This window comes from Pseudomyrmex gracilis, unplaced genomic scaffold (genome assembly GCF_002006095.1).
Source record: "Pseudomyrmex gracilis isolate BER0280 unplaced genomic scaffold, ASM200609v1 scaffold_53, whole genome shotgun sequence".
In the NCBI taxonomy this organism is placed as follows: domain Eukaryota; kingdom Metazoa; phylum Arthropoda; class Insecta; order Hymenoptera; family Formicidae; genus Pseudomyrmex; species Pseudomyrmex gracilis.
The window spans coordinates 22,668-78,224 of record NW_018020637.1 but is presented as its reverse complement, the minus strand read 5'-3'; the positions used below and the strand labels follow the sequence as shown (position 1 = coordinate 78,224).

The 55,557-nt window shown below is 34.9% G+C and overlaps 9 protein-coding genes across 22 annotated transcripts in view; 4 read left to right on the top strand and 5 right to left on the bottom strand.

Annotated features, from left to right (window-relative positions):
• The window catches only part of LOC109853732 (serine/threonine-protein kinase WNK1), an 18,200-nt gene extending 7,227 nt beyond the window's left edge, over positions 1-10,973 (top strand). The window contains exons 10-20 of the mRNA XM_020426108.1: positions 235-1,331; positions 1,410-1,638; positions 1,746-1,943; positions 3,247-5,579; positions 5,696-6,263; positions 6,361-6,717; positions 6,904-7,099; positions 7,223-7,311; positions 7,440-7,507; positions 7,619-7,785; positions 7,889-10,973. Coding sequence (XP_020281697.1) covers positions 235-1,331; positions 1,410-1,638; positions 1,746-1,943; positions 3,247-5,579; positions 5,696-6,263; positions 6,361-6,717; positions 6,904-7,099; positions 7,223-7,311; positions 7,440-7,507; positions 7,619-7,785; positions 7,889-8,577 — 5,991 coding nt within the window. The 3' untranslated portion in view covers positions 8,578-10,973. The remainder of the gene's footprint in view (positions 1-234; positions 1,332-1,409; positions 1,639-1,745; positions 1,944-3,246; positions 5,580-5,695; positions 6,264-6,360; positions 6,718-6,903; positions 7,100-7,222; positions 7,312-7,439; positions 7,508-7,618; positions 7,786-7,888) is intronic.
• A 1,808-nt stretch (positions 10,974-12,781) lies between these two features.
• On the bottom strand, positions 12,782-15,328 carry LOC109853711. Of its 2 annotated transcripts, XR_002250143.1 has the most exons (5): positions 15,140-15,328; positions 14,860-15,055; positions 14,577-14,715; positions 13,162-14,398; positions 12,782-12,932 (listed from the first exon to the last, which is right to left on the bottom strand). XR_002250143.1 is itself a non-coding variant. In XM_020426068.1 (4 exons), the coding sequence occupies exons 2-4, from the start codon at positions 15,013-15,015 to the stop codon at positions 14,373-14,375; spliced, it is 321 nt and encodes a 106-aa protein (XP_020281657.1). In that variant the 5' UTR covers positions 15,016-15,055; positions 15,140-15,328; the 3' UTR covers positions 13,161-14,372. The 2 variants fall into 2 exon arrangements, 1 of the variants encoding a protein (XP_020281657.1); XM_020426068.1 differs by lacking the exon at positions 12,782-12,932 and having other exon boundaries at positions 13,161-14,398.
• Positions 15,329-17,372: 2,044 nt separating this feature from the next.
• LOC109853706 (uncharacterized protein DDB_G0287625-like) lies at positions 17,373-19,327 on the bottom strand. Of its 2 annotated transcripts, XM_020426062.1 has the most exons (4): positions 19,005-19,327; positions 18,327-18,583; positions 17,755-17,921; positions 17,373-17,684 (listed from the first exon to the last, which is right to left on the bottom strand). In XM_020426062.1, exons 2-4 carry the CDS (start codon positions 18,551-18,553, stop codon positions 17,446-17,448), a joined length of 633 nt encoding a protein of 210 aa, XP_020281651.1. In that variant the 5' UTR covers positions 18,554-18,583; positions 19,005-19,327; the 3' UTR covers positions 17,373-17,445. The 2 variants fall into 2 exon arrangements, with proteins under 2 accessions (XP_020281651.1, XP_020281649.1); XM_020426060.1 differs by having other exon boundaries at positions 18,327-19,327.
• Positions 19,328-19,456: 129 nt separating this feature from the next.
• On the top strand, positions 19,457-27,582 carry LOC109853700 (tuberin). Its single transcript, XM_020426046.1, has 29 exons — positions 19,457-19,689; positions 19,782-19,918; positions 19,994-20,187; positions 20,258-20,461; positions 20,540-20,714; positions 20,818-21,018; positions 21,101-21,242; positions 21,338-21,486; positions 21,559-21,731; positions 21,811-21,979; positions 22,048-22,266; positions 22,343-22,604; positions 22,685-22,803; positions 22,904-23,068; positions 23,160-23,325; positions 23,420-23,616; positions 23,703-23,822; positions 23,913-24,094; positions 24,164-24,377; positions 24,451-24,888; positions 24,966-25,134; positions 25,219-25,420; positions 25,523-25,709; positions 25,784-25,966; positions 26,067-26,239; positions 26,335-26,683; positions 26,792-26,932; positions 27,003-27,173; positions 27,258-27,582. The coding sequence occupies exons 1-29, from the start codon at positions 19,611-19,613 to the stop codon at positions 27,495-27,497; spliced, it is 5,520 nt and encodes a 1,839-aa protein (XP_020281635.1). The 5' UTR covers positions 19,457-19,610; the 3' UTR covers positions 27,498-27,582.
• A 592-nt stretch (positions 27,583-28,174) lies between these two features.
• Positions 28,175-31,091, top strand: LOC109853705 (ufm1-specific protease 2). The gene is made up of 10 exons (XM_020426059.1): positions 28,175-28,297; positions 28,404-28,622; positions 28,763-28,990; positions 29,118-29,267; positions 29,350-29,443; positions 29,524-29,784; positions 29,953-30,090; positions 30,154-30,280; positions 30,351-30,604; positions 30,699-31,091. The coding sequence occupies exons 1-10, from the start codon at positions 28,259-28,261 to the stop codon at positions 30,908-30,910; spliced, it is 1,722 nt and encodes a 573-aa protein (XP_020281648.1). The 5' UTR covers positions 28,175-28,258; the 3' UTR covers positions 30,911-31,091.
• A 387-nt stretch (positions 31,092-31,478) lies between these two features.
• LOC109853701 (tubulin polyglutamylase TTLL5) lies at positions 31,479-42,236 on the top strand. 8 transcript variants are annotated; one of them, XM_020426047.1, is made up of 16 exons: positions 31,479-31,663; positions 34,462-34,628; positions 35,082-35,150; positions 35,249-35,372; positions 36,065-36,171; positions 36,403-36,616; positions 36,875-37,131; positions 37,576-37,775; positions 37,986-38,209; positions 38,631-38,826; positions 38,965-39,163; positions 39,261-39,401; positions 39,542-39,692; positions 39,822-39,988; positions 40,290-40,487; positions 40,642-42,236. In XM_020426047.1, exons 2-16 carry the CDS (start codon positions 34,471-34,473, stop codon positions 40,661-40,663), a joined length of 2,427 nt encoding a protein of 808 aa, XP_020281636.1. In that variant the 5' UTR covers positions 31,479-31,663; positions 34,462-34,470; the 3' UTR covers positions 40,664-42,236. The 8 variants fall into 8 exon arrangements, with proteins under 8 accessions (XP_020281636.1, XP_020281639.1, XP_020281641.1 ...); XM_020426051.1 differs by having other exon boundaries at positions 31,481-31,663; positions 38,965-39,127; XM_020426048.1 differs by lacking the exon at positions 31,479-31,663 and adding an exon at positions 31,682-32,029.
• An 81-nt stretch (positions 42,237-42,317) lies between these two features.
• Positions 42,318-51,360, bottom strand: LOC109853702 (sodium-dependent nutrient amino acid transporter 1-like). Of its 5 annotated transcripts, none has more exons than XM_020426056.1 (11): positions 49,693-51,360; positions 47,706-47,798; positions 47,432-47,506; positions 47,099-47,348; positions 46,550-46,787; positions 45,957-46,331; positions 45,552-45,741; positions 45,151-45,327; positions 44,749-45,025; positions 43,718-43,812; positions 42,318-43,617 (listed from the first exon to the last, which is right to left on the bottom strand). In XM_020426056.1, exons 1-11 carry the CDS (start codon positions 49,699-49,701, stop codon positions 43,447-43,449), a joined length of 1,950 nt encoding a protein of 649 aa, XP_020281645.1. In that variant the 5' UTR covers positions 49,702-51,360; the 3' UTR covers positions 42,318-43,446. The 5 variants fall into 5 exon arrangements, 2 of the variants coding, with proteins under 2 accessions (XP_020281645.1, XP_020281646.1); XR_002250140.1 differs by lacking the exon at positions 42,318-43,617 and adding an exon at positions 44,093-44,493 and having other exon boundaries at positions 43,727-43,812; XR_002250141.1 differs by lacking the exon at positions 42,318-43,617 and adding an exon at positions 44,050-44,493 and having other exon boundaries at positions 43,743-43,812.
• A 165-nt stretch (positions 51,361-51,525) lies between these two features.
• Positions 51,526-52,437, bottom strand: LOC109853707 (protein FAM136A). Its single transcript, XM_020426063.1, has 3 exons — positions 52,336-52,437; positions 52,090-52,230; positions 51,526-51,784 (listed from the first exon to the last, which is right to left on the bottom strand). Exons 1-3 carry the CDS (start codon positions 52,417-52,419, stop codon positions 51,587-51,589), a joined length of 423 nt encoding a protein of 140 aa, XP_020281652.1. The 5' UTR covers positions 52,420-52,437; the 3' UTR covers positions 51,526-51,586.
• LOC109853704 (cell division cycle protein 23 homolog) lies at positions 52,417-54,961 on the bottom strand. The gene is made up of 2 exons (XM_020426058.1): positions 52,655-54,961; positions 52,417-52,573 (listed from the first exon to the last, which is right to left on the bottom strand). Exon 1 carries the CDS (start codon positions 54,754-54,756, stop codon positions 53,020-53,022), a length of 1,737 nt encoding a protein of 578 aa, XP_020281647.1. The 5' UTR covers positions 54,757-54,961; the 3' UTR covers positions 52,417-52,573; positions 52,655-53,019.
• Between the last annotated feature and the right edge of the window lie 596 nt (positions 54,962-55,557).

Sequence of the window (55,557 nt, the reverse complement as noted above, 5' to 3'; positions counted from 1 at the left end):
CCGCAGCAGCAGTATCAAGCGGCACCACCGCCTACGCAGCAGCCGCAGCAGCAGTATCAAGCGGCACCACCGCCTACGCAGCAGCCGCAGCAGCAATATCAAGCGGCACCACCGCCTACGCAGCAACCGCAGCAGCAATATCAAGCGGCACCACCGCCTACGCAGCAACCGCAGCAGCAGTATCAAGCGGCACCACCACCTACCCAGCAACCGCAGCAACAACAGCCGCAGCAGCAACCGCAGCAATATCCTCAGCACGTGCCGCAAAGTTTAAGCGCAAATTCTCCACAGTGTTCAACTCCACAAAACGTTCAGAGTCAACCTCAATTTCCTCAAATACCCCAACAAATACAACAGCAGCAGCAACAGCAACAGTTGCATCAACAACAGCAATACATACAATTGAATCAGATGAGCGTGCCGCAACAAATTCCTCATCAGATGCAGCAAATGCAGCCGCAAATGCAAATGCTGTCCCAACAGCAGCAGCACATGCTTCAACAACACGCTCAACAACAACAATACGCGACGCAACCGCAGATCCAGCATGTTCAGCAGCTGCATCAGCACCCTGTTGGTTCATCCCCTGTTCAGAACTCGCAATACTATCAACAGAATGCAACAGGTTCTTCGGGATATGTGTCAGCTGGTCCTTTGTATCAGCAGACCATGCCACAGATATTTCATACATACACCACATCTAATCCTTCCAGCCATGTAGAAATTTTATCATCCACTCAGACGGCAACGCAAATTTATTCACACGCGAGTTTACCCGCTGCTGCGATACCTGCGTCGTCCCAGTCGCAATACATCCAACCAACAGGACAGGTTCAGGCATCCATTCCGTCGGGGTTGAATGTCAACAGCTCGTCAACTGTGACCCACATGCAAAATGTGCCGACCTCGACGATTCCTAACATGCAAAGCGCACCCGCTTTACTTGGCAATACCAGTCAACCTCAGCCGCAGCCTCAATCTCAACAGAATATTCTCGTGCAAATGCAATATCCGCAAAATGCGAACGTTATATCTAGTTCCATTTCAATGACGCCTAATGTTACGAACATCTCCATGCAACCGACTGCAACTAATCTACAACAGCAACATCAGCAACAACAATTTCTTTCGAATGCAGATCAATGTCCCGCAACCGACAAGTCTTCCTTGGTAAAACAAGATACAATGGACTCGATACAGTCATTGCCACCGGACGCACCGATCAGTTTACAGCAAGATCAAATTGGTGTATCTACTTCCGTTGTAACGAACGTCGCGCAACAACAACAGCAGCAGCAGCAGCAGCAGCAACAGTTTGTAGCGAACGACGGGTGAGTTAAAATAGAATAAAATAAAAAAATTGAAAATTGAGAAATTTCATGAATTTAACGAAGGAGTTTGTTTTCTAGAACCACACTCGAGAGTTCCGAGAGTGTTACCACTTCCGAGAGGAGTCGAGTCAAACGTTCGGGAACCAAACGTAAAAAACCGGGCATTAAATTAACAGTCTTGTCTGTCAGTAACAGTGAGGGGCAGTCGATGACCGTCGAGTGCCAGTTAGATACGAGTAAACAAAAAACTGTTACCTTCAAATTTGATCGTGACGACATGGTACCCACAGACATTGCCAATAATTTGGTAAGAATGTGTATATCTCGGCATTTTATTCTCGTTTCACGTTTATCTTACTCTTATCGGTTATCTCACACGTACTTTTTTTATTTTTTTTTATTTTTTACGTCCAGGTCGCAGAAAATCTGTTACCGCAGTCTCAGTGCGAAACGTTTATAGAATTAATTGAAGATATCGTCAAACAATTACGCTTGGACCCCGCACGTTCTTTACCTCTAGTAGCGCACGGCCCGCCCGACCAGTCTGCCGGTGGAAGTCCAGTCACAAGTCGACGACCCAGAGATCGCGACCACAGTCTCGATACAGCTAAGGTATGATTTTTGTAACGATAAGATTTACTAATAAGGTATTAATAGATCGTCTTTAAGAGTGCGACGATTGAGCGTGTGGGGGTAGTTGTGTAAAAATTATTCTAGGCACTTTTATCCGTGAAACTTGTGGTTTTTAATTGTTATAAATGCATTTAATGTGTTTTTCACTTGTAATCCGAATAAAGCGCTTGTAATAAGAGGTGATACATCAGTATGATCAGCTCTAACTTTCCTGCTATGGATTTAAGAGCAAAGATCAATTACGCTCGTGCATCTCCACAATTGGTTATGAAACGCTTTATTCCTCTGAAGTCAAGGAGATTTCAATCATTTTCAATACGACTATTTTCTCTTCAAATAAGTAAAAAAACTTATATTTCTATCGGAAACCGATCTATGATCCAGAACAATAGTGCTAGAATAGTAGTAGGTGTCGTTGTGTGGATCATATATTTCAAATATAGAGGTATACATATAATTAGTGTGTATGATTTTGGACGCAGCAGGTGAGACATGGCTCGCTAACACGTCAAAGCAGCCACCGATCGTCGTACAAAGTCCATCGTAGACACCGTTCGGTGAGTTCATCGATCCCACCGTTCCTTATCCCGTTTTTCCTGTATTTCATATTTGTACACTTGTCGTGGACGTTTATACATCTCAGTTTTGTTATCTTGTTTGCACAAGGAACTCTGCCCGGATTAGATCATTATGATTTATTACGTTTAACGAGAGAGAGAAACTAGACAAATGTCTCGCTCTAAGGATTTGTGTTGTGTTTACATAGGAATATAGAAGAAAGCTCTGAGATTTAGATCTATTCTACTTCTTAGAGAATAGAATAGAGATTTGTGTTTGCAGCTCAAGGAAGAAATAAATATTGATTAAAATAATTTTGATTTAAAAAAATCATTAAGAAGAAGTTAATCAGAATTTTTTTTCAAATATTTATCTATGTCTACAACATAATGGACATAATTTACATCCTGTTTTCACAGATCGTCTCACATTAGTTTAGTACACTTCCACGTTTATACACTTATTATTCTAGTACACACATATACATCAATGGGACCACTTTATGTGTTATGTTCACTGACTGCGTCGATTTGTATATCGACGTTTACACATTTTTATTAAACAGTTTTAATTAATATAAGTTTTAGAAATCCTACAATATATATATGTTTACGTTATCCTATAATATGTGTTATTTAAACTTATTTTGCATCATACTTTTTCAAAGATTTTACTTTAAAGAGTAGGTATTTGAAATAATAACGAATACTTTGTTCTTTTTCAGAGAGACGAAACTTCAAACACTTCTACCCCGACGAAATTATTGCCAATCGACCAAATTATTTCTCATATTGCCAGCACCACATTGGAGAAGCAGCAAGTCGCTCAAACGTCCGACAGTCAAACGGGCGCCGAAAACACGTCGGCGGAGGCCTCTAGACGATCATCCACGTCTACGCAAAATACCGATACTTTAACTCCCACGAATATACCGAGCGATCCGACAGACAATCAAGAAACTGTTATTTCCGCGGAAACGGTCGTTGAGGCGCATAATATTCAAGATGACGCCAGTAATTCAGCTTTTAAATCTTATCTTAAAAACACTACAACAATTCAAGCTCAGATGCAAATCTCAGACGCGGGTAGTATGAACGAAGTGTCGATGTCCAAAGAATCTCAAGAGCAGCAAGATGTTGTGGATGTGAAAGAATCTGACGTGGTCAAAGAGACAAATGCATCTGATGTATCTGCAGAGGTGTCCACTCTGACGGTACCAGCACCAACGCGTAAAGTTTCTCGGTTCTTAGTTAGTCCCGTTGTCGAACAGAAGAATATCGCGGCTGAAGAGGAAGCCTCTTCCGTTGCCAACGCTTGTGTCGAAGGTGCGGATCGTGCAAACGTTGCAACGTCGCAACAATCCGTTTTGTCGACAACAAACGTAGAATCTGCCTTGAAAAGTGACGATCACGCGGAAACAAATGTTTCAGAAGCTCAACAAACTGCGACAATGCGCGAACAACCTAGCGGTAATGAAATTGTTCAGGCGGTCCCGTATGCGGTCCCGGTTGAACAAACAGATAACACTCAGCAGGTCTTACAGCAAGGACAACAACCGATTGGATTGCAACAGAATATCATACAAGTCCAAACTGTGCAACAAATAACAGGACACATGCAGCAAACCACAATCGGACAATCGAACCAACAACACACTATAATCGTACAGGGAGCTACAATAACTTCCCAACAAATACCTCAAACTAATATGCAGCAGTTCGTGCCGGTAAATCAGCAGAAAGAATTACACGCTCAACCAATTCACATGAATGGAATAGCTCAGGTACAGACGCAGTACTCGAATCAGGCGATAGTACAATCTGGTGTTGTGATGCAACAGTCGCAACAAGCAATTCCTGTGCAGCAGAGCGGAATGCATATGCAAACGGTCGCGGCGATGGCGGAACATCAGCATCACTCTCAGATGCAAGCTCAACGTCCACCAACGGTACAGCAATTCGTTCCGCAGCAAGTGCAACCGCCGATGCAGCAATACGTAATGTTATCGGGACCCATGCAGCAATTACAGCCAAATATTACGGACGATCGAAATCGCAGAGTATCAAACATATCTACCACGTCCAGTGTATCTGTGGACTCGCAGATGTCGGAATCGTCTAGCATACCTGAAGAGAAGAAGCAAAGTGCTACAACCGCGACTAATGTGCCCATGATGCATGTGCAACATGTACAATCTGTCCCACACGATGTACCGAGCACAATGCAGGGCGTGGAAACTGCTCAGCAAGTTCAAACCGCTCATCAGAACGTGCACGTTCCACCTGCTGTAGCTCCACCTGTGTCAGCACCAATTTCCGTACATCCGGTCGTTGTTACTGATGTTTCCGCGTCCAAAGTCACAGTGAAAACGAAAGAAGTTTCCTCGACGCTTCCGGATCTTGCGCAAAATTTAGCGAATATACTTTCAAATCCGAAATCGAAATCTGTCACGCCTCATCCTCTGACCAACCACGAGTCGACCGCTGCTCCCGCTGTCGCGGCTTCTACAATGACCGAATACAGACCTATACAATCCGAACAATATTTTCAACCTATACAACCGGAAGTGAGCCAGATGCAACCGTGTGTTCAACAAACTTATCAAGGACAGATAATGCAGGGATATCAGGGACAACAAACTTTCCAACAGACCTTTCAAAATCAGCAAGTGCTTCATCAGAATCAAACCTCATTACCGCAGTCGATTCCGCTAACCATTCCTCAGCAAATCGCTGATATGCAGTCACAAATGACTCAATCGACTCTTCAGAGTGTATCATCGGGTCAGTCTCAAGGAAAGTGGATAGTTTCATTCAATCAGATTCCTTTGCAGCAGCCGATGCGGCATGTACAGCCGAATCAATCGCAGCCTCTCCAAACTCAGCTGCAGCAAATTCCGGTGCAACTGCAAATGCAACAACCGCAGATTATACAGGATCAACAACATAATGAATCTTCAGTCGCGTTTGATCAATCTCACCTGTATCTAAAGCTTCCGGAACAACATCCAGTAAAACCCTTGGAGATTGAGAGTTTGGAATCTTCGAATTTAAATTAGTATGTACATGTTTTTTTATTTATATCTCATTTATAATTTTTAAGTATACGTAAAATCAAAACATAATACACATGTTCCATAATTTTTGTTCAATTACCAATTCATATCATTTCAGTGTACAACGTGTCAGTTCTGATTGCCAGTTGCTAACGTCTGAAAACGATAACTCTAGTCACGATGTGACGCCTGAGCATACACTCGTTGAATCGATGGATCCTACGTCGATTCTGCAACAACAACTGTCGTACCAGCAACTGCAGCAACAACAGCAACTGCAGCAGCAACATCGTAAACTCAGTCAACAAAATTCGTTGGACAAGGTGTCGGATATCAGCAGCGTTGGAAGTGGTACGGGACCGCAGACTATAGCCGATTTGCAACAAAAACTCGTACAATTGACCAGTCAGCCGTCGGAATCGTTGAACGTCAGCACGCCACCTATAAGCTATCCCGCCACGCCTCATAATCATCAATTAGTAGGAGGATATGATGCGTATATGCATTCTTTGCAACAGAAACTGTTCAACATTGGTATGCCAGTTTCATCCACGAATGCTGTGTGTTTGTTGTCTCCTCAACTACATTCCTCTACTATTTTGACTGACACGCAAGTCGATGCGACGGCTATCGACGGCCCCGCGATTACGCAAGAAAGCTCGGGCACTTCTGGACTTTCTCAAACCGTAAGTTCTGGTTTTTAAATCTTTGTTTAATGCGCGATGGAATTAACTAACTCTTCATCTGTGTTCGAAGTTATATAAAATCTATTTTTCCTCCCAGAACGCGGAATGCTCCCTCGATAGTCCAACACCGGCAGTTCCTTCGGGACCTGAAAATATGAGTCCGAGCAAGGAAAATGTCAAGATGAAGGTTCAAAGACCGGGTTCTCGTTTGCAAGAATTGGAGCAGGAATTAGCAAAGATTCATCACAGAGGATCCGTTTTTGTAGCTCCAGTACAGCCGTTAGCTCCATCTGTGTCAACGATTAATCCCGTACAAGTGCAACAGCCCGCGCAAAATTTGTTGACGACCGCTTTGCCAGCGTCGACGGTACCTGTGGCTACCGTCACTCCTAGCATTGTGGCGTCACGATCTGATACAAATACTCCAGTTCAGACAGAACTCCAAGAAAATGAGGTGATCTCCATTCTGTTGACATATTTTCGATATTGTATTTTATATACATTACTCTTTTTTTTTTACTTCTATATATACATTACGTTTGTGGATTTTTACAGTTTGCTTCTTGTATTTTCTTCAATTTCCCTGCAAACTGTTGTTGTAATGTATTTGAATATTAATTGTATATTGACACACACACAGAAGGCAAATCCTACACAACCTACCCGAAAAATATCAAGATTCGTGGTTTCCAAAGTTGCGGGTCCGCCTGCTCATGCTAATGCTGCTGCTATTAATCAACAGGGTGAAAATGCGAAGACTCAATCACAACAAGTAGAAGAATTAAAAACCTTAGAACGGCAAAATGTTCCTTTTCACCATACAGATGACCTGCATGGTAAGTGATTTTTGCATCGTATAAGCTGCAGTCAAGACAGAAGAATAAAATTCTTAAGATATATGGGGAAAAAATATATATATTTTTACGTGAAAGTACATGATATTATTTGCTGGATTACAGGTGTACCTGTCCAAGTACCTCATAGCCGAGAGAATTCTGTCCCACCAGCTGTACAAACACCTCATAGCACTAACATTTCAAATATTGAAGTAAGTGTTCTGACTTTATTGCCGCGACAAATTCAAACACAACTAAAGTCATTAAAATTAATGGCCATTACTCGACACAACTGATATAACTGATTTTACCAATGTCGATATATTGTTTAACATTGCAGCTTTCTGAGAAGGAAGAAAGATTTGTGGCTCTTACACCAAGTGAGGAATATCAACTTCTAATAAAAAGGTGAAGTTATTTATGCGCAGAGAATGTATGTGTATTAATTTAAAACATATTAAATTCGATTATTAAATTTAGATTGTTTATAAAAACATGTGTTTTTTGTGTCGGACATAGGCAAACCTTGGAATTAGAAACGCTGCAGAGAAGACACAGGGAAGAGTTAGAACGTTTTCAGCAACATCAGCTACAATTGCTTATTCAACAGCAGCAACAAGCAAGCGCGCTTCATCAGCATCAGCATCATCCGTTGCTTTATCACACCGTTGCGACAAATATCTCTGGTTAGTCAAACGAATTGATTTCACATTGTGTATACGATGCTACGCTAAAAACGAACAAACAATTTTTATCGTTTTACAATTCTGTCACTTTCTTTTTTCACAGGACCTAGAATTCCAGGTACAGAAGACTATTTGATGTTCAGTACAGCGCCGCAAACGCCACTACAAAAAGGATCGACCAACTATCCGGACACGGAAGAGACTTTACGGCTGGCCACGCAGAGATTGAAGCAAACCCCGCTGCAACTCCAACCGCAGCAGGCATCGGCTGGAATACCGCACGCTTATGTTATTCCAATTCCAGTAGTGCCTTCTGAAAATATGCAAAGTGTAGTTTCTCAGCAGGGCTCGAATAATTGCTCGAATGATATATCTGAGAATATTGATTCGACGCATAGTTCGGCAGTTAACAATCCGGCGCAGTATCAATTCGCTCCTATATTGTCAGAAGGAGCGAATGTTCCGTCGGTGACTGGACCGTTACCTGCGCCCCTACCGATATCCGGCTCCGCGGGAGCTGCTGCTTACATTCAATATCACGACGGCCAGCCGTTATCGAATTTTCAAACTTTTAGTTACACCCCTCACGGCGGTTTCTTTTTGCCAGCTGGATACCGGCTGATATACACACCGCCCACTGGGACAACTCAATCTCAGCCAGCGACGCCCGCCGCTCCTCACGTAGCAAATTCTTCTTCGCGCGATGACACGCCTCCAACAGCTCAGGAACTGCATCATTCGACCACCGCCGAAAACCCAACAACAGTTATTTCTTCGCATTCGGATCAATAACGCAACACTCGGTTCACGCGCTTTTATATTATCCGCTCGATCTGTGCTCATTCTTAGTTTAATGCTCGTTTATCTTCTAATTAGTGCGCAACAAAAGAGTTTCGCGTTATTATCTCACGAATATATAACCAAATATATATATATATACATATAATTTGTGCTATGAAACTACGCTAGACGCCCGTTTAGACATTTATTATTATCGCGAGGCGAGGATGCGAAAACGGATTGAAATAAAGAAAAAAAAAAAAAAAAAAAAAAAAAAGCGTGCGTGAAAGTATAAATGTTTTTTTTTTTTTTTTTTTTTTTGTCTTCATGTACGGCGCGTTCTCGCACTTATATTAATAAACAAAATATCAAATATTCTCGCTATTACGAGCGTGTGCATGATATTATTTTGATATGTGCCTCGCAGAGCGGAAGTTGAAGCGGAAATATAATGCAGGATCGCGGAAGAAGCGATATTCAAAGTTTTCCGAGCGCAAGAGAACATGAGATAGAGGCCTTTACGTGTACTGTGCTTTGATGCGTGAGAAAGATTAGTGAACGAGAGTGAAAGAGAGAAAGAGAGAAAAAAAAAAAGAAAAATCTTCCTTCACACCGAAACCTTCTTGAAAAAGGATTCTAACTATTATTACCCAATTCCTTTAGCGTAGCACAGATCACATTAGTACAGGCCTCCGCTAGTCTTATGGTCGAAATGGCACACGGCCATTCTACTTCGATTATATATGTGTAACTGTCACTGTGCATGTCGAATGTCAGAAACACAAGTGGGAAATAGAGAGGCCAAGGCGAGTGTGGACAAAAAGGCAAGGGCCAAAGTAGGAAAACTAGAACGAAAGAAAACGAAGGAAAGAAAAAATGAATGAGTGAACGAATGAATGAACAAGTCGATTTGAATAAGTGAGCAAATGAATGAAAACGAACGACTGTGAGCGAATGTGATAAAAACGAACGAACGAACGAACGAATAAACATATATTACATGTAAGAGTGTAAGTCTATGCGAATATGTGTGTGTATGTATGTATGTCACGGAAGTAAATAGGCAAAGAGAAAATATGATATAGTCACTGTTATGCTTTAATGTGTATTTCTAGCGATTTTGCCTATTTCGATTAAAGAAAAAAAAAGTCATGTGTTACTAGTTAGCAAACCTATATATCTCTCGTTTACTATATTGATGATTATTATTTCTCTTTTTAAAGCTGGTAGCTGTTTTAAGTGTATCATTGTTTATTTGTAATTGAAAAATTATCCGATGCCATTTGTAGATCATCAAATGTTGACAGTTTTCAACTATTAGCGTTTTAATCGATCTGATTAATATATATTATTACACTCTGTCAACATATATATACATATATATATATATATATATTAGAGAGGTTTCTTTTTTAGTTTCTTCGTGATGTATACGGATTTTTTCAGGCAGTAAAACATTCAATTGTCGTTTTTAGTCGCAACACAAATTGCCGGACATACATCTTTTGTTTGAGTAACAATAATTTGGAAACTGCTTTTACACAAAAACACGAGTGTCATGCGCATTGAAGTTGCTTAACAAAAGTATGTATAACATTTTGTACGCGTTGAAAAAAAAATTCAGATGTTTTTTAATTTATATAATTGTCAATAATTTGAACATTCACTAGTGTTAGTCCAATTACTGCAACATGTTACATGTACATCCGAAAAAAGAAGTAATTTAAATTATTCATTTTGATAACATAACTCTCATGACTGTATTCTTAAAAAAAAAGTGGCAACTTTGTGGTGAAAACATTAAAATTTCCTTTTAAGTATAAGATCTTTTGGTGCTTTTTATCTTACAACATTACGTTAAAAATCTGTTAAATGTTCTTAAGAAATTGCAATAGAGTTTATTATATTATACTTGACTTGAGGCATAGATTATTATTTTTTTTTTTATATTATGTATAAGATATACTTGTGTCGAGAAAGGAATGAAATATAGTAGGCGTGTACTCATTTAATTGTCATCATTACGTACATAGCGTATGAGTTTACTAGATGTTAGTTTTTAAGTGGGTCCTTTGTTACTGTGAGATTTTCCTTAGCCTGTGTGCGTAAACATATTTGTCTCTTTTTTAAAAACAATATCGATGTTGCATTACATACAACAAATCTCAATTGTACAATAATTTGATACCGAAAAACATGTCTATTTATTATATTATGTCAGAAGTCTCGTTACATACTTAAGAAAAAGAAGAAATAAGTAGTCGATAAGATTGATTTGGAGAAAATTATTCGAAGAAGACTGAAAAATTTTCTGAGAATACACACAGTTTTAATTGTCAATCGAGTATCTACATATGTATAAACTTACAGCATATATTGTCAGAAATATATCGTTTTATGTTGCTCGTTTTTTGTTGTAAAACAACTTTCTACCGCTTTGCCGAAAAGACTATAAAAGTAATGCAACATAATTCCTTGGATCTTAAGCCAACTTGTATTCATTTGTGGTCGTGATAGAGGTCATGTCGAGGGAATTGAGCTTAGTAAAGTTTAATTGAACTTTGTCATGGTGTATTTATTTGATTACTGCTTGTGCAAGAAGTAATTAAAACTTGATATTTTTTTACATTCTGCTAAGTGCATACACAGTTGAGATGTTCAACCTTATTTTAACAATAAATATAAATTGTTGACGTTTATATAAAAATTATAAGTTTAAGAAACACGTCAGGAATGAGAATCTTCATGTTTTTGTATAAATAATATCAATCAGATATGTTATATAAAAACGAAGGAAAGTGAGATATTAGCTACATAATCAAATAAAGTTACACCATTAATTAGAAAAGAATTATTATAAAAAATGTGTAGAAAATCTTTTGCAACAGTCTCGATAAATTTTAAATTATATCTTTAAATGATAATTCTCTTATGTAAAATAATGCAAATATTTTCAAACGATATGTAATTTATATATATATATATATATCGAGCATTATGTAATTATACAATTAATTTGCATGCAAATACTCCTAAAAATAATTTTATATCTATATACTTTGTTTCAAAGTCTTCATGAGAAATAAAATCGATTGTTTTTAATGCTGATTAATACATTTCAAACAATATTGTAATACTTTGGGAGTCTTTGAAAGCACTAAACAGAGAGTTCTTTTGTGAAGACTTAAAGACTGATTAGGTAAAAAAGAAAGAGCGAAAGAAAGAGCGAGAGAGAGAGAGAGAGAAAGAGATAAATAACAATTAATACTTTCAAAACAATGTAAAATTTCATTGTGAATATACGTCTAAGTTTACATGAGAAAAATAATAGTTCTTGTTCATTATATTGATATTGTACATGTTATTACTTGCATATTTATTCAAAAAAAAAGAGATTAGAAATATCTATTTAAGTCTAGTTATTTAAAAAAATTATATCCATCAATGAAATGTAATTAATTTGTAACGTTCATATATAATTTGTAAAGTTTTTCTTTTCCAAATGTATAATATACGATATATGTATACGTGTGAGTATTATAAATATATGTATTTTATACTATAAATATTTATACATAATTTACACATATACATATATTTATACAACATTCGTAATCTCACGCATAGTGTCGTTAACATAAAAATTAAGAATTTAGTTCTAAAATCACGTGATAAAAAAAAACAGATTTTTTGAGCAAAGCATGTGAGTAATAATTTTACAAAAAAAGAAGCATTAGAAATTTGTAAAAATTATCAAAGATTTTTAGTTATACTATTAATATTTATATATATGTATGTATATCTTCTATTTAAGTAGCTAGGATCTATTTGAAAGTTTTACTGCCCTTATTAGCAATCAAACTTTGATCGTTACAGTTTCAGTTATACTAAAACACTTTTCAATGTCACATTTATAACAAAAAAACAAAAAAAAAAAGAAATAAGTTTTAATCATATATATTTTTGTCTGATGCAATATTGTACATTGTGCAGAAGTTTTACTAATGGCTTTTTATCAAAAGACAGTAAGTGTTAAAGTCACTAGCTACAACTGTAAACATAATGAGGAGAAATAAATAAACTGACATGCAATACAGATTATACAAGATTGCTTTCTTTTAAACTATTTTATATACGGTGTCATTGAAATAAAACAGTGTGTGTTACTTGCTATCATATATTATTTATTTCAATGGATACAAAAAATTAATATATATAAAGTCAATAAAATTTATTTTATTACACATTCTAATAAAGTGTTTCTACTGTCTTTTTAAAGTTTTCCATGTGTGTATATGTACATTTTTTTTTTTTTATATTATCTTCCTCCTGTATCAAACCTGCCTTGCTTCTATAATTTATATTTCCTATAAAGTTTAATATACGGAGTATGTTTACTTGTGACAACAAACCGAATTAGGTATTTTCAAACATATCCTTATATAATTTTTACATATTTGGGTGTGTGGTGATTCTTTTTGCAGTATGCATTTTTATTTTTCAATATATATATACATATGTACACATTTACTATGTAATGTCAAAAAATCACAAATATGTATTTGTTTACATATGCATATCAGGTTATGTACTCACCAGTTAGAAATATTTAACAGATCAGTTTACAAAGATTCAAAATTATTTCTCCTCCTTGCGTAAGCTCCCAAGCAAGCGAAGAATCCAATAATTCCGATGGTTAAGCCAAGCATTAACGCCAAGGTGTCGCCGAGATCAAAACCATCGGAGGCCATTGCGGAGTCAAATATGCCCAAAATAACGAGTGCAAAGTAGATCCACATCTTTTCTCGCGGAAGATAACGTGGAAGTACACACAGAAATACGATACTAATTGCAAAACTGTATTTGCTTTCTGTCTTCTATCCGTGCGTATTGTAATCACAACATATCTCGAGATGTACGTGACACTTCTCACATAAAGCGTCTCACAGTGGACATAGCGCCATCAAAAACGTCATCAATCGGTTTGAGTTTTATAACGTATTTATAATCATTTTTATAAAGCAGACAAAGACGCATAATATAATTTATATTCATTTTAAAAAACAATGGGATAAAAAGGAAAAAAAAGATAGGATGAAGCCAGAAACTGCCAGAATCAATAAAACTTTAGTTTTAAACCAATCGCAAATCAGTACTGTCTCAAACGTAAACTATCTTCAAAAGAATACCGGCTTGTGATTGGTTGATTTCCTCAATATTCAAGTTTACTGCTTAAATTTTGTCGTGTGTTTCCGGCTTAATCCTAAGAGACATTAGCGCTGTTTATTTACATCGTTAATTTAATCTTGACTTTGACAGCTGCACATGCACAAGCAGGAGACTGAGACACAAAACAACGATACGTACGAGCCCCACTCTTCAACATTCGCTCTTAATATAACGCAGGATGTGTTCACAGTTTACTTTTATATTTACATTTTTTTATTCTCGCGAATATTGAATAGCGAGAAAAATATTTATTTGATTAAAGAATACAGTATTGATATAATTCACACATGCGCAAATTGAAGTATACTAAAGCTATTTTACTGATATAATAGAATATAGTCAAGTCTCTTAGACTCTCTAAAAATGTTTATTCTTAATAAGTCAATGTCGCAAAAGTCTTATTTGTTACTCTACTCACAATTTAAAACATGTGTATATGTCTCATATTAAAATATACGTATATACGTATATACGATACGTATTAAAATGACAATAAAAATCCTGACAAAGTAAAATATTATTCTTCTGAGACTAAATAAAATGAGGTATAAATGTTAACTTGAATGCTTGCTTGTTTCTTATTTGGCAGCATGATTTTTAGGCTCTGCAAAAGTTTTTTATTGCAATATCGTATTAATTGATAGTTCTATTAAAGTATACAGGTTGTTACTTTGGTTTCCATAAAATTTTGTAAGAATCTAATGTCTTTAAAATACTTGAGATACTTGAATATAGTGAAATTTAAAAAATTAGATTCTCTATCGATGATAATACAAACTTACTGTGATGAGGTCGCGGTGCGTTCATATTTGGCACACGTGGCAGAAACTGCTGATACGGTGGCATGTTTAATGGTAGTTGTGCAATGGGTGGGATGAATGGCAGTGGTGCTCTAATCAGCGGCAGTACTCCAGGAACAGGCTATCGTAGTAAACATTTTACAAACTATGATCTAAGAACTTGTGCTTGCTTGAATTGCATTGTTTCAAATAACTTGCATTTTCAAATTTGGAAAAAAAAAGATTTGTCTTATCAATCCTGAACGTCAAAACTGACTGCACTTACGACGTAGTTAATGAAGTTATGGATATATGGTGGTAAGTTCATAGGCATTCTTGGAGCAGGAGCAGGATAATTTGACGCGCGATCATTTGATCTGCGCGATCGTTCGGAATAATCTTTCTTGGATCTATCCGTGGTATCGTTGGATCTATCGTCCATTCTTCTCTTCGAGTAGTTACTCGTAGGTGGAGTTCTACTTCTGAAGATACATTCGGAAAATTTACGATTTTGTCATCTGCTGATGTGCACCAGAACATATCATTTATTAATGAAGTTAACTAACCTGTCACGCTTGTATCTATTATTTTCATTTCTGTTACTATCTCGATGTTTGACATCTACATGACTTCCACGATCTGCATAAGTACTCGTACGAGTACGAGTTGATGACCTATACGAATTTGAAATTATTACGTATAATATGTATTCTTAAAAATACGGAAGAAAAATACACAATATATATTATGTATACGTACTCATAGATGTTATTAATATTTAATAATAATATATAATGTATAACTTATTGCATATTATATACATGTGTATTTCTGTATCTTTTTTAAATATCAGTTTTTATATAATATTAAACAGTTACATATATTTAAAATTATATCACACTTGAAAATGAATAACTCAAATAAATCTCTAGTTACTAAATGTGATAAAAAACGATTTTTTTTAATGCATTAAGTTATACTTATGCAGTTCAACCAACTTTATATCCATGATTATATCCATTTTTGTTCATGATAAACATGAACTATGGTCATACATGTATCTTACTATGTATGCCATGTAACTGTATCTTTTTTAAATATCAGGTTTTATATAATATTAAACAGTTACATATATTTTAAAATTATATCACACTTGACTATAAATAACTCAAATAAATCTCTAGTTACTAAATGTGATAAAAAACGATTTTTTTTAATGCATTAAGTTATACTTATGCAGTTCAACCAACTTTATATCCATGATTATATCCATTTGTTTGTTCATGATAAACATGAACTATGGCCATACATGTATCTCACTATGTATGCCATGTAACTGTCTTAAGACAGTTAATTAGTGTGTCATTTTATTATGACAAAATAAGTCTTTTCTTATCTCATTATTTACAAGATAGATAAATTCTATGAAGCCAGCACACGATGCGTTTTTGCCTGCTGGATTGCTAGCTGAATTTGTGTACTTGCTGCCGTGTAGGCAGCAATGCCGGAAATGCTGCTGACTGTATTGCGAGTCTTTGTGCTAGCAAGAAATTGTAAAACTCAGCTTTGCTTAGAAGACACTTGGATCAGTGCCACCAATGAGCCAACACAGGATCACGCAAGAAAAATAGTATCTGATTTATCATAAAATTCAGCAAAACAGCCAATAGCACGACCAGTAACTACACAACTTCCAGCTGAAATGTTAGAAAAATCGCCAGTGCAGGTACACGCGAACAATCCAGCAGACAAAAACGCACCGTGTACCGCTGGCTTTAGACAGATAATTATTTTGTTATATGTGATTATAAATAACCAGTCTTTCTCTATCTCATTATTTATGAGATAGATAAATCTCCAAGTTACACTTACCTCATTCACAAACACAACTTTATATCCATAATAATATATATCCATTATATATCCATAAAATATACATATTTATATAAAAATAACATGTAAATGATTCTTTAAATTATAATACAAAGATATAATAAATCTTACTTGGACAAAGTGTTTTTACCTAGACTCTTAGTTAAACTAAAAAGTTTAACTACCTGTTCTAGAATATCTTTACAGTTCACCATAAAATGATTTCCATCTGAACTTCCCCATATGTGTTCCCTTGTTTGTTCCTAAGTTGCCTTCATAAAAATAATATCTAAACTTTCAACTATTAAGTTTAGAACAAGAAATATAAATCACCTAAATTAGAAAGTTAAAAAACACATTGAGATAAACACATTAACGCCATAATTAATCATAGGTATGTCTACAAAATAGTAATAAATTAAATTAAATATTCAATCTTACGACTAGCCAAGATTGAAAATATTACAATCAATTTTGAGATACCTCATTGAATCATTTCAAATTAAGGTAAATTGTGTATATGCGTGTGTATGCATTGTTTATATATAAATATATATAAACAATATATATAAGCAATACTCAACAATATATATATGTATATACATATAAATTTAAAATAATGAAAAATATAAGCAATACTCAATATGTACATATCACATTATAAAATTATTTAAGAGAGCGTTTTTTGTATATATTACTGATCTATCAGATATATAATTTTTTTAGAATAGTAAATAATATTAAATTATTTCTAAAAAAATATTAAATAATAAAATTACTAAATTTTTAGATTTAAAGAAAAAAAGTTTAACTTTTTTTCTGTCTTTGTCTCTTTGTATAAATACGCTTCTTTTCTAAATTATAAAGTTAAAAGTTATAACAATAATTTTTAACTAAATTATTTTTATATAAAAAAATATATAATTATTTCACAAAGTAAAAAAAATTAAATTAAAAAAGTAAAAGGCTTGTCAACTAAAATAAATATATGTAAAATTTCTTACGTTTGTAAAGTGTTAGTATGTCCATGGATTCTAGTGTCGTTATTATTGTATCTATTATTGTATCTATTGTATCTACTGTTGTTGTATCTATTATTAGTATTAGTATTATAATTATAATAATTATAATTATAATTATAATAGTTAGAACTTCTTCCAGAAGTTTCACCACTATCATTGTTTGTTAAGGATTGTTTTGGTGAAACTACTAGATCAAATAATGGACGAGATCCTTCATCTGCAATCAGTTTTTTGTTAGTTTATACAAGTTATGTTATAAATCTAAGATATGAGACATAATATTTTACCTTTTCTTCTTGGAAGAACTATATCAACAGACTTGTCAATATTTGGCTCAAGTTCAGGCTTTGAGTCATCTGTTGCAGTTCTTTCAATCTTCACTTTTATTCGATGTAATTCTTTTACATCAATATTTATATTTTTGAAACTTTTCAATGTAGATGACATTTTAGATCTAAATAATGTTTTATAAGTATTATAGTCACTTAAAGTTTAAAAATGTTTATGAAAAATCCAAAATTTAAGTAACAGGTTTAAAACAACTATTATATATGATAAACACAAAAATGTATATAAAATTAGACAAAATTTTAAAAATGTACGTATAATTTACATGTATATATAAAAAAGAGAAACCAAAATTTAAATAACAAATCTAAACAACAAATCTAAAAAAAACTATATACAATAAATATATAAAAATATATATAAAATTAGACAAAATTAAAAAAATTTAGATATATAATTTTTATGTATATATGTAATATCATTAAATTATTATAATATCAATAGTTCAATTTTGCAATTCAATTTCTTATAATTCTGAATTTATTATTTTATAATTATAAATTTTATATACTCTTCGGAACGTTTATCAGTCGAGGAAGTTCTTCTGTGTGGACTAGCGCTCTTGCTTCGTCTTGATTCGCTTTCCATCTTCAACTTCTCAGCTCGCTGCCTCTCATATGCTTTAATCATCCTTAACTTCCGCTTTTCGTGTTCTCTTTCGAGTTCTTGCTGAAGAACCCACTCTTTTCTTCTTTGTCGCCGTCTCTCTTCCTCTTCGTACGTCGATCGAGAATCCATTGTTTCTCCCACTACCGCGCTTTTATCCAACTAATATTTGTTTTCATACAGAATAAACGAGATTGCTTTTTCGAAAACGCTAATATTTCGATTTTTTTCAACTTTTGTGTATATTCTTTATTTATAGTTAAAAAATAAATATTCTAAAAGAATTTCTTGAGACCAAGCAAAGTGCTTTTGTATCATGTTTTTTCACAATTTTCTATTTTATTCTCTAAATAAAAGATTTACAAAGTTGCATCAAAATTGAATCAGTTCTATTCAAATCTCTTTATTCAAAAAATATAGAAAATGAACAAAACAATGGGAAAATTTGAAGAAAATCCGAACATGGTGGATGTTTACGGTGGAAGTTTCGCGCGGAGCGTCTCAGTTTCGAAGTAAACAAGTAAACAAGTAAACAAAACAATACACAAAGGAACAACAAATACGAATACACGTAGGTACTTACCTTCAACTAAGATTTAATTTGTATAAGGTCGTTTTGCGATTAATTACCTAACTCTTCGTATATGGACTTGCAAGGTGCAACTTCGTTTTTACTTGATAATCAGAGCAGAAAGATCCAAGCGGAAACGTTGTTGCTAAGTGACTGCAAAGTGCAATCGAGTTGGTTGCTACGTGGATGCAAGCCAGAGAAGATGCTGCGATGCACTCGAAGTTTCCAATGAGAGCACGGCTCGTTCGAATCAGCCAATGAGTGAGATACACCTATCCCTTCTGCAACAATCGAACGTAATGGATCCAATCGCTGTGATCGATTTACCGAAGGGATCGAGAAAATCCACCTGGTGAACACGCTTGACATTACCGGTTGAAACTTGATCTGTTCAATGATCAACCGAGGGTAAGGTCTTGGAACAGAGCTAGCACGTAGTTTTTACACGTAATTCCTCACATAGATAGCATTGCGATCGTCACCGGTTTTCCTCTGTCGTTTGGTCCATTCCACAATAGACACTTTTAATAATTAATATATTTAAGAAACGTTTGTTTTTAGTCCAATATCTAAAGATTGTTTCCCGCGTGTGTTTTCCTATTGAAATTTAACACTACCATGTCCAAAATGAACTCGAAGGATAAGGATAATAAAAATTTTCACGACAAATTGAAGCAATTTTTTCGGATAAGCAAAGGTAGGATAACACAATGAATATCTCGATATAGATATATTGAAAATCTTGTATGTGTTTATATGTTTATTGTCATACGTTACTTCGGATTACAGGAAATTATAAAAATCGTGAAGATTTTACTTTGACTCACGACATCGAAAAAGAAATCAGTCCCGATAGTCCGGTGCATCATCGAACAAAAGCGATAAAAGACCTTTGTGACGCAGTGCTCAATCAACAATGGGAAGATGTAAGAAATCACGGTAATCTTATTAGTATTGTTATGTGTTTATATGTAAATGTTCTTCATTGTTGAATAATACAGAGAGCAGCAGAACGTTTGTGGAACTTGGTTCAAGACTTGCTAGGAAAAGATGTGCCTCGTGAACACAGACACTTAACACTTAATTTTTTAAAATGTCTTGTACAAGGACAGTATTCTAAGTTGTCATCTTTGATGCGAGTAAAGTTTTTCATGGTAGTTAAGGACTATGATATACCAGAAGACATTGGTCCAAGGTAGTGATATACAATATCTCTGTATGTTGTCATTTTGATGTAACTGATTGTTATTATTAAATTATTTCAGATTAGAACTGTTACAAACGTTAACAGAACATGGAAAAGATATTCTTCACTTGGAAGAGAAAATGGGTCCATTTCTGTTAGAATGGATGCCCACAGTAACAGCAGGAGATGGAAAGAGAGGAGCTGAATTCTTGTCTCTTCTCGTTAATGTTATCAAATTTAACTCAGCCTACATCGACGAGGATATTGTATCCGGTCTTGTTCAGTAATTATTTTTAAAAATTACAATTTTTAAAAACTTAAATTGTTCTTATACACTTTATCATTATTACTTAATTTTCAGGTATATTTCCCATTTGTGTTATTGTAGCAATAATACTGAAATTGTTTCCGGATGCTTGGAAGCACTTGATGCAATCATGTGTTACAGTAATTTGCAGTCTGATTCATTACAAACATTTATTATAGCTTTATGTAGAAGTGTCAATGTTGAGACTTATTGTCAAACAAGTTGGAAGGTAAATAATGCATTAATATGTAGATATGAAATGATTTAATTTTAAGTATTTAAATCGGTGACATTTAACATACAAAAAACAATTGTTTGTCACATATATATAGATCATGCGAAATTTGTTGGGAACTCACATGGGTCATTGCGCTTTGAATACAATGTGTCGACTGTTACAAGATTCAAATTTTCAACGTGACGCTTGTTTACTTCGAGGTGCTGTGTTTTATATAAACATGGGTCTGTGGGGTACGCACAGAATTCCGAAACTAGAATGCACACCAACGTCTGTTTTGCCATCATTTTATCAAGTATGTATCAATATATGCGTGTGAAGTATACGTGTAAAAAATAATAAAATGTTTGAGTAAAATAGTCTATCCCACTTAACAGGCTTTGCAATGCAATCATCCAATTGTTATGTACGAAGTTACTTTATCTATACAAAGATTGGTTAATAAATATGGCAACGAGTTATGGAACTTCACCTGGAGCATCATTCTTGACATTATAGAAGAAATCATTGTTCATATTGGTAAAAATTTCTATCCTTCTATTTTTTTTTTATCCCAAAATGCGCACAAAGAGATGCAATAAAACATTAATAAAAGACTGTCATTGCTCTTATAGAAACCAGTAATCAGCCAGCAACGAAACAAGTTTCCACGAGTCTGCACGAAACAATTACCAATATTGAAAGTCTACTTGATGCAAACAATTATAATGGTTCTGTTCAAAGATTCTACGATCTCGTGGAACGTTGCAGCGATTCTCGACCCGTAAGTTAACAAATGTTTGCGCGATGATTGCGTAAACGCGTGTGAATAACGAACAATTTTTTTTGTTTCCAGGAAGCGTCTGTAATAAAATTAATCGAGTATCGCGCTTCTACGATAGGTCCCACATTTAATCAGTGGCAAGTCAAATTAGGTTCTCTGATGGAACGTTATTACAAAATCGAGACTCGTACAACTATCAGAATGAAAGTTCTCGATATTTTAACCAATGTTATTCGTGTTAATAGGTAGTGTGGAGTTTACTTATTGACATGTTTAATTTTTCATTTGCACATATGTTACATGGCTGTAATATATGTTTAACAGGCCCAGGTTTGAAGATGAGCTTATTGAGCGAATAGTCGTACCGTATATGCTACATGTAGACACAGATCCGGACATTACAATCCGTACCGTCGCGGCAAATTTGTTAGTGGACGTTTGTCTAGAATGTGATACTAAGCGATGTGTAGAACTTTTGGATATACTCGAAAAGGTAACAGAATTGATTATTTAAAAAATATATGTAATATCTCTTTTTCACTGATCATGTGTTCATTTTAGATTATTAACAAACCTTTTACATCAGACACTTCGGTCACTGTAGATGCCGATATTAAAGATGTAAAAACCGCTGTTGTTGGAGTTATAAAGATATTTTCTTCTAAGATTTACCGTTTACCGTCAAGTCACGCGATTTGTGCTTACAAAGTCTTGGTGAATCATCTTGAACAACACTACAAAGATCCCTCTGTTTTCCACGTATCGACAACGCGTTATTTAGTAAGTATTTGAGTAAATAAACAAATGGAAAGTTTTCGAGAGGACATGTCCACCTACTTAAATTTTTACTTTACAGATTTTTGAATGCTTCCTGAAAATCAGAGCGAACTCGTTGTATCATCTCGGCATACCAGATTCGCCAAATGCCGCTGTGACTCGATTCAGTCCGTATCTTGTTTTGGAACACGGCACAACCGAACGTATGAGTAGTGCCGGTGGAAGTAACAGTCCCCCACCAGCCAGTCCTGTGCCAATACAACATTTATCTTGCAATATTACGTCCATGTCGTTGACCCATGGATGTAAAGCCATTATTTCATGCATCAAACAAGAAAAAGGTAAAAGAAGTTTAAAATATTTAAAAATATCTAAAGTATTTGATAGGATTGTTGTATAAACATATTTTGTTTTAACACAGATTGGAAGATTTTAAATCTCATACTAAAGGAATTGCCTCAAGTGATGCAGAATAGAGCACTAGTATTATCTCGTCATAGTAACGATGTTGATTTCTTCGCGGCCGCTTTATGTTCAATGGTTAGTTGTTTCTTTTTAATCTTTTGTCAGCATTATATTTTGTACTTTTGTCATTAATAATTACTCATCATGTGTGTTACTTATTAATTAAATCTTTAAGGTGAGCGACAAGAGTTTGCGTCTCCCTGAATCACTTTATAACGTTCCGCCCAAGTTTACTCTTTCTGATTTCCGGGTTTACGTTTTCCCGGTACTAGCATCTCTAGCATCGTATCACGGGTATTTGGAACCCAATTTACAGCAACGATTAATAAAATGTCTAGAGGTAGATTACAATAAGTGTTACATTATTTTCTCTATTTTTCGATATTGTGTATTTGAAATAACATGTAAAACTCCGAATTGTTTCTCTTTAGCTCGGTCTCACAGCAAAATGTGCAAGCCAATGTGTAACTAGTCTCACAAGCTGCACGTTAGAGATGCGCGACGTAATGAACAAACTTTTGCCTGAAGTGCTGTTGAATTTGTCAAAAATTTCCGCAACAGTTTACATCGCCATACCTATTTTAGAATTTCTATCAAGTACGTCTGTTCTCTATGTTGTCATAAAATATCTACTCTCTGCATTTATTTATAGCAAAACTTCTAAATAGCTAAACCTAACTTTCTATTTCAGCTCTAACCAGACTTCCAAAAGTTTTCGCCAGCTTTATCGGAGATCAATACATGTCCGTATTTGCGATATCATTGCCGTATACGAATCCTTTCAAATACAATCATTATACAGTGTCTTTGGCTCATCACGTAATTGCAGTGTGGTTCTTGAAATGTAGACTTCCTTTCAGAAGAGATTTTGTAAAGTTTATTACCGTGGTACGTTTGCATTTTCTGATCGTATTAATCTCTCTGAAAACAAAATATTTTCTACCTCTTCTTTTTTTTTTCTTGGCAAAAAACAGGGTTTAAAAGCAAATGCGATAGTTCCCTTCGAAGAGGGATCACATCTAATGAAATCTGACTTCAGTGTCATCAATGAAGATTCTTCGAACAGAAAACGTAGTTCAAGTTTGACCGAACAAGTAAGAATAAATTAATGATAAATCGTATTTAATAAACAAAAATTCTTTCCATAAATTAGATATATATTGTTGTTTTACTTGTATACACAGGGCAGTAGAGGTCGAAGAGAAAGACCGATAATGACCAATCGGATGATGGGAGAAAGCAGAGCTTTAGACTTGAAACCTCCGATTGACGAAGCTCTAATGAACTTTCATATTGAACTTACTGAAACTTGCATTGATTTAATGGCGCGTTATACCTTTTCTAATTATTCAGCTCGACCCAAAAGGTGACGAGTTTGTTATATGATCGTACGATCTACAAATAATTAACTTGCAATGATTTTTATTTACAACAGATCACCAGCTGCTGATTTTCTTCTCAAAGAGGGACAGTCAATGACATGGATTCTCGGTAACAGACTCATCACCGTGACAACAAGTGGTTGCAGTAACAAAGCTATGCGCGGAGGACTTTGTGACAATTGTTGGGCGGCGTGTAAATCTGGATTTTCGTTGCTAGATTATACGAAAACTTCGCAATCGACTTTACAACGTACTTCGAGTGCTGAGGTGATACGATATGTCTGTACTTGCGTTAATAAAAAAAAAATACTTTAATTATACGATATATATTTCTTTGTAGACATCGAAAGAGGACAAGTTGTCGAGGCAGTCCTCCGGCGGTCATGGGAGTTCGAACGCAAATACTGCCACGAATTCTCCCACGGAAGAATCTAAAAAATCTACAGAAGACTCCGACTTTACGAAAAAAGAATTTCTCGTAGAAAAGGACGACAGAGATCAGGTTGAACCGTCAAAATTAGAACAGATATTAAATAAGGATAAACAGGAAGAAAATATATTATGTGCCTGCTGGTGCCAAGGGTGGGCTGAAATATACGTGCGTAGACCGACGGGTGATACGTCGTGGATAATGAGAATTCAAAATTCCACGCAATTCGAAACTCCTACGGACTTTCCCGTACATGATATTATGGCCTTGTACATGACGAATCAAGATACAATTTCTAATAAGCAACAACAAGAGGTTGTCTCGGAATATTCTGACGACGAGGCGGAGGTATTTTCAAACAAATTACTTAGCAATGTAAATAATTAAGACAAAAAGAAAGATTAAACGTGTTACTTCGATTGCAGGATGCGCCCAACAAAAGTAACAATTCACAAAACGATCATAGTGGAAAGTCAATGGTATCTTCTTCCGTGTCGTCAGGTCCTATTGCCATACCTGGTTCGCCAGCTCGGCCTAGTCCATCCCGGCAAAGTTCGAAGGATAGTTTAGAAAGTCTAGAAGAAGGTGAAGAAGGTAAAATCGTAAATAAAAATTTATGGAGATTTGTTTTTGAATTTCTAAAGAGATAAAAATAAGAGTAAATATATTTTCTTATAGATACGAGACGTTCCAGGAATCGAGTACGTCGGTCAAATTCTAGCCCAGAAATGAGCGCTAATTGGAAAAATCCGTTCTTGAACAAAGAAAAGTTGAATGTGCAGCAACAAGTTGATAAAGATTTTAGTAGCACAGACTTAGAAATCAAACTAGATGCGGAATTGAAGAAACATTCAAAAACTATTCATACCAAAGATATGAGGTATCTCTCTTGTTATTGTTTATCTTGTTATACTGCAATTACTAGAAAGTCAGATCTTTTTATATAAATAATTGCGTTAAATATTATTTATTCGACACATAGAGTTAGTTGCGAAGCCATACCGGAAGAAATATCTGGCATGGGCACAACTCCTCCTTCCTCAGAAAATACTGCAGAACATCCAAGCACATTACGGTCGCAACGCTCCTATCCAGGAGCGACACAAATAACACAGAATATTCCAACAACTAGTAGCAGTACCGTACCACCGTCTCCTACAACCGTACAGGTAAATGAATATAATTAAAAAATTTTATATTGTAAATATTATGTTACAATTGTGACATTGAGAAATTGTTCTAGGCACCGGGAAATTATTTGGGAATACAGCGATCTGTGCAACTGCAATCGTCTGTTGCAAAAGCACCTCAGTCGCCTACGCAAATTTACTCTCATAGATTGTCCACTTTTGACTACAGTCAGAAACAGGTGCCACTGACTGTTGAAAGTAAACCGCCAATCGGGCGAAATCACTTTTCAGATAAGGTATCTATGAAATTTATATACATGTCTCAGAAAAAATGGCTCTTGTCTTTCTTCTCTTTTTTAAATAAACGTCTGTACAATTGATTACTTTTTTGAGCAGAAAGATGAGAGACCTGATCCATCTACGTTGCCACCGTTACCTATACCTTTCCGTGACCGAGGCCATACAATTTCCGTTATGAGTCCGGTAAAAAAGTCACGAGAATGGGATAACATGCGAAGAGGCAATTCTCCACGAGTGAAAGATCCACCGCGCACAGGCATTAATCCGAGGTTATTAAATTGTACCTTAATGTCGGTAAACTTATGAATGATATATAATAGAGAAGTTTTTTTTTTTAAAGAAACTTCTCATTGTTATGTTGCAGTTCTGTTTTCCTTCAACTTTATCACACCGCGCATTTCGCTACCACGACAGAAAAGCCTCTGTTGGTTCCGCAGACAACAGCAATACAGCGCGTGGTGACCAATCTAGATAGAATACAACCGTATGAAACTCACAAGATCGGAGTGCTGTATGTCGGTCCGGGACAGGCCTCAAACGAAATAGAAATCTTAGCGAATCAGCACGGTTCTCTTCGTTACACGGAGTTTTTGCAACGTTTGGGCACGCTAGTCCGACTCAAAAATGTCGACGAAAACGTTTTCTTGGGCGGATTAGACCGTAACGGCGAAAACGGAGACTTCGCTTACATTTGGCAGGATGATGTCACACAGGTTTGCAAATAAAAATTCTACACATTTATATCTCATACTAAGTTACGCTTTTTTCTTACGTTCTTCAAATAACACCTTCATTTTTTAAAAAAGTGTTTAATGTTTTAGGTAGCTTTTCACGTTGCAACGCTGATGCCTACAAAAGCGAGCGATCCAAAGTGTACATCTAAAAAAACACACATTGGAAACGATTATGTAACCCTTATATATAACGAATCCGATGAACCATATAACATACAGACAGTCAAGGTAAATATGAAATAAAATAGACTTTGAAACAACTTTGTTATATTATAATTTTGTGTTTGTTTCATTTTAGGGTCAATTTAATTATGCTTGTGTTGTGATACAACCTTTGGATCATGGCACCAATCAAGTTACAGTACAAGCGCGGGAGGAACTAGCGGAGCACATTGGCCACAGCGAACCCAAGATCACTTCCGATCAGAACTTGGCTCTTCTTTCGGTGCAACTTGCTCTGCACGCCAATGTGCGTAACACAAAGTTTTTTTTTTTGCTAGAATTCTAACTAAACGAAAGAAATAAGTAACACGCGTATTGCATTTGTTTACAGCTTGCCTCGATGGTTTGTTCATCTCTGAAGCAGAATAGTCACAATCCGTACGCTTCTAATTGGTTGGAACGGTTACGTCATATTAAACGATTGAAAAACAGAGTTATAAGCGAATCCGTCAACAATAATCCAGATACCACTGCGGACGAGCTGCAAAATCCGAAATCACCGAAAGCCAACAACCATCAAATCAAGGTCAAAGGAGTTTACATGGACGATTTTACCGAATATACAACATAACTTATACAAAATTGTTGATATACTATGGTAGTCTTGTAATGTACGTTTGTTAAATACTATAAAAAATCGAACGACATTGATATATAAAATCATGAATCTTTTTACGTAAATTTCTCGTCAATCACGTATTCTTTCTCCCTTGCGTGAAATAGTGAAAAGTAAGAGTTCCGATAAGTAAATTATGTACAATAATTTATTCATAAAACTATAGGTATCGATAAATTTATGCTCACAATAATATAAATTTAACGCGGTTATGCATAAAACAAAAGAAGCGTCAATGCCGTGCCAGCTTCGAAATTCAAAAAAGTAAAAACAAATCTGTTTTTGACGCAGTTTAGAATAATTTTGTTGGCAGATTCCTACTGTTCCGCGAGTGATTTCTTACAACACCAACAGTAAAGTGGGTGCGACACGGATTGAAATCGAGTTAAGGTCATGATCAATTACTAAGTTGATTAGCTGATTTAATCAATGTGCGATCAGTCGAGTTCGCAAGACCTACGTTTGCGTTTTGCGACTAAATGTAACAACAATTTTCAAATATGTTTACCATCCACACTTGAAAGTCGATGACGCTCCGTAGTTCTCAACTCTGCGGATATATGGCGCTGAAACCAACCGCCGAAAGAAGTCGTAAGAAATAGGATGGGCCGCTCTCTGATTTCTCTCTGTCGTGCCCATTGGTACGTTGACAGCTGTTGACAGTGTGCGAACTGCTGATTATCAAAGATTTAAAGAATCTTATTTTCGAGTTTACGATGGCATTGCAATTACAAATGTTGTCAAATATTTTGCAGGTAAATGTAAACGGTTGTGTTTGTTAAAATAAATAAATGTTTTTTATACACGTGAATTATAGATGACATGTGTTTGCAACATATTAAATAATACAAATGGTTTTAGCGATTAGAAGGTATAGAGTCAACCGCAACTGGATATCTTTATGGTATCATGTACAATGACACACTTGTGGTTCTCACATTTAGCTTAAATTCGTGCGACAATAAGGATGAGAGTATAATTGATTGCACATTATTACAATTAAATTTACCCGCAGATATATACCTGTGTGGTATATTACATATTGGTGAATGTGGAGAAATAAATCCTGATGTTTTTAAGGTAATTCTGAGGATGTTTCATTTTCTTCGATTATTTTTATAGAGGTGCTTTAGATTTTGATATTTTTTAAATTATGTCAACTTATTTTTTTATTGCAAAAGAAATCCAGTAAAATAACGTATTTATTTCTTTGTTTCAAGGATATTGATATCACAGACAACCCATTGCTGATAAAATATTCAAAAGACACATCAGATGTGCAAGCATATTTTTACATGCATCAAAAGTTAGAAGCTATCAACAATCTTAGTATTATTAGCGAGGATGATCTTTTACAGTATTTTGTGTACATACGATTGCAAGCAATCCTTCCGCTGATTACTCAGGATGGAAATATACTGGAAGCGTTGCAGCAATCACGAAAAAGTGTAAGTGCTTCTTTTTTTTTTGTATTACAAAATGATCAATTACTTTGTTTTATAATTATAGATATATCAGTCGTATGTTTTACAAGGTTTTTATTACGTTAAATTTTTATCTTTTGTTGTACTGTAGATTGCATCTGGCAAAATAGGAATACACTTCCCTTTGAATAATACATATCTCTTTAGAACCGATGATAATACGAAAGATACAATCTTAAAAGATTTCTTACCTGTATCCAAAGATCGCGAAAGATCATCGAGTCATAGTAACGGAACTGTGGTATGTTTTTAATTTAAAGGTGTAATAAACATTGCAAGAGAGATAATCTGTTTTCATTATATGTGTCTTTCTTAACCTTCAGGATGTTATACATGCAAACATGTTATTGAAAATATCAGGCGAGAGAAATTCCGAGGACTCGGTGAAATATGCTCCCATCTTGCAGCACATTAAAAGTATAAGTGCTGTAAAAATAATAATAATTACAATTTCTTAAGAGAGATATTTTATCTCCAAATTTGTAATGTTGTTGCAGGATCTTTTGACAGTATAGAATGCACCTTACACATTGACGCACTGTCTTTGGTGAATCTAAATATAAAAGTAGCGGACTTGCACGCGATTCTAGTGGAATCTGTTTGCCGGAACATTAGACTGATTGAAATACAGCAAGAAAACCAGTCTGAGGATAAAAAGATATTTGCCAGATTGCCAGAAATTATGCATTTTAAGCCGCAAAGCTGCGGGCATTTGCTTACAATTGCATATCCCGACGATTCTACTAGTGATAATACAAGTAAGATTATTTTTTTTTTATCGTTTTCGAGTGAAAATTATCGATTAAGTTCATCTCACACAATCACGGTTGTACAAGTGCAATCATCATTATCGAACTACTTCCTAATCACGGTAATATATGTGTCATCTATTTGCTCTTTTATACAGACCAGTCATATAATTTCAGTGGAATATCGTAAAGCTTTGCACAAGGCTTTAGCGTTAGATTTGACTAGACCGTGTTTTCGAAGGGGAAATGCCGTCAAGTTTAACACGTATGAAAACGAAATACTTGTAAATCCTCATCAAGCGCTTCTGGTAAAAGGTACGTGCATCAAAACGATCCTGAAGACTATTGTACAGCTATTAATTATTTTCCGTTAATTAGGTGTTACCGGAAAACTCAGTATTGTAGACGGTTTGTATTCGTATCATCACTACATGCAAGATAACTTCGACGATAACGGATGGGGTTGTGCCTACAGATCTCTCCAGACTATCATTTCGTGGTACAGGTAATCAAGAATATATTCACGGATTGTGGAATGAAGCATTGAGCATTATACAAAGTGAAAATCTTTTTAGATTGCAAGGTTATACCGAAATACCAATACCGTCACATCGCAAGATACAGCAGTGTCTGGTTGATATAGGCGACAAACCTTCCTCTTTCATCGGCAGTAAGCAATGGATCGGCTCGACCGAAGTAAGTTTCGTGCTGCAGACTCTTCTTAACATAGAAACAAAAATACTTTGTGCGTCGAGTGGTGAAGAAATGTTGGCCTTAATTCCGCAGCTCGCGGATCATTTCGATACACACGGTACACCTGTCATGATCGGTACGTTTTCAACAGCAGTATGTTTGCTCAAAGATTTATTAGGTAAACATAATAAAATTAGAATTTAACAAGTGTTTTCTTATTTCTTTCTTAGGTGGCGGAGTATTAGCGCACACAATTTTAGGAGTTAATTACAACGAACAGTCCGGAGACGGAAAGTTCTTAATTCTTGATCCGCACTACACGGGAGCAGACAACTTAGCCGCTGTAATCAACAAGGGATGGTGCGGGTGGAAAACGAAAGACTTTTGGGCGAAAGATGCATTTTATAACATGTGCCTTCCACAAAGGCCTGTAACATTTTGATATTAACTCTGTATACCCACACTGTAAATTTACTTGTTTTTTTTTTTTGTTTTATGTAATTAAAGTTCTGTGCCGAATGGATACGTAACGCACAGCCATTTGTGTGTGTGGGGGGTAACGTGTTCACAATGTGTTAAAATTTATTGTTAAGACAATTTTGTTTTGTGTCACACATATAATAGGAAAAAATAAAGATTCAAAAACTTTCATTTTACAAAACGAGTTTACACGCGGATCGAGAGAAAACATTTTTTTTTTTTTGTGGTAGATTGCGGTATGGTACATCGGTTGAGAGATGAGTCATGCGCAAGTCAAAGGTGGAATTTCGCGCAGCGCGAAATGCCAATTCCAAAAATGGAACGCGCATGCTCGACCGAGTGAAAACACTCGGCTCGAGTGGCGCTCTATCTGATCTTCCCTTTCGCTTCCTCCTGGACGTTCGAGTTGTTTCCTCTCGTTCTCTCTTTATGCGGCTCCTACGCTTTATCCGCGTTATTGCGGGAACTTTCACGCGCGACTGTACGCGGCGCGGGCTGTACCCCTATTCGATTGACGGACGGCCGTCCCGTGTGTGTAGTGGCGGTGTTCGGCAGTGACGCGTTCGCCGCGTCGCGATATGGTTAGGGTTCGGTGTCGGTCGGCGATTTATTTCCGATAGAGGCGATACAGCTAAGTGGTCACCGTGATGCGCCGTCTTCTCTCAAAGTACAAAATCCACAGGCAATAAAATTTCTGCTGTCCGGCCGAATCGCGGTGAGTTTTGATTCACTCGCAGAAAAAAAGCGTCCTATATATAGGTATCTCTCTCTCTCTCTCTCTCTTGAATTGACAGCACCCTATGCGGCGATGTGCGTTATATACGCCGTCTGTCAAATGTGTGTGACAATCGGTTTTCCCTATTCGGTTCACGCACTTGTCGCTAACGGACGGCGCGGAGCAACGCGCACCGACAGACAAAAATCTTTTCAAGACCGGCGGCGAACGAAAAAACCGAACGTTTCTCAACAATTTCGCCGCCTTGTATGTAAATAAATAGAAGCAACCCTTAACGTGATAATGAGATCTTTACGACGAGATTAACTTTGACACACGTTGAGAAATGGTTCGGTCAAGTAGTAGGTATGTCTTTCGCTTTTTCGTGTCCCATTTCTGTCTTCGCACACTGACTTCTGACTTTTTTCTTTCGAGGCTGACACGCGAACGATGTGAACGTAGATACCCTTATACGTTGTTGTATACACCCTCATCTTGCGTGTTTTTAAGCGATATTGAGTGAATTAAGACGGATCTGCGTGTGACGAGAGATGGTTTCAGTATTCATCCCATTTGAGTCTTGTTCACACTTCACGCGTAAATGTGAATTTTTGAATTCTGATGATTTATTTTCAATTTGTTTGTTCGCGCGTGTAATGTAAAAATCCCTCGCGTGTATCCCCCATTTGCATATTCGTGAGTTTCCTACATATATTTTTTCAATTGTGCGAAATAATTTGATAAAACGAAGTAGCGTAAAAAAGTCCGTATGGCTCGTTAAAAAAAATCTGTAATTTCATTTACTCAAAAATCAGTGTAACAGGGTTTACTCAAAAATCAGTAATAAGCTTTATTATTTCGAAACAAAGAGAATCATAGTTTTTCTTCTATTGCCATTGCGCGCGCGTTGTTTAATTAAATTCTAAATTAGAAAGCGTAAAAAGACCGCGTGTGCTTCCACACAGCGCAAATGTTTCAAATTGAAGAGAAACTGCACTTGCAAACGTAAATAATAGATGCGGATATATACGCGAGTAAAAGTATATAATATACGTACGCGTATACTTTAGAATAATTCTGAACTTTTGACACGCGCACGTCATGCGCCGTATCGGTTCTGGTTTTTGAATAAATAATAAATGCGGGAACATTTTCAAAAATTCACACAACGCAAACGCGCTTCGAGACTACGTTGTAACAAAATTCGCCGCCGGGGAGAAACACGGAACTTTACCGTTTTCCAATGTTGCAAAGTACACATGGTATCAAAAAATCCGTTCGCGCTCGAAAGAAATTTCCGATAAGTGATTATTTTTAAAAATGTCATTGGATAATTTTTCGTCGGACCGTATCGATTTCGAACGCTGCGTGAAACCAGAAGAAAAAAAAAACAGGGGCATAACGAAACGATACGTTAATTGTTGCGTGCACATGCCGTGCTATAAGCGCGGTAATAAATTTCGCTCAAGGTGTCGGGCCGGAGGAGAGTTACGAGCTTGCTTTTTTTTCTCCCATTCACCTCCCATTTTTAGAATCTCGTGTGTTTGGAAGGAAAGGAAAGCTTTTTTTTTCGCCCGCGGTCAAAAAGGGGGATCTAAGACGAGAACCCAAGTTACCCGCGTTTTTCTTATCGCAAAAAGTACACGACGAAGTACGTCGTGTTTCGAACTGTGTGTAGATATTGCGACGTGTATCTAATGAGAAATACGAAAGATTTGATCTTTTCAAAGCTTTCAGATCTATCGCGAATCGAGGCCACGCACACACACACACACGCTGCAGTTTTTAAACAAGATCATTTATCTTGTTGAAATTATACATGTGTTCTCATTCGTCTACTTTTCTATAAATAGAGAGAGAGAGATAGAGAGAAAGAGAACATGTATGTGTGCACCCACACGCAAACACAAAATATATAAATATGCATGTCGAACTATCACCATCGCTTGATACCTATTGCGCGAGTATAAAAATATAAAGAAATATAAAGAGTCAGAATTTCACGTAACATATCAGCTGTCCCTTTGATTGATTGATTGAATGCAAAGCCGCGTGTGGTTGCTTAGCGCTCGGACTAAACGAAATCGATCGTGGGAGAGAAGAGGAACGCGTATTCACATTCATGGCTATTAATGTCTTTCATTTCCGTGTGATTTAAAGCCTTTCCGAACGTGCGTCATTATGTCAAACAGTCTTTCCGCACGTGTATTCGAGATTCGGGATTTTATGTAATTAATAATTTTAATATCTTTAATCCCGCGTACCTGTGTTGTAAATTATTTTGTTAAAAAAAATGTTTACACAAGAAATACACACATGGAAATTACGTGGAAAAATACCGCGATATTGGAATTTTTAGTTAATATTGCAATTTCAAAGTAGAATTTTTTTTATTGTCAAAAGGACGTTATCTTGCAATTAGTAACTTCATGATTTTCTGTTTACACATCGACGAATAAAACTATCTCAGTATCACAATTTAATTGAAGTACTTTTTAATGGTATCAGTTTCTGTAAAAAAAAAAATTGAATGTTATCTATCTATTGTCTATTAAAACAAGTTGCTGATTGTTGACGCATATGACGAGTATTTGAATCATTAATAAGAGTATGAATGAAAAGTTCGCGGTAACTGAAATGGAAGGAAAGAAAAAAATTGATTATCTTTCTGATGAGAGTTCGGTTCTGCAGCATGACTGCGGCAGAAAACATCTTGTGTGTACATCTTTTATATATGTTACGCAATAAACACACAAGACATATATTAAACGTCGTGCGTCTTTTTTTACATATTTCAGATAAACACCATGTCCCAAAGAAAGAATATGAGAAGATTGGAAGGAAAGCGATCGAAGGAGCTGATGTCCTCTTCTAGTCTTTCTGGTATGTCGCAGTTATCCAACAGCAGTGAGGAAACATTGGAGGCCTTTGTACATAAACCTCACAAATCTGATAATTTAGAAAAGTAAGTCAATTGCATGCATAAGGTCGATGTTAGAAATCAGTGTGGGCAAACAAGATTTAATTATGCACGATAAGCAGGTAATAAAAGTTTCAGAGTAGTCATTCGGAATTAATATCGAGACGCGAATTGATTTATTTTCCTTGAAAATATATCGGTCACTTCACACAGCGATTACTTTTCTTCTTAATTTCTCAGACCCATTTCAAGGCTATTTATAAAATGTTAAATTTTAGAGAACGTAAAAGAAGTACTTTTTTGCGACAAAATAAAAAACTAAACACATGAATTCAACTGTGTGTGTAGATACATAGAATTGTAACAGTAGCGAAATGAATAATCTGTTGCTTGGAATATTTTGTATTTAAATCGTTGATCGATGCTAATGCTATAGCGATAACTTTAAGATATACGCGAAATTACACGTAACATATCACAAATATATCTATCTTCCAGAACAACCAATGCACAGAACAACGAATGGTTATTGAAAGGACCAAGCAAGACGTCTGTTTTACGCTTTAAGTAAGTTCGCTTAATTTAAACTCCGTGTTATATACATATAAGTTTGATATAGAAGTCTTCAAAACGAGATTATGGTTTTTTTTTTTTTTGTTCTTCAGATGTTCCGCTTTAGCTACACCACCGGAAGATCCACCTGCAAAACAGCTACACATGACTTACAAGATTTTTCAAACAGACACTAGACTTGTTACTCTCTTGCTGCAATCGCATGGCTTGGTAGAGGTAAGTGTTATACGCTTATATTTATCGCGCACAAGCATATGTAAACTCACAAAACAAAAAAAAAACAAATAATCCTGAAAATTAACTACCGACGAATCAATAATTGACACGTAAAAAGTATTTTTTTTTTTTATTTTTCCTATATTATATTTTATAGTTGTCTTACGTACATTGAGTATGCGTGTTTATTTCTTGAATTACATTGCGTGTAAAAAAATCTGAAACGAGCGTTTGTAAAGACAATATGGACGGTTTTAATTTATCACCTTTGTTGTGTCAGATACTGATAACGTTGTGGCTCAGACCAATTATTTACATTAGAACGTAGATGTGTTTGATTTCACACGCATGCGCATAAACGCTCGCGTTGAGTATGTCGATCGATTCTTATCGATTTTCTTTTCCGATGAATTTTTTCAGAAAGCATGCAAAATAAACTACCATTCGTTCAAAACTATATAAAAATTATATAAAAATAAATATAATAAAATATATTTAATATAACCTGTGTATATAGACATGTATATGTGTATATCGTCGAAAAATAACCGCGAGATCGCAATAAATAAGGCGGTCAAGAAATAACAATGAGAGAAATAAAACATGGACATGAGAACGACATCTGAGTTAATAGTTTTTTTTATCCAGCAGAACATGAATTAGTAAAGATCGCTGCACTGATGTCTTTCCAGGTATCTATGAACGAAACAGATTTTAACGTACTGTGGATGGGAAATCATCCGAAGCCGGATATTTTGCGAAATTTAATGCCTTATCAAAAAGTCAACCATTTTCCTAGGTAAGAACGTATAAATATAACTGTCCCCCCTTTCAATTATATTGTCTGTATCCGAAGAGAAATATTATATATAAGTATTTTACACGTATATAAATTCTAGCAAACGATATATTGCGAGCAAAAGGAGTTTCTAGATACGTTAACTAACATTTTTGTTGGAACGTCCTTTTCTAGATCTTTATATTAAACTATTTTTTAAAAATAAAAAAAAACAAAATGTCAATCCTTCAGGTCTTACGAGATCACCCGTAAAGACCGTCTCTACAAGAACATCGAAGCTATGCAGCGGAGTAAGGGCCTACGAAACCTCGACTTTATACCTCAGACTTTTCTACTGCCTGCTGAAGCTAGAGAATTGATTTCGGCGCATTTTAGATATAGAGGACCGTGGATCGTCAAGCCCAAAGCTAGCTCACGGGGTCGTGGTATTTACATCGTTAACAATGTGAGAAAGAGAGAAAGAGCACTTACCTATTTCGATCATCTGTATTTGTATTACACACACACAGTCATAAAAGCTTCACTTGAAATTTTTGTAAAATTTATTAAATTCTTTCTCCCGCTAATGCCTAACGTCCTTCGAACAAATATCACAAATCTTTAAAGCGCATGGAAAACTAAGTTTTAAGAAGATAACATTGCCAAATACAAAGCTACGCGTTCTTTCACTTTCTCTACATCCAAATGCTTTATATTGTTATAGCCCGAGAAGATTCTGACAGACGAATCGGTCATTGTGGCGCAATACATAAATAATCCGCTTTTAGTCGACGGGCACAAATGCGACTTGCGTCTCTACGTAGCTGTAACGAATTACGATCCTCTGCTAATTTATTTGTACGAAGAGGGTTTGGTGAGATTTGCAGCTGTTAAATATGACGGTGGAAACCAATATACTTGGAATCCTTGCATGCATCTTTGCAACTACAGTATAAACAAATTTCACGTGGATTATGTGAAGTAAGTTGTAACCGACTCTGGAGAAAAATTATACATTGAAAGAGTAAAAGTGATTTTTTTTGTGTATTGTTGAAAGAGAAGCAAATTAAAAAACGCAATTCAACTGTTTGCTTGGCTATGTTTTTCTGTCAAAAAGTTTTCAATTGCTTTTGCGTGTTTATAACGCTTTGTTACAGCTTAAACATTTGCGATAGAATTGTCGCCGAACAATTGGAAAGTTTCCAAGTCAATTCATGCCACTTCTCTCTTTTCTTCTCTGGACACATAGATATCTTGGACGTGTAGAATTATCTGAAAAAAACTTTAATCTAGAAAGAAATTATCTTAATATTTGCTTCTGTATATATACTAAAAGACGCGCATTATCAACTCGAAATACGTTGTTTTGCACAAAAGACACATCAATAATTTAGATACATCTAAAGTATTTACGATTATGACTAGGAGCGAGGATCCTGACGCTGAGGATGTAGGGCATAAATGGACTTTGTCAGCGTTGCTCAGACACTTGCGCTCAATGGGTCAAGATACGGAATCGCTTATGCATCGAATAGAAGATATTATAATAAAGTCTATCCTTGCCACTGCATCTGGAATAGTTAGCGGTTTGAAGCAATTCGTGAAATATCCCGAAACATGTTTCGGTAATTAACTTATTCCCTTAATTTAGTTATATCAGGTATAGCATGCTTTTTTGAAGAATACAAATCTATGAGATTAACATTTTTTGTGACGAGTTCTTCTTTCATAAGTGCAACTAATCCAATGTTTCATACATGTGTGTATATATATATATATATATATATATACATACCGCATATTCTTTACATGTACAAATATCGTTTTTATTCTAGAACTATTTGGCTTTGATATACTAATTGATGATACGCTGAAGCCATGGTTACTGGAAGTAAATTTAACTCCCTCATTGGGATGCGATTCACCTCTAGATATTAGACTCAAATCAGCTTTAATAGCAGACTTGCTTACTCTTGTTGGCATACCTGCTGTCGATCCAATCCTGCGTTCTCGAAATTTAAATCGTGCTGCCGTTAATTCCAATAAAAAGATATCTAGTGTAAGCTACTTTTTTCATATCGTTTATCTATTTACTTATTCTTCTTTATCCCCTTATACCTTCTACTTTGGAATATACATATTCTTTTATTTTTACTCACGTAGTTTCAGATTATACATGTGATCGAAAAGATCGATTTTGTCGAAATTTGTATTTTTGTTGTTGTTTTTTTTTGCGGAAACAAGCGCACAAAATATTTGTGTGAGCTTGAAGTGAATAAAAATTTTATGTTCGAGTGAAAATGAGGACGAGATAAGAGTATAGGAAAAGTTAACGAATAATTATATTTTATTAAAAAATTTATCTATTTTTCTTTGTTTAAGAGTAAGATACAAAACTCGGGAGCTCTCTGGCGGGTTAAAGAACGTTTGAGGTTGAAGAAAACGGTAAGCAGATTAAGCAGCGTATTTTCTTGTTTTAGTATAGAAGAGTACAGTCCGCAGAAACTTTACCTCAGGAAAGAAGAAGTATTGATAGAAGTAATAAAAATAAAACAGGCCTAAGCTCGGAGCAACAACGAATAGTAGCGTCCGCGAGAGCGCAATTCGAGAGAAGAGGCGGATTTGTTAGAATATTTCCAAGTCCGAAGTCTTGGGAACTCTATTCTCAATACTTAGGTAAATATGTTGCCGTTTTATTCGGCGAAAAATAAAAATTTACACATACTTTGTCGCAAATAAGTTCGTTAACGCGCGTATTTCTCGAAATCAAATTTGTTAAACTACTTTAACTTTACTCATGACTGTGTGATTTAGATCCGATTACAGGAGCGCCAATGATATCGGATCCGCTTGGTCCAAGGTTACCGCAATACGTCAATACAAATCATAATTTAATGTTGCACGAACAGCTATTTCCTGCAGCCAATCGCGTTACCGGCTATATTATACCTGAAGTAACGTTAGACAGATTATCTAGGTACGTTCGTCATCGCTCCCTGTCACACTTCGCAATGTAAATAACAAACTTCAAATCATCACAAAGCAACTTTTGCTTCTGGTAGAATTTGTTCTACTGCATATAATAAGTAATTCATATCGTTTTGTTACAGGTATGAGAGATACGAGAGAGCATTGGTGAAAGGTCACAAACAGAGTCTGGATAGGAAAAATAATAAAGAAAATCTTGATGTAGATATGCACAAATATAAGAATCAAGTGATACAATCGATGCAGGAAGGCAACAAGCTAAGGTTTGTCATGAAAATTTCACGTAGAAACAGACATTGATTATTCGAATATTTGTGATGTTATGCATCGAACTTGCGACATGATTATTTTGTTTCTCTTGTGTGTATAATATTATCAAACCGAACGAACAATACGATTTCAGTCCTGGTGAAGCAAGAAAAGCCTTCGGTTTGTATCTAGGTTACATTTTACGAAAAATATCACAGCCTAATGCCGATACGGCCTCGTGCGATCTTGTTATGAAGTTTCTCCAACACTCGTCTTGCAGTCTGAGGACGCCATTTTTATTTACGGTACGTGATCCACGGCTGTTGTTAATTTGCTACATCCAGTATCGCTTCGCAGAACAATTTGCATTTGTAAATCGAAATTTCGAGATATAATTCTGTAATAATGTGCAAAAATCTGACATTATTCCGTAGTTACCATGCAGTAAATTAAACGATAAAGACCGAGCTGCCGTTACTGCAAAACAGCTTTCTGATTTTCTGCATCTGTATAACAGAGAAACGGATCTTTACGAAGATACTGTAGATAGACCTCGTACTGTACCTAATAAGCTCTTCCAAAAGTTTTTGGCTGCAGCGAGGTACGCCTACGTATATATATGTATGTGTGTATATGTGTATATATATATATATGTGGAGATATATAATGTATACAATCCACTGACTTTTAATATATATTTTTATTTTTTGACTATAGAATTATATGTGATGGGAAAGTAGGCAAGTTTTTTGTTTTATGATTTTTAAAAAACCTATAGAAATTTTTTCATAGATATCGCGATCAAAGATGAAAATAAATCAAGCAAATAAAACTTATCGAAGTTTGATATGTGGCCAACATATATATATATAAATAAAAATTATTTTGGTTCACCATTGCAGCGAGCAAGATCTTGATGACGTGCTAATTCTACAAACTCGCCTTTACAAGTGCGCTCACAGTTTTTTGGGTAGAAGCGGCTTTGCTGGCAGTTTACGAGGCGCATCCAATCTTCTCGGATCCTTGCCGCATATTACGTCGCGGGTATATTCCAATGCCGCTGTAACCGAACAGTGCAGGTGCAACAACTCGATCACTAGGTAACTTAATTATTGTATTAAGACGATCTGCTACGCCTATTTCGTTGTGGAAAAAAAAAAAAGATGAAGAAATGAAGAGAAAAAGGGAGTTCCGTAAAATTTATGTAAAAGAAATGCCTAGTCTCTCTATTAAAATTCTATTTTATTCTTGAAGGTTGTTGAGTCGACGGCTATAAAATGTTAAAAAATATCTCAACTATTCTGATACCAATTGTGGCAACTTCTCTTATACGCTAATAGCATTAACGGATCTTTCTTATATATATAGCATTGAAAGTATAGTCACAGAAAAAAAAAAAAAAAAACATATTTTGGGTACGCTCTAGAGCATTTTAATATACATTTGCGAACACATAATAAGCTAATATAATACATTCTTCCTCTCGACACACGATTTATTGTGTACGAAAATAGTGAAGAGAAACAAGGAAGAAATCGCCAATCCACCATCGTTACTGTCTCTCGGAGCAATAGCACTTATAAACTGCGGGATTAATGTGCGAGAGATTGATTTAGTCATTTATGAATTTTGAGAAGAATTTAAGCGAGCTAAAGAAATAATGAAAACGGCCATTAAACAGTAAGTGAAACCTCCGTTCTTAATTTTAATAACAAACTCATCGACAAAAGAAATACAATTGATTTTCTCTCACAATTGATCGGAACTGTTATAAAGCGTTGTTTAATCATGTTTTTATTGAATTTCAATTTATGACCCTTTCATGGCGATGTGTGTCGCGTTTATGTTTCTTTTATTTTCTTTAATAATTCAAACACTGTACAAGTGCCTTCATATAAAAAAAACGGAAACTTTCTTTAACACACGCTAAAAACAGCTAAAGAATTTGTTTTTTTCAAGAACAGAGGTCTTGCTTCGCATTCTAAAATTGTTAAGGCAGTATGAATATTTAAGATGTCTCATTACGAGTTTTTTTTTTAAAGAAAAATGTGTCAAAATCGTTACCTTATATTAGTTTTCGCTTATTATTTATTAATTTTAGATTGTGAATTGAGTCTTTTCTATTAAATCCAGTAATGGATGTAATTGCACAAAACTTTATATAGAGAGGCTTTTCTAATTTATGCGATGATTAAAAAGAGAAGATCGAATTTTTTCACTAGTCTATGAAACAGAGAAACGTACTCTGTTGTACTCTAGTGTATATTGTAAAGTGTACTAATTAATTATGTACATAATTGTGGAATTATTCACTAATTCAACAATTATATATGTACTATTCAATAATTATATATATATATACATAATTGTTTGAAATTACATAATATATACATAATTGTGTTAGTATACACTTTACGTATACATATCAACTTATATATATTTTCTGTATTGTGCAAATAGATAAGATGCTCAAATTAAGCAAAATAGTTTACACATATTGCTTAATCCATCTGCATATTTCGCGTTGTTATTTATATACTTCTCTAATATTTAATCAAGATTATATAAATCTCCGAAAGGCGCTTTTATTATCTAAAATAATAAATATTTAAAACTTTTAAAATCGAGTTAAAAAGATATATATATATTTTGTTTAATATTAAAAAAAAATTATATATATATCTCGACGACTTGTGAAAGAAAACTAAATTAGTTTCAATAACTCTGTGACTTTTAAAATCGATGTCTTTTAACACGAAAAGAAACAAGCTTATTTCCGCTACGTAACTTATAGCGTCGCAAAATTTTAACTCTGTTAGAGTATATTTATTTATTTATTTCTGTGGAGAGCATGTTCCTATTATTATATCTTGTACGTAAAGCACAATATTGCAATAATTTTTTGTTAGCTATATGTATATTACTACATCTAGTCACAATTAATAGTATAAGATTTTATATTATTGTGACAATCGTATTAAGGATATGGAAAAAAAAAAATGTTATATAGTTTAATAGATACATATTTTAATCGATCCGCCTATTCTTATATAGACGCAATATATTTACTTTAATTGTTATTTGTGATGCCAACAACACTGGAAGTAAAGACAATTGAAGTAAAGATATCGTGTGTGATTATATAATATAATTGTGACTCAAATTGTGCGATATAACGTCTTGATTGAAAACGAGCTACGTTCTTAAGGCTTATTATTATTGTAAAAAAATTGTTCACACAAATATTGGTCAGTATTTCTAATGAATAATCTACAATTACAACTATTTAGGATTTATTATAAAATTGCCAGCAATATACTTTTTTAGACCGTTATAAATAAATTAATAATGTAAAGTTCAATATTTAATAAAATAGCTGATCGGCATTAGTTTAGCGACGTTGTCTCTTTAGCGATTTTAAAAATTGAAAAAATCGTCATGCATTTTTTCGATACTGGCCAAATAACAACATATAGATTTCTATTTTTAATACAATCAATGTAAGAAAAAAATCATATATAGAAATCTTCCTACGTAAGTCGCATTTATATAAGCAGCAAATTTACAGGCTCAGTTACTTTGCATTTGATTTACTGAAAATATTTCTTATGTATATATAATATATTAACCATTATGTGTTTTTTCTTTTGCTACGTTTTGATATCTTAACAATATCTTATGCATTTATATGTTTAAACAAATTTTCTTGATGAATAACTATACCATATCATTAGATCGATATTCCATCCATAGGATTCCGTCAGTTTCGTACTATGATAATTATGCACATTAGGCTTCCAATCCAAGTATTTGTACAATTAAAAAAATTTGCTTATATATATTATACATATGTGTGAATACATGTATACATACAATATACATATACTCACACATATACATATACTATGGATTAAAAACATTTACTTTACATCGAACACCAATTATGTGTATGTTTCAATATTATTCGTGCCCTGTGATATGACGCCGTTTAATAGCTTATTGATAAACACTTCTTGTATTTAAAGTGAATAAATTATTAAAAGTAAAAAAACTTGTATGTTACGTGATCTTGTGTTCCCAGCCTAAAATTACATAAATAAATTGTTTTATCCGCGAAAAATTGCGCTTTTCGCGTTTCTTTCTCATCTTATCTTTAAATTCGCGCCAGGATACCATGTGCGTCGGGTTTTTCGGACCCCACTCCGACGAAGGTGTAAACGCTGCCTTGATCTGCATATGAAAAAGGTATATATTAAAATATTTTTCAGTAGTTTAACAGATGATGACTGACAAATAGAAATATATAAATTTATTTAGCAAACAGATTTACCGCAGACTCATGTGAATTTTTTTTCGATAATATCACATAAATCATCCAAAATGGAATCTGAAGAATACCGAAGGCGAATAACAACCAACCAGCAACTGTAATATTTACACAAATTAAATATAAACCAAACTCTTATTTTACAATATAAATCTTTTCACACACACGCATACATAAAAAAATGAAAAAAAAAATGTATTTTTGATTCAACTAAAACAAATTTACTATCTTTCGATCAACTTAGAGAAGGAAAAGAATTCAGTATATTGCTTAAATCAATTTTGAAGTTTGCTAAAAATAAAACATGCTTAATAGTGATATCGTTACTATCTCACAACAATAAGAAACACTAAAATCGTGATGTGACATCAGGATCACCTTGAGCACGCAAAATCTACATAACGTGAAGATTTTATACAAAATACTTCTTTCTAAAATATAGGAGAAGCGCTACTAAAGTCGGAGAAATAAGTGAAATTCGTTATTTTCTCAAAACAATAATTCTGCGCCTTTAATCAACAATTAACGTGCTCCACCGTTTAGCCGGACGCTGTTTCCTTTCACTTGCTACGCGAGCAGCATGCGCGGTTCTGATCCGGTGTGATCCGGGTGTCACCAGTGTAATTGGTGGCCAATCCTTTCACCTGCTCCATGGCCTTCCAGTGTGCTAACCGACGGTTACTGCACTTCTTCTCACATTATCAGACGCGTCTAAACGTCCGGTGATCTCATTCATCTTAAGCCAGAGTCCCAATTACTTCAAGGCTCACATGTTCTTTCTTGCATTTAACAAAGAAATATAATACTGTTACTGTATATAAAGAAAATTCTCGTTAATTTCTTCTTTGCTTGTTCTTATCATTTTTATCAAAATTTGTTTTTGTGCTTCTCCTATATTTTTTTTTTTTAAATTGCTTATGCAATATATTTTTTATTACTATAAAATATTTGATAAATTGTTATCTACAGATCCATATCTCAGAAAGTGGTTTTTCTTAAATAGGAAAATAACGAACACAAAGAGATATACCAACCATAAGCGTTAAACGGATAATAGATATTGCCGTAAGTCAGTGGTTTTAAGTTAACGAGAGTGTAAATCAAAATTCCAACGAGCAGTAACGGCGTGATTACCGCCCAACAGACTCTCCAGTATACCGATGGCCGTTTTTGTAACATATACTCGATGTCGTCCAAAAAGTTTTCCAATCCGTATATCCAAAATATGCCGCTTATTTCCAAAGTAGCTAAGAAAAAGACTATGAATGATCCCGCGTAGAAATCCACCAGACCTAATAAGAACTGGCCTCCCTGTAATAAACGCGCGCAAAAAAATTTTTCAAATAATCAGACTTGCACGCACGAGAGAAGTTTATACAAATGTGAAAAACGAAATCACAAACCGAGTAAATTGAAATTTGTGAGGAAATACTTACGGGTGTGCAATAAAATATGCCGAACGAAAACCCAAATATGGCCGTTCCAATGGTCACGTGCCAATCCTTCAACGACGGAAATTGATCGCATATAACGGTGTTAATGGAACTGTTGAGCGCGACGGCGCTACCAATTCCCAGGACGAACAGCATCAGGAAGAAAAGCACCGAAAATAGCTGAAAGTAAACGTTGAGTACGATGTTTCGTAAAAATTAAAATTACGTGTGTGATTTTATAAATTCGAACATCTACAATAAAACATGATCCAATGAAAATCCCCGATAACGTATATAAAAATAAAAACGTGTCAGTTTTTTCGGCACACATTAATAAACAATAAGTATATTCTATTATTGTAGCTATGTTTTTAAAAAAAATATCTAATGCAAACAATGTTTACTTGCGGCACGAAATTGACTTTTGTTATAGCGTCCGGATAGGAAATAAAAGCAAGACCAGTTCCGCTTTGCACGACACTGCTAATGTCATCGGTGCCAAGCTCGTGCGCCAGATTGCCGAGTATGCCAAAAATGGTGAAACCCGCCAGAAGACTCGTAAACGTGTCCAATGTAGTTACGACCATAACGTCTCTGAAGAAGTAGGCGGAATAACAAAGTTATAATTTATTTGGATCTTCGTTACAGCTGCGTTTAAAGAAAGCTTTTTTTATTTCGTAAAAACAAAATTATTTGAACGTAAGTTTACTGGAAAACTTTGAAAACTCTATTGTTTCATTCATTGTGTAACGTTTTAATTTAATTAAAACTTTCTCTTTCGCTGTTGTTTTTTATACTGAAAGAATAACCTGTAGATATTGTGGTTGAACTTGTTGTAAGATGAGTACATAATTACACCGCCGAAGCAAACGTTCAGTGAGAAGAAGCACTGTGTGACAGCGGCGTACCACACGTTCGCTTCGAACAGTTTATTCCAGTCGGGTTTAATAAAGAAAATGATTCCGTTCATGGCGCCTTCCAGTGTTACCGCTCTAATTAGCAGGCAGATCATTACGACGTACGGAAAGATGGCGAGAAAATAGGCCGCCTTTCCGGAAGTCTTTACACCGCGCGCCAATACCACGCAGATGAAGACCCAAGTAACTAAGAGACACATCGTCAGTTTCCAATCCGGAAGCCCCACGCCATCCTCGATGTTCTCTTTCTCCTTCAACACCGTTTTTCTACGCAAATCGCACAATAAACTCGCAGAAAAACACCAACATCCCACACAGAACAAAAACTCCATTAAACGTCCATTAGATCTCAAACAGCTCCGTGTTGATATTTAATAGATGTCTAATGAAGATTAGTCATGTCAAATTACGTTAATCAGGAAGATCTTTCTAAATATAAGCGAATGATTCATTTTCAGTTTATTTTTTTAACGGAAATTACTCACGTGAAGTAAAGTTCAGCGGAACTCTTCGGCATCGTTCCGTTCCTCGTGGTGATATTGTACGTTCCGGCGGAATCCCTGCAACCATCTCCCCATTCTGGCGAACACGTGGACCACGGAAGCTGCGACGCGAAGCTTTCGATAATGTAGAACAGAGTGAGCGATATCAGCGAGCAATAATAAGTGCCGACGGCAATCGACGAATACATTTGGCTCCAACCGACACCTTTGAACCCCGGTACTGAATAAAAAAAATTTTATTACCGTCGAACTCTGTATCTACATCAATAAATAAGCCATAAAGATTGTTCAAAGTAAAAATACGAGGTTGTCCTCGGGTTCTAACACGATAAATCCAATATCGTAAATCTATTGTGTCACAACGGCTACGCGTGACCGCCGCGAGCGCATTGCGAAATTTATAACATCTTCGAAAAATAATAATAATTAATATATTTTCTGAGCGATTTTTGAAAATTATTAATTTTTCGCAACGTATTTATGTTAATTATAAATAAAGATTTATTATTAACAAAGATCCGTATGTCCTACCGGCAGCCCATATCTTTACGGAGGACATGCTGGTGAACTGGCCCAGTATCATTTCCAAATAGTAAAACGGTTTTCCCACTAGGAAAAGTACAATAATGTACGGGATTAAGAAAGCGCCGCCGCCGTTTTCGTAAGCGGTGAACGGGAATCGCCAAATGTTGCCGAGTCCAATGGACATCGCGATGCAAGACATTAGAAACTCCACACTGTTTCCCCAAGTGGCTCTCTTTTTTTTATCATCCGCAATCGACTGCGAGCAAATATTTACATGCACTATTTGTTTAATAGCATAGCGGGTAATTTGTTTGAGTCCATTGGATGTTGAATACGTACCATTTCTTCCAGCGGCAATGACAACCGCGGTCTCTTATCTGATATGCGATAATCGAAGCTAAATCCATCGTTATTCTGCAGAAAATGTGTGTAAACCTCTTTATAAACACAATAATTCCTTGCACATTTCGAGAATTTTTTAATTCCACAACCACGAAAAACAAATTCAAACGTGCAAAGTTTAACAATTCGAAATCTTGAGAATTTCACACAAATTATATTGCGGTTTTTTTTTTAATTGTTATTATCGAATAAGTAAACAAAAATGTCACACCTCTCCGGATCTCGGTTTCGAGGGCTGTTTTTCCAACGTAACGGACGTGGTACTATCACCGTCGCCGATGAAGCTCGGATTGTCTCTTCCATCCTACGTGCAATTTAAATCATAATGCATATTATATCTCAAACTTACATCAAAAGCGCAAAAAAATATTCAAAAACAATTAAAATATGATATAAAATCTAAATAAATCCGTGCGAGCAAATCTATAAATGAGCTCAATCTAATCGAGAGAGCTCGAAAGTGGTTCCCTGAGTTTTTAATAGTTTCTTGAATCGCGCCACTCTTGTATATTCGAGTGATTCGCTACATAATGTCTTTTACTTTCACTCTAAAAGTAACCGAACGACAATGAAACTACATGATAAAGAACGCGATTTTTACAAGAGCCCGACCGACAATTCTGACAGAGAGATTCTGCAGCTTTGTGGCGTTATTACTGAAATAACTCGAATATAAACACCACATACATATTCATATTATTCTCTTTTCAATTCTCTCGCTTCTCAGACAAAAATTTCGACATTAGTCGAAATTATTCTTCGCAAAATCGTGGCAGATTTTTTTCTCTTTCTGTTTATCTTGTGTGTTGTCCCGGATTTTAACATGTGTGTATTTTGCACATGTATATTGCAATATTCGCAGCTACAATGCGTGAAGGTCTTGCCGTCACTCAGTCATCACGTGACATTGCATATCTTTATACATCTCTCTCACGACGTGATTATGAATATATAGAAGTAAAACGTGCTACAATAATGACAAAAAGGAAAAAAAAAAAGAAAAACATGCACGACAGCGGACGATATGTTATTGAGTCGTCCGCGTTGTTACACAACGTGCAACAAACATGTGCAAATATACGTTACGTACGCGTGTAATTGACGACAGTTTTTCTTAATACGTGTGTGGGTTTTTATCTCGATCGTTTCAAAATCCTCACAACAATCCGTTACACAAGTCATTGGCTTTTATACGCATATATTATGTATATGCATATATTCTCTCTCTCATATATATGTATATATATACATATATACATACGCTTTGTAATCGATCATTATATCGAGTTTAGTTTCGATAAACGTACAGTAAATTTGGAGGCCGTCACAGAAGTGAAAGGAGAGATAGATGTCTCAGTTTAATCTCACAGTGAAATCACATTTATCATTTTGTAAAAACTCGCTGCAGGCAGAATCTCAATTAAACCACAACGTAAGAGGTTGATGTACGCGCAAACTGTAACGCGTGTAAAACTATGTATTGTACGAGCGATTCCGAGATCCCAAGCATGCATATTCATTGATATCATATTGTTGATATCAAAAGAGCAATTTTGCGTGTACGAAATGCTTAACATTTTTCAACAATTAATAAACATTTTAATGAAAAACAGAAAAATGATTTTTTTCTAAAAAAAACTTAAAACTATCACACACGTTATCACACAGACTCTTAAAAGAACTAATAAAACACTGTGAGATCGCACAAACGGTTGTTACCAACACGTGTAACTTCCTGTTGTAACGTATAATATTCTCAAGTTTTTTTACAGCAAAGACTATAAATACTTATCCGCATTAAGTAAAATTCACGAGAAACAAGTTTTACCTGTACAATTTTGTTTAATAACAAAAATAGAAGTATCGAAAAAAAATAACTTACTACATATCGACTCACACGCTAACTAAGCGGCGTTATTAACATTATATTATAATATGGCAAAAAGTTGAAAAAGCATATTACAAATATTGCAAAGCGTTATGTTTTATTTATATTATGTATTATTCTTCTTATCGCGTGCGCGTACATTCATTCACATGATCGGTTTTTACAAAATAAAAAAAAAATAAATTAATAAATAAAGTAAGAAAATATTAAGACACTATTAAAAACATTAAGAAATATTTATATTATATTGTTATATACGTATACATATACATATATATATATATATATATGTAATAAACACAATTCTCACCTTTGTCATTTTTTCTGTAAGCAATATAAATAAATTGTCAAATCGCGCTACACTAACACTTAGACATGTGATGTAATTAAAAAAACTGAGGATTATATAGGAAAAGTAGAACTATTTGAAATAAAGTGAACAAAAAGATTGAATAATGTTAAATAAAAACGAATTCCCGGCATAACATACACCTGTGGTATAGGTACCGATGTGCCACATACTCATTCGGAGATCTAACTGCTACTGAGAGAACGTGGATGACGTTTGCGCGGATATACCCCAATGTACTGATGTCCAAGGTGGAGAAAGGTCGATTATACGCAGACTATAGTTCACGTTCAGTGTGTTCCCTCGCTAAGATAAATTTGTCTAAATAAGGTAAACACGTTAATTGCACATATTTACAGATAAGATAAACACATTAATTACGTATATGTTGAATAATTTGTTATATATTCAGCTGGACAAAATTATAAGTTTATCTCGAAGAGATATCTAGAAACAAGACACAATTGTTTTACGTGACGCAACGCATTTAAAATACGATTAAATATAAAAAAAAAGAAGACAAAAATAACTTCAGATAAAGTTTGATTAAGGTCAATATTTATTAAATTACCAGGCGTTTGCGTAAAACATTCTTTTTTTAAAATAATGTTCAGACTTCAATTCTGAGATTGAATTGTCATCAGTGAAAAGTTAAACCTAATTAACACAAGATTGTGACGAATTTGATCACAGGATCAAAACATTTGAATAAAAAAAAAATTATTAACGACATTTGACAATTTTTGACTTGTATTAATTCTCAAACAAATTTATTTAAAATTGTTACTTAATTTGTTACGCGTTAAGTACACTATTTATTTATAAGTATTTATTTCTTAATGCTCTTACTATTTGCTTATAAAATTATGATCTTAGATTATTGAATTATAATCGTAGAAGTTATTCGCTCTAGTAGCACCAATAATAATAACAGTAATCAAAAGGCACGGTAGTATATTATACTTATAAAAAAATTTTTGTTGTATACATTGTTTTTGTTTGTACATTTGAATAATAATCGAGGGAATCTAATGTTCAAATTTAAAATTCAAATGTATAAGTGTCTCGTGTTTACTTTCTGACTGCATAAAATCCCAGTCTTAACTGTCTTATCTAAATCTCGCAAAACAGTCATCTCTGCCATTATTTGAAATCGAGGTAGTGCGAGGGGAGAATTGTATTATGAAAATAAAAGTTATCAACTTCTATAAACAAATAGCAGATGTAATAAATAGAGCTTGTTATCGGACGAGTCAATGTCCTTAAATCGTTTTTCTGAAGTTTATTTTACTCCAACTGCTAATTGCAATATAGAAGAGAAACGCCTATGACACATGTCTCATGACGAGACATATTTCTATTTCTTTCAAACTAAGTATTGTACTAATTGAAAAACGTTATCGCTATCGGCAACTTGTTTCCGCTAAATGTGTACATTGTATAATTTTTTTTCTTAATATAATAAGTGTAGTTACGACGAGATTTATACGTATGTATATATATTGTATATGTATCAAAATTTTAAATAGTCAAATATGATACCATGTATAAGTCATTCAAATACAACATTAGTTCGCGTTAATTAAGGAAAAAAAACGATTTCAAAAAACGATTCTAATATAAAACGAGAAAAAATATTTTGATATAAAAATAATCAATTTTCATAAAAAGAATAAATGCTGAAAACAGATTTAAAAATTGAGACATGGAACATTATTTTAGAATAATATATACATATATATATTGAATATTTTAAAAACTACAGTTTTTGTAAAAATATCAAAAAAGATGAGATACGGTAAATATTTTTATTTTGAAACTACAAAGTTCAGAATAAGCTACCTTTTAAATAACACTAGAATTCCTTTTTACTTAGAACTTTCTTCATAGTCTTTTCTAAAGAAGGCAGTAAATCACAATAAGAGTCCACACATTTAGTTGCACATCTCTCAAACTCTTCAGTATATTTATCTACATCACTCTGTACTGGATATGGACCCATTTTGTCTTTTATGCTATCATTGCACTCCATTATGCACCTCTGCAGACGATTCTGGAAAAAAAATTTCACTTTAAAAAATATAAATAAGTCAAAAAATTAATTCTTCTTAGATATTTTTACCCTGTATATACAGTTGTGCTGTGATTTTAACTGATTTAAAATTATTATCCAACTATTCTATTCTATCAAATTTATATTAAATTCATAGTTTTCTTTAGTACCTAATACACCTAGTTCTTATTGACATAATTTTTAATACAAATATTTTAAGACTTCTTTAACAGAGTTCTACAAAAAAAAAAAATACACATTATCACAGTTAGAAACATTTAAATAAATCAAATAAGTTTGATTACCTGTACTCGTTCGAACTCTCCTTCAACATACTGTTGAGCCTTATTTATAGAGGAACTACAGTTCTCCACACAGTTGTGCACCTTTTGTACGCTGTACGTTTCATTTTCGCAACATTGTGCGGCACACAAATGCATATCTCTCTGAAATTAACTGCATATATTTAGAAATGCATTTTAGTCTTGCATCATTATTATACACACGTGTGTATGCGATTAGTTTAAATAACCTATAAGAATCTAAAGTACCTGCATTTTTCGCAGATAAGTCTTATCGATCTCTTCGACCATTTTTGTCATATGGTCTTCTACCCGTTTCTTTTGTTCTTGCATTTTTTTTTTATATTATATTTGTTCCTAAACAATTATATAAATACAAAAAAATCACGTGGACTCACAGACCTCACAGTCAATGGTAATAAACTCCTATTCTTCCAACTTGATTAACTAGCGCGAGCACGCGTGAATACCCCGTTAGATGGCGCGCCTGCAATTTGAAACCGCGAAAAATAGAAGAATAAAGTTTACTTAGACAAAAAATCTCTAAAATTAGAAAAAATTTTTCTACCAAATTTGTGAAGAACATGAAAAGCCTTCGCGTACAAAAAAAAACTACAATGTTTACGAGGAGACCAAAACCTCATTGTGAAACAAATCAATCAAAGAAGTTTACTCGATTGTTCAACAAAACAAGAAAAATATGATAAGTTGCCGCATGAGCGGAAAAGAGAGTCAGTAATAATTTTGTAAACTCAAATACGCGTTCACTTCCGGATGATAAGTGAAGTCTAGAAATCGAATTAATGCGACAGGCCTATAAAATACACATTTGTTATATAGACATGTAATAAAATATTTAATATTAAATATATTATATGTGTACATAAATCACATAAAGATGAGCCGAGTAGAACTCGAGAAAATTATTTTCTTTTATGGCGTGGATGTAAACGAGAGATTTATCGGCGACAATTGACTTCCAACTGTCGTATCAGGCCGTGTTCTCTGTTCGATTACAGGATTCGTTTCGTTCATGCTGTCCACCATCATAGTTTCTTCTACCTTAGCTCTTTTCTCAGCGATCGTTCTCAACAATGCCTTAGCCTCTTCTTTCGTTTCATCGAAATCAAGACATTTTTGCGCATAGTGATTAGCTTGATCCAACTCTTCTCTTTTTAAATGATACTGCGTGAGATACTTGTACGCATGACTCAGCTCAGTTGACTCGACTCTTCTATCGACACCTCGGTATTCGTCCGTTACGAAATCTTTGTAAGCCGCCGCCGCGTTATCGTGTTCTCCTAATTTCTCATACAACGTTGCTAACTTTAAAAGCGCCATTCCTTCTATGTCGCCCACGTTGCACGCTTTATAGTAACACTTGAGCGCGTCTTGAATTTTATCTTGCTTCTCGTACGCCTCACCCAAAGCCAGAATCATTCTGCTGTCGTGGGGTCTCAAGAGTTGGGCTTGTTTGTAATAATACAGTCCGTAAAACGGCATTTTTAAAATCTCGTACGTCTGACCCAGACCGTACCACGCTCTGTAATCTCGTTTATTTACTTCTATTGCCTGTCTGTAGCTGTGGATAGCGCCGTTAGTATTTTTCATCTCCATAAATTCATGACCCAACAGCGTCCAGGCTGATAAATATTGCGGATTTATTTTCAATGCTCTGTGAAAATACATCACTGCTTTCTGATGATCACCTCTCAAGCTGTAATAATTTCCCACTATACAGCAAGTTTCCAGTCTATATTTATCTATCTCGGTGGCTCTGTGCGCCAAATAAGCCAATTCGACCTTCAGTTCCTTTACGTAAAGCAAATTGGAAAATGTGTCCATGTTGTCGAGACAGTAAGGATCCTCTTCTGTTATTGTTTTGAAGATTTCTAACGCGCTGTCTACATCTCTTCTGTAATGCACTGCGATTGCAGTTTGGGCCTGTACATAAGGACTTGTCTTAAATGTATTTTGTAATTGACAATATATTTCTAAACTCTCGTCAATGAGCTGCAGTTCCAAGTACATGTGCGCTATGAAGAAGTGTTGCATCCAATGTTTCGGTAAACTTAAACTCTCCAACTTCTCTCTGTCTGTGATCAATGCGGTCAGTTCTAACCAGGCGCCCCAGTGCTTCGGTTCTTTGTGTATTGACTCCAACAGAATATCCTTTGCTTCTTTGAGAAGTTGCAACTTTTTCAGTGTCATACCAAAGAGATACAATCCGTAACCGTCCAACTTCAAAGCCAGATAATCCTTTCTCAGATCGGCACATAGCAGTTTCAGACTGTCGTTCTTCGTAGGATCCGGTGGCACGTCCATAATGTCGTCCAGTTTCTTCTTCTCTCCCGACAAGTGACGCGAATACAAATGCAGAAACCTGCCTTTCGCGGTGTTGCAATTTCTCGTGAAGTAAGCCGCTCGATCGTACTCCTTCAGATCGAAGTACGTTTTAGCCAAAACATAAGCGTCCGAATCTGTTGTTGTTATCTTGTATCCCTGAACGTTGCACGTCATATCGTACGCCTTCACATTGTTCAAACAATAAGCCAATTCGGCTGACCATTTGGCACTGTGCAGTAAACCACGCTGGGAGCATTCGTTTACCGTATACAAAAGTTCCGATTTAACCTCTTCCAGCAGGCCTTGTTCTAACAGTTTTAGCATTTTGTTTCACTTATTTTTTTTTCTTATTTCACGTAAATGAGAACGAGAGATGTTGTTTAACATAATGCTGCACGCATATTATCGGAAGTAAATTACTGTTCAACCAACTTACATCTCTGTTGTAACTTATGAGAATTATCGTCATGCTCGCGTCTGTTTATACCAGTTTCTCTCCTCACGTGGATTACAGCCAATTGAATTGCCACAATCAAGCAGATCAAGCTGCTTTGGAGCAATCGAACGTGATTGGCTCTTACTTCTAGAACCACCAAATCAACGTCGAACATTGGCAAAATAACTCAGCAATTGGCTGCTGCTTCAGCGGAACACGGTCAAATAAACTATCAATTTATATAAACAATGGTTTGATATAAATGAGCTTTCAATGTCAAAGTCACTATTACTCGGATAAGTCACGAAATAAGAAATACTCTTCAAGGGCTTAGTTTTGTTCGATATACTTTTATTATAAAGCTAGTTGGTCTTTCTGTTAATTCTTAAAAATTCGTAATGTTTTATTTTGTAAAAAGAATAAAAATTTGGATGTCAAAAAACTTATTCCAACAGTGAGTCGGTAAAATAGATGAGAGATAGTTCGTCAGTTTGAATTCTTTGCGCCGAGATTCACGTAACAAATGATAAACGTCGCGAGTTTCATAATTAATAATATTTTTTATAAAGGCTGCTACTGACAAAAAAATTCATTAAACTAAATGAATAATAAATATATACTAGGTCATAAGAGCCGTTCGCAGGATGTTTTGCGGAAATTATACGTGTATATATATATATATATATATA

Excerpts from the sequence above, each read along its gene's own strand:
- LOC109853700 (XM_020426046.1), top strand. The coding sequence starts at position 19,611 with ATGTCCAAAATGAACTCGAAGGATAAGGATAATAAAAATTTTCACGAC. Across the intron at positions 21,487-21,558 it reads GTTGCAGCGATTCTCGACCC|GAAGCGTCTGTAATAAAATT; the intron begins GTAAGTTAACAA and ends TTTTGTTTCCAG. Across the intron at positions 24,378-24,450 it reads AACGTACTTCGAGTGCTGAG|ACATCGAAAGAGGACAAGTT; the intron begins GTGATACGATAT and ends ATTTCTTTGTAG.
- LOC109853706 (XM_020426060.1), bottom strand. The coding sequence starts at position 18,553 with ATGGATTCTCGATCGACGTACGAAGAGGAAGAGAGACGGCGACAAAGA. Across the intron at positions 17,922-18,326 it reads ACTGATAAACGTTCCGAAGA|ATCTAAAATGTCATCTACAT; the intron begins GTATATAAAATT and ends AACATTATTTAG. Across the intron at positions 17,685-17,754 it reads AGTTCTTCCAAGAAGAAAAG|ATGAAGGATCTCGTCCATTA; the intron begins GTAAAATATTAT and ends AACTGATTGCAG.
- LOC109853702 (XM_020426056.1), bottom strand. Across the intron at positions 46,788-47,098 it reads CGTAAAGATATGGGCTGCCG|TACCGGGGTTCAAAGGTGTC; the intron begins GTAGGACATACG and ends TTTTTTATTCAG. Across the intron at positions 43,618-43,717 it reads AAAATTCACATGAGTCTGCG|ATCAAGGCAGCGTTTACACC; the intron begins GTAAATCTGTTT and ends TTTCATATGCAG.
- LOC109853707 (XM_020426063.1), bottom strand. The coding sequence starts at position 52,419 with ATGCAAGAACAAAAGAAACGGGTAGAAGACCATATGACAAAAATGGTC. Across the intron at positions 52,231-52,335 it reads CTTATCTGCGAAAAATGCAG|AGAGATATGCATTTGTGTGC; the intron begins GTACTTTAGATT and ends AGTTAATTTCAG. Across the intron at positions 51,785-52,089 it reads GAGAGTTCGAACGAGTACAG|AATCGTCTGCAGAGGTGCAT; the intron begins GTAATCAAACTT and ends TTTTTTTTCCAG.
- LOC109853711 (XM_020426068.1), bottom strand. The coding sequence starts at position 15,015 with ATGGACGATAGATCCAACGATACCACGGATAGATCCAAGAAAGATTAT. Across the intron at positions 14,716-14,859 it reads ATAACTTCATTAACTACGTC|CCTGTTCCTGGAGTACTGCC; the intron begins GTAAGTGCAGTC and ends TTACTACGATAG. Across the intron at positions 14,399-14,576 it reads CGCACCGCGACCTCATCACA|AGCCTAAAAATCATGCTGCC; the intron begins GTAAGTTTGTAT and ends AAACTTTTGCAG.
- LOC109853701 (XM_020426047.1), top strand. The coding sequence starts at position 34,471 with ATGTCCCAAAGAAAGAATATGAGAAGATTGGAAGGAAAGCGATCGAAG. Across the intron at positions 37,776-37,985 it reads ATATCCCGAAACATGTTTCG|AACTATTTGGCTTTGATATA; the intron begins GTAATTAACTTA and ends TTTTTATTCTAG. Across the intron at positions 39,402-39,541 it reads CAGGAAGGCAACAAGCTAAG|TCCTGGTGAAGCAAGAAAAG; the intron begins GTTTGTCATGAA and ends ATACGATTTCAG.
- LOC109853705 (XM_020426059.1), top strand. The coding sequence starts at position 28,259 with ATGGCATTGCAATTACAAATGTTGTCAAATATTTTGCAG. Across the intron at positions 30,091-30,153 it reads TCAAGCGCTTCTGGTAAAAG|GTGTTACCGGAAAACTCAGT; the intron begins GTACGTGCATCA and ends TCCGTTAATTAG. Across the intron at positions 30,281-30,350 it reads ACTATCATTTCGTGGTACAG|ATTGCAAGGTTATACCGAAA; the intron begins GTAATCAAGAAT and ends AAATCTTTTTAG.
- LOC109853704 (XM_020426058.1), bottom strand. The coding sequence starts at position 54,756 with ATGCTAAAACTGTTAGAACAAGGCCTGCTGGAAGAGGTTAAATCGGAA.